We start from the raw sequence: 72,089 nt of genomic DNA, 5'->3' as shown, positions 1-72,089 counted from the left end.
CAATCACTAGAATTAATCAGTTTTAGGGGTAGTAATTAACAACTTTTTTTTTAGGGGTAGTAATTCACAAAGACCCCTTTTTTGAGGTAGTAATTAACAAATTTTCCTATAGGAAATCATATAATCCGGAGCTATTTTGGTGAGGCTAAGCCTCACGTAAGTGAAAGCTCAATCTCAGCTTTTCCAATTACCTACTTTTTTTTTTCGCCTAATCCTATCACTCCTCAATAAACTAGTGGGGAGCACTCAAAATGAGAGAGTATACCGTACTACATACTACTATAGTATGTACAGGAAGAAATGTAGGTTTTTTTTTTAAAGAGAGGAAACGTAAAGTTGAAGAGCTGGAACCAGTGATAATAGTTGATAGTACTCTTATACATACAAAAGATGAAAGTGTAACTAGGAAAAACGTAAAGTAATGAATAATTGATGGCTAGACCAAAAAGATTAGACAGTACCACATATTAAAGGAACTTCTGAAACAACAATGCCACCATTTTGAGTGCTTAATACACGATACTCGTATCATCGGAGTACAATAAGCCACTTTCTACTTGTAAAGTCATAACTTGTTTTAAGACAGTTAATTTACTAAACATGATATTAATTGCGAAACTCTCCCATTAGATTCAACTCAAACTCACTGTATTAGTTTCTTATGTGTTAAATGCTTACACATATCTATAAATATCAGTAGTGAAAGTTCAGAGATGGTATAACAATCATGCATGTCAACATCCAACAATGATAATATGGTGCGTGTCAACCTGAAAACCCATCCAGCAATGATGACTTCCGCTTCTAGCATCAATGCCATTGCAATCCATAGCATATCTGGTGGTGGCTTGGTGAGTGATCGAAAGTCACCAACTTATGATCCTATCTAAAGTACTCGTATCATCAAACAATAATTTTTCTCCCCTCTTCAAGTTTAAACTGTCTCCATAATCCTCTCCGAATATCAAACACTGCCTTTCCTAGTTGCTGACAACCGTTTGATACATTTCTTATGAACCAACTACTAAAATTGCAAATATGCAAGAGGTATGCACCAAAGGTTAAATTTCGACCCAAACTTATGTCAATACTCAATATACCGCATACTTAGTAGTTTTACAAGTCATAATGCCATGCTTTTGCAAGTTCCTATTAGATAGAAAAGTAGATTTTCTAAGATGGGACAATAGAGGAGAGGTTAAAAAATTGAAAATAAAGAAAATTGACAACACAAAACAGTATGTCCTGATTAGTTATTTGTATTAGGAGGTTAGTTAGGAGCTGAGTCAGCATAGTTATGATGAGTCAGCTAGAGTTTGTTAGAGATATTTTTTTAATATTTCTAAGTCTTTTACAGGGTATAAATGCCTGTAATTATTGTAATAAACTCATTTATTCAATTTGTGAAATAAAAATCCCAGAGTTTTCTCTCTCTTCTTCTTCTTCTGATAAATCCTCTGTATTCTTCTCAGTTCATCAATGGAGATTCTCCATTGAAATCACTAGTTCTTAGTGTTATTATCTTGAGATTCTAAATTCTTGTTATTACCTAATTCGATTGCGAAAACCCAGATCGATTAACTTCGATTTTTCGCTGAATTTCTTGTTTCTTGAAGTTCTTTGGAGTAATCCTGGCACCAATTTCTGTCAAAAGGATGGTGTCTGTCGAGCAGCAAGTGAAGGATCTTGAATTGTGAATGGGTGAGCAGCAGAAAGTTAGCTCGGTTTTTCAAGAACGAGTGCCGAAGATGATGCATGATTTGAGTGCAAAATTGGATGAAGTTGGGCAGAAATCTCCTCCAACTACTCCAGTTTCAACCACGAAATTTGCTGAATTAGGGTCCAATCCAACCAAGACTCTTGGGTATGTTCCTAAACTCGAATTCCCTAAATTTGATGGAAAGAATTGTAGATTGTGGATTAAGAAATGCAACAAGTATTTTAAGTTGTGCAAGATTAGTGAAGAACAGAAGGTTGATCTTGCTAGCTTAAATATGATTGATAAAGCTGAAGTGTGGGTAGCTAGTTATTTGGCAGGGAGAAGTACTGTTGATTGGACAGAATTTGTTGTTGATTTAGCTGCTAGATTTAAATACTCTAAATCTGATAATGCAGTAGGGAATTTTAATAAATTGCAGCAGGTGAGTACAACTGAGTCTTATGTTGATGATTTTGAGGAGTTAAAATCTTTGATGTTACAACAAAATCATGGGTTGCCTGATTCATACTTCCTTGCAAGTTTTATTAGGGGATTGAAACCTACTTTTAACCCCTTTGTCAAGGCTTTTAAGCCTCAATCTCTAGCAGAAGCCGTTGAGTTTGCTAGATTGCAGGAAGAGAATTTAGAGGCAGCTAAGAACATGGGTAAATCCTATACTTCTTTTGGTGCTAAAAATGTTATTTCTAATTCTAGTTCTAGTTCAAGGTCCAGCACTCACCCTCTAGCTCTAGTGCACTGGTACCTTACCAGTCTTCCAAACCTTTTCAGAAACCCCAAATTACCCTTATTGTTGCTGAGAGGAGAGAAAAACAGCTTGAAGGGTTGTGCTATTTCTGTGACCAACCTTATGAAAGAAATCATAAATGTCCACTTAAGCAAACTTCTGTTTATAGTGGAAATACCTAGGGAAGATGAGAGTGATGAGGAAGGGGTGGTAGAGTCTCAGCAGGACTTGGTTTCTGCAATGGAATATATGGACCCTCAAATTTCTGTAAGTGCTTTGAGTGGCAATCCCAGCTTTTAGACTATGAGAATAGCTGGTGTTTGTGACAAGAGTCCTTTACATGTTTTGATTGATTCTGAAAGCACCCACAATTTCTTGGATATTGGGGTTGCTAAGAGGTTAGGGTGCAAAATTGATAGTATTTCTCCTCAAGCAGTGACTGTTGCTGATGGCAATCACTTAGCTTGTCATAATGTTTGTAAAGGATTTAAATTGTCTATATAAGGCACTGAGTTTGTTTCTGATGTATTGCTTATTTCTTTGGGGAGTTGTGATATGGTTTTGGGGATTCAGTGGCTGAGTATTCTTGGTACAATAAGTTGGGATTTTAAGAAGTTAGTCATGGAATTTGATTTTCTAGGAAAGCATTATGTGCTACAAGGAGAAAGGCCTAAGAAAGCTGTAGCAACCTTTGGTCAGAAAGCTAATAAGGTCTTTAACTAGTCTCGTCAACCGTATTTTTTACAATTAATACTTGAAGAGTCAGATGCTGATATGTTCTGTCTTAAAACTGAAGTAACAGATGTGCCTAGTAGTATTAGCAATCTGTTGCAAGAGTTTGAGGTAATATTTGAAGAACCTAAGGTTTTACCCCCAAATAGAAGAGTTTTTTTTATCACAGAATACCTTTAGTGTTTGGGGAAAATCCAATCAGTATCAGGCCATATAGGTATCCTCTGTCACAAAGGGATACTATTGAGAAGTTGGTTAAGGAGATGTTGGAGCAGGGCATTATTAGGGACAACTGTAGTCCTTTTGCTTGTCTAGTAATGTTGTGGGAAAGAAGGATGGCTCTTGGAGGCTATGTGTTGATTACAGGGAACTTAATAAAAAGACCATTAAAGATAAGTTCCCAATACCAGTGGTGGATGAGTTAATAGATGAGCTAACTGGCTCTTGGATTTTTAGTAAAATTGATTTAAGAGCTGGGTATCATTAATTGAGAATGCATGATGAAGATGTGTTCAAGACTGCATTTAAGACTCACAATGGGCATTATGAGTTCTTGGTGATTCCTTTTGGACTTACAAATGCACCAGCCTCATTTCAAAGTTGGATGAACCACATTTTCAGGCCATTGCTAAGAAAGCGTGTGTTGGAATTTTTTGATGATATTCTGATTTAGAGCAGTACAGTGCAGGAGCATATGATGCATTTGAGATCTGTCTTTGAATTGATGAGATAGAATACCTTGTATGTCAAGATGAGCAAGTGTTTATTTGGGATAGACAAGGTAGAATACTTAGGGCACTTTATATCTGGAAAAGGTGTTGAAACTGATCCTAAGAAAGTTGAATCAGTTGTCAAGTGGTCTGTTCCTAAGAATGTGAAAGAGTTGAGAAGCTTTCTTGGCCTGGCAGGTTATTACAGGAAATTTGTTAAGGCTTATGGTTACATTTGTAAACCCTTGACTCAGTTGTTGAAGAAAGGTGAGTTCAATTGTAACAGTGATGCTTAGGTGGCTTGGCTTTTGATACTTTGAAGACTGATTTAAGCACAGCCCCAGTACTTGCTCTGCCTGACTTTTCAAAAACCTTTTGAAATTGAGATTGATGCTTCTAATGTGGGAATTGGTGTTGTTCTTATGCAAGCAGGTCATCCCTTGGCATTTTTAAGCGAAGCTTTGGTCCCTAGGTGGCAGAAGCTCTCTATATATAAGAAAGAACTTTTAGCTATTGTTACTGCAGTTTAAAAGTGGGAGCAGTACTTAACTGGTCAGTAGTTTATAATTAAGACTAATCAAAAAAGTCTTAAGTGGTTGTTACAGCAGAAAATCCCAACTCCATTCCAACAACTTTGGTTATCCAAGTTAATGGGATATAATTATGAGATTGTGTATAGAAGTGGCCTGGCAGTGAAAATGCAATTGCAGATGCTCTGTCCAGGGTATCTAGTTTTGAAATTCTATGCCTAGCTTTAAATGTCTTAGACTTAAACTTAGCTCAGAAGCTTAAGGACATTTATGACTTAAATGTAAATACTGCAAGGATTTTCAGAGATGTCCAACTTGGTCAATCTATTAATCACTATGCTGTGACTGATGGGCTACTTAGAAGGAAGGGTAAACTGGTTGTAGGGCTAGATGATGAATTGTAGGCAGCTATTCTGTGTTGGTTACATTCTTCTGGACAAAGTGGTTATTCTGGAAGGGATGTTACCTTAGTCAGAGTAAAAGGAATGTTTTATTGGAAAGGTATGACTGCTTATGTGTCAAATTTTGTGAGAAACTATTTGGTGTGTCAGGCAAACAAAACTGAGAATGTGGCTAGTCTTGGATTGCTTCAGCCACTACCTATTCCTCTTGAGGTGTTGACTGATATATCTATGGATTTTATTGGTGGATTACCAAATGCTGGTGGCAAGTTAGTCATTTTTGTGGTAGTGGAAGGTTTAGTAAGTATGCCCACTTTATGGCAATGGCTCACCCTTACACAGCTGTTGAAGTAGCTCAGATTTATCTGGAGCATGTGTTTAGATTGCATGGTTGGCCAAGATCCATTATCAGTGATAGGGATGTTGTTTTTTTTAGCAATTTCTGGAAGGCCTTGTTTGAGTCACAAGGTACTGAATTATTGCTTTCTTCAGCTTACCATCCTCAAACTGATGGTCAAACTGAGAGAGTTAATAGATGTTTGGAGATATATCTCAGATGTATGACTAGTGAATGTCCTAAGCATTGGTGCAGGTGGCTGCCCTTAGCTGAATGGTGGTATAATACCACATTTCATACTTCAGCTCAGGCTACTCCATATGAGGTGGTCTATTGTCAACCACCACCATTTCATCTTCCTTATTTTCCAGGTGAATCAAGAGTGGATGCTGTTGATAGGTCTATGCAAAAGAGAGAGGAGATGATACAGAGAGTAAAATTTCATCTAAGAAGGACTCAAGACAGAATGAAAGCTCAAGCTGACAAAAAGAGAAGTGGCAGGAAGTTTGCAGTTGGGAGTTGAGTGTGGTTGAAACTACAGGCATACAGACAGAGTTCTGTTAAAGGACATTCAAATGAAAAGTTATCTTCTAGATTTTATGGGCCTTTTTGGGTTCTGAAAACTGTAGGGAGTGTTGCTTATAAGTTGAAGTTGCCTCAAGATGCTCAGATTCATCCTGTCTTTCATGTTTCTCAACTGAAGAGATTTAATGGTGTTCTACCTGCAATCACTCATATTCCTTGTTGGCTACATGGGAAAGATGCTGAAGAGGAATGGGAAACAGAAGCTATCTTAGGAAGGAGGACAGTCAAGCATCACAATCATGCAGCAGTACAATACTTGGTTAATTGGAAGAATTTTCCTGCTACTGAGGCAACCTGGGAGTTTGCTGAAGATTTTGAGAAACGTTTTCCAGGATTTGATGTGTCAACTCGAGGACAAGTTGTCTTATAGGGGGAAGTATTGTAATAGGAGGTTAGTTAGGAGCTGAGTCGGCATTGTTATGATGAGTTAGCTAGAGTTTGTTAGAGATATTTTTTAATATTTCTAAGTCTTTTACAGGGTATAAATTCCTGTAATCAATGTAATGAACTCATTCATTCAATTTGCATTGTGAAATAAAAATCTCAGAGTTTTCTCTCTCTTCTTCTTCTGATAAATCCTCTGTATTCTTCTCAGTTCATCAATGGAGATTCTCCATTGAAATCGCTAGTTCTTAGTAATATTAGCTTGAGATTCCAGTTCACACCTTGTGTACTATTACATTATTACTAATACCTCGAATTTCTTCCAAAATTTCCATTTCCTCCCATTACCACCCTTTTAAGTGTTAATGGATGATAATAATAAATTATGAAGAAATAAGAATGCCAAGTGACAAATTAGCATTACTAAAGACAGTGAAAGGAGACTTTTCCTGCAAAATCACTCAAAACATTCATTCACATCACCATTTTATCTCCTACCAAAAGAGCATTAAAGTTTAAGAATTTTAGGGTTAATGTTAGAATTTTTCAAATTTTAAAACATAAAATTGTTCAAAAAAAACAATACACATATACCCAATTCAATTCATAGAAAGTATAATTAAACACATAGAGAGTATAATTCAATTCATTTTCATTTATTTTGTTGTCATTCATTGTGCTGTGTTCTATTTTCATCTCTTCCATTCATGTTAAAAATCAAAACTAACATAATAAAATCAAGCTACTCACAAATTTATGAAAACCCCAGAGAACATTAGAAACATAATTAGCTACATTTTGCATAAATAACCAAGAACAAAAAAAAAAAAAAAGAGAGAGAGAGAGAAGAAAGAAAGAAGACACTTACATAGAAAATGATGAGCATAAATGAGATCAGAAGAAATCATTGAAAGTTGAAGAGGAGTATCAGTTCCTCGCAATTTAGCACCATTGAATTCGAAACGAGTAGATCGGAAATTTGCACCAATTTTATCACAGTAACGAATCATCAACCATCTAAGTGGCGTATCATTCTCAATTTTGAAGTGAATTTCCTCAAATTTTCCATCTTTCTCCTTGTCTTCATCATCATCAATCCACTTCACTCTAAGGTTTATATTCTTGCTTTCTTCTGCCCAGAAAGATGCGTCTGATTCTGCTGATTTTACCCCCATTTTTTATCGGAAAATTTAACAAGAATAATCCAACCTTTCGTCAGTTCTTCTAAAATAATCCCACCTTTACTGCTTGTTCTCCCTTACCAATCCTATTTTACCTATAACCTATACAATCGATAATTTTTTTATTTTTCCTTTTTATTTTTGTTATTATTTTTATTTAATTAACAGAAAATTAAAAAAAAATTAATAAAAACGAAACCCCTTCTTTCTCCTTCCTCCCCTTCCTGTTTCATCCTCCTTCAAGAGTTCAACTCACCATTACCACTTCACCTCACCATGATCCACGACCACCACCACTAAGCTCCACCCTCACGACCTCAATCCACCGTCACCTAAACCCCTACACCACCCCACCACGAATTGAACTATTACCCACCCACTCACCACCCCACTATGAACCACCACCACTATAAACCCCAAGCCATCCATGGCCACCATTAACCCCGCCACCACCTTATCCTTTACTCTCTCTTGACAAACCCACCACCACGACTCCACCCTTACAATCCGATTTTTTGATTTAAGGTTAAGGGTTTTTTGGTTGATGTGGATAGATTTCAACGGTGGGTGAGGAGAGGCAACTGCCGCCGTAGCTGCTGCTAGAATGGTTGTGGGGTGGTGTTTTTTTCTGTCTAGGTGGAGGAAGTAGGGTGTGGTATGTTAAACTCAAGAATATTGCGGAGAAAACGGCTTAACCTTTTGCATTGATATTACTCACATATATATACACAATACAATCGGAAACATAACTTGCCTAAAAATCCTAACAAGATAAACTTAACATAAATACAATATTAACAAATATAACCAAACCGACCCTAATACTCCCCCTCAAGTTGGAGCATGCAAATCGCGAATGCCCAACTTGCGTAATAGAAAACCAAACTGCTGACGTCCAAGAGCCTTGGTTAAAATATCTGCCAACTGATGACCTAACGAAACATAGGAGGTAGAAATATTACTATTTATCAACTCATCACGAACAAAATGACAGTCTACCTCAAAATGCTTCGTATGTTAATGAAATACCGAATTCTTAGCTATATGCAAAGCCGAATAATTATCACAAAACAACTGCATAAGCTTTGAATGCTTAACACCAAGAACAAACAACAACTATTTCAACCATGAAAGTGGCAGTGGTGGCTGGGCTTAATGGTGGCCATGAAAGGGGAGGAGAGAGATTGCCCAGATTGGAGCAGGAAGGTATGAGGGAGTAGAAGAAAGGAATTTTTTTTATTTTTTATTTTAAATATTAAAATTAAAAGATTAATTTAAATAATAAAATTTTAACCAATAAGAGAGTGTCACGTCGCTTGGCAACCGATCATAAGGAGATGGTGATCTACAGGGGGTGGTATGGGAGAATAAGTGTAAAGATGGGAGAATAACTATAAAGGTAGGATTATTTAGGGTTAATTAAAAAGTTAGATTATTTTGGGAGAACCGAGAAAAGGTTGGATTATTCGTGTTAAATTTGCCTTTTTTAACTTCTAAAACTTGTAATGTTATTTGTATGTCTTTGTAATATGTTCACGGATTACTGGCCTATGTATACAAGAATGAGTCTTTGGCCCAACTTGTGTCGCTTTGAGCTCTTGGGCAAACCCATGGCTAATTTGACTAGATCCAGGCCCACCCATATGGGTTTAGTGAGCCCAAATCCTTGGGAAAAAAATAATAAAAAATTGGTAGGAAAAATTAGTGTTTGTTAGATAACATAATGAAACATATTTCCTTGGGAATTCCTAATTTATTATTAACCAGTCATTGTATATATTCCCTCCATTTTAGAATAATTGACATACTTTTTATTTTTTATCTTTATTGCAATTGTAGTAAATTGTGGTAGTTGTTTTTTTTTTTTTTTTTTTTGGGTGTTTAGAGAGTTAGAAGGGCGAGTGATAAGAATCAATTCCAAGATCTCTTGGAATCGGAAAGAAAGCTCTAATCACTTGAGTTATCCTTCACTCTCAGTTGTTATAGATATATAAGTGTGTAAAATGTTTAGCATTTAGAGATTTCTATAGCATAGTTGTTATTGAAACAAATCTTTTTATCGTAGTTGTTATATTTCCATATTGTAAAATGTTATAGCGGTCAAACAAGATCTCTATATCGTGGAAGTATAGAGATCTCCATATAAACTATAATATGTTATACGAGTAGTTGCTAAACATAGTCTCAAGCTCTCAACAATCTCATATGAAGTGTAAAATGTTATAGTTGCTAAATAAGAGTCTGTTTATTTTAGCTTAATTTCAGTTCACTTCAACTTAGCTCCAATTAGTTCAGTTCTTAATTTTTTTTTTCTCTCATAAAATATTCATTTCATTTCAATTTAGTTCAACTTCAATCAGCTCAATTTAGTTCAGCTCAATAAATGTGAATAGGTCCGGATCTCTATTGTAGTTGTTATATACTTATATGTAGTCTTCAATGGTATATTAGTATGTATATAAGAGTGGGGAAAGTCTCCAAAAATCAAAGGAAAATGATGGATTTGATGATGTGTTTATTAGGATTGTGTATCTAAAATGTTTTAGGCATAACATACAGGCTTTATCATGGATGTGTTAGTGGTTTGGTTCTATAGTCATTAGGCATGTGGCATGCACACGATAGATTAATTAAATAAAATTAACTTTGCCGATTAATTTATTATCAATGGAGATTCTTGGATTGTCATCCTGTGTTATTTTGTATTGTAATTTATTTAGCCCTTAATTTCGTCGCTCTATCAATATGCTACGACGTTAACATGGAAAACCATTATGTTTGATTAGATGGGAGCAGAATGTACAACAAGCAAGCACCATCTTCAGAAGCCCTTTTATTTTATGTTTTGGTGTTCCACCCGGTTTAACTTTAGGGCTAATCCGAATTTGGGGATTAGTTTTTGGTGATTAGCTTTCAGTCCTCTCCCGATTGTTATTGTGAGGGATCGAACACGAGTCCACCCTATCAAATGTAGTCCCAATCACCACTACACTAATATCCAATTGGTTTTAGAAGCCCTTTTATAAATGGATACTATGACATCTCCAATTTAAAGTTAAATTATATTAAACCTGCACCTTTTAAACAATACCTAGGAATTGAAACGATTGATCAAATAAATGGAAGTAATTACTTACCAACACAATAGTTATAAGGAGTACATAATTTATTTATTTTTTTGACGAGGAAGGAGTACTTAATAATGTTATGCTATCGGATCAAGCATAGTGAAATTATTCAAGCATTAAAGCTATTAATTGTATTATCCATTGTATTATTAGCCGCCATGAATGAAGTCACAACAACATAACACTTCACTCATGCAACCACCATCATCATAATTACCATAGTTAGACATACAAGTATCCCTACATTTTGCATCAGTACAGCCTTTCACTGTAAATGGATATACGCCACACCGTAAATTAATATACTGCACATCTATATTATCGGATGAAAAAACTGCACCAGGAAAAACTATAATTAATACTCCGTAATATAAAAAGGATGCATAAGTGTTGAAGAATAAACCTCTCAAGTGTCACCACATGTAAGTGTCCCACATTGGTTGAAGAAGAGAGAATCAAACACTTTATAAGGCTAAGGGGCTACTCCTCCTATTGCCATATGGTTTTGGGATGGAACCTCCTTGGACTTGTTGAAGTGAACTCTCTCTCTTAGTTTGCGGGTGCGGCCCAGGCCCGCGTTTAACATGGTATCAGAGCCAGGTTCACGGTATGGGACCTCTAATGGTTTGAGTATATTGCCAGGCCCAAAGTTTGGGACCTTTAATGGCATTAAGTATTCTGGGCCAAATTGAATTGGATCAAGTGATCCTTGAGTTAAATGGACCTTACATGTGAGGGGGAGTGTTGAAGAATAAACCTCTCAAGTGTCACCACATGTAAGTGTCCCACATTGGTTGAAGAAGAGAGAATCAAACACTTTACAAGGCTAAGGGGCTACTCCTCCTATTGCCATATGGTTTTGGGATGGAACCTCCTTGGACTTGTTGAAGTGAACTCTCTCTCTTAGTTTACGGGTGCGGCCCAGGCCCGCGTTTAACAATAAGAAAAGGTTTCATGTATTAATTTAGCTCAAAGTAATTAAAAAAAGTACTTCGTATGATAATTATAATTTATTACACGTGTATGATTATGAATGATTTTGTCTATCTATATTATAAATAATTTCTTAGATGCCACAACAAAATTATAAGTAATTACCATTAGGGAGCAAAAACAATGACAGGACGACGAAAAATATAGGAAGAAACCCTTTAGCAGCCATGGATGATAATGGAGATATAAACAAACACTTTCTTTTTACTTTCTTAATGGAAAAAAAATAAGTTAAATTTGCAGACTAATAACCTAAATACTTTAGTTTATTGACAAATTATAATGAATAATTCTCTGTAATTCTCATTAATCACAATGGCCACATACAATATTTATATATTAGGTATACTTGGAGGGCAAGACCAAATAACCTAAAATAACTCACAATATTCTCTAGGATATACTTTCACAATATTCACAATTATCTTATTTCCTAAAATATATCCTAATACCCCCCCTCAAGTTGGAGCATACGGGTCACAAATGCCCAATTTGCGAAGTAGAAACTCGAACTTAGCTTTTCCCAAAGACTTTGTAAAAATATCAGACAACTGTACCGTCGTAGGAACATACGAAGGTATAATCGTCCCATCTGTAATCGCATCCCGAACAAAATGACAATCTGACTCAATATGTTTTGTTCGTTCATGAAACACTGGATTCTGTGCAATGTATAACGCGGACTGACTATCACAATAAAGGTGCATCCCATTCTCATGTCGAACACCTAAGTCACCAAGTAGTCGCTTCAACCACTTTAATTCACAAGTCGTTGCATTCATACAACGATATTCTGCTTCCGATGAAGAAAGAGCTACAGTAGGCTGCTTCTTAGTTTTCCTTGACACTGGAGACAAACCAAGAAGCACAAACCAACCACTCAAGGATCGTCTAGAGAGAGGACAACCTGCCCAATCTGAATCACACCAACCTTCCAACTGTAAAGCACTATCAGATCTCAATAAAATTCCCTGTCCCGGACTCTTCTTCAAATATCTAACAACTCGCAGAGCTGCTTCCCAATGATCAATCCTGGGATTTTGCATAAACTGTGATAAAATATGTACAGAATATGCTAAATCGGGTCTCGTAACAGACAAATAAATCAGTCGACCTATGAGGCGACGATATTTCGCAATATCATGAAAATACTCTCCCTGAGATAGTGCTAACTTGTGATTTTGTTCCATAGGGAACTCTGCAGGCTTAGCATCAAGTAAACCTGCTTCAGTAATAATATCCAGTGTATACTTCCTCTGGCAAATAAAAATTCCCTGTTTATTCCAGGCTACCTCTAGCCCCAAAAAATATTTCAACACTCCAAGATCTTTCATCTTGAAACAATCTCCCAGATATGATTTAAAACTGAGCATAGCATTTTTATCATTGCCTGCAACAATTAAATCATCGACGTATACTAACACATTAAGCTGCATTTTACCCTTTGTCAGAGTAAACAAAGAATAATCATAATATGACTGTTTAAAGCCATAAGTTTTCAAAGCTGTAGCAAGCTTTGCAAACCAGCATCGAGGAGCTTGTTTAAGCCCGTACAATGATTTCTGCATCCTGCAAACTTTGTCAGAATTATCTTTCTCAAAACCAGGGGGAATTTTCATATATACCTCTTCTTCCAAATCACCATGAAGAAATGCATTATGAACGTCCATTTGATGAACTTCCCAATTTTTCACTGCCGCTACTGCAAGAAAGGTTCGAACAGTCACCATTTTTGCTATCGGAGCAAATGTCTCATTGTAGTTTATTCCTTCAACCTGATGATTGCCAAAGATGACTAATCTCGCTTTTAATCTGATCAAATTCCCATGCTCATCATATTTTTCTTTGTAAACCCACTTGCTTCCAAGTGCCTTTTTACCCGGTGGTAGTTTCTCTAGCACCCAAGTACCTTGCTCTTCTAGAGCCTGGATCTCATCCGCCATTGCTTTCCTCCAACCCTCATGTTTCATAGCCTCCTTGAAACTTTTGGGTTCATTTCCTCCTGTAATGGCAGCAATATATGTTCTATGCTTCACAGAAAATCGGTGAGAATCAATAAAATGTGTTATAGGGTAAACAGTACCTGAGGAAAATGATGTCGCAGGTGAACTCTAAGATGATGTAGATGGACTTATATTTCGGATCGTGTGTGTCACATAGTCACGGTGCTTCACATTCGGAAATTTCTGTCTCATGCCTTTACCCAAGGATTCGGTGTCCCTTGTTGCATTGCAGTCCGTCTCACAATGCCCATTTTGAGCTTCTAAACGCTGCTGTTCTGCCCCCTTGTGCGTGCTTCCAGCACCCCTAGCAGCACCTAGCTGCGTGCTTCCAGCACCCCCAGCAGTCTCTTGCTGCATGGTGCCAGCAATCCCATCAGACTCCTCCGCGACCTCCCTGTGGTCTGGAGCTGCCTGCCGCAGGTGTGTTGCGGAGCTGTCAGCCTCCCTTTCCACCCCCGCATCACACTCATCTTCCCTCTCACGCTCCCCTTCCATCATCACGCACCACTCATCATCACTGTCCCCAACATCTCCAGCACTCACACTCACCATTTTGGGCTTCTCACTAGGCGCAATAAAAGGGAATTCGGTCTCAAAAAATGTTACATCTCTTGACACGAAAATTTCACAAGTTTCCAAGTCGTACACCTTCCATCCCTTTTTCCCGAAAGGGTATCCTAGAAACACACACTTCCTACTACGACTAGCAAATTTATCACCTTTACTCTTCAAATTATACGCATAACACAAACACCCGAATATACTCATATGAAGGTGTTTTGCCAAATAACATGTCACAAGGAGTTTTATAATCAAGCAATCGAGAAGGAGTTCTATTAATTAAATGACATGCCGCTTGCACACACTCCCCCCAAAATTTCAAAGGCAAATTTGCTTGAAACCTTAAAGCTCTAGCCACATTCAAGATATGTTGATGTTTTCTCTTAACACGCCCATTTTGTTGAGGCGTGCCCACACATGAGGTCTCAAAATATATCTCATTTGCAAAAATATATTCTTTTAAGGAATTAAATTCCGTCCCATTATCACTACGAACCACTTTAATTTCTTGAGAAAATTGACGTCGAACAATAGCAACAAAATTAAGAAACATATACTCAACTTCTGTTTTATTTCTTAATAAGTAAGTCCACACACCTCTAGAGTAATCATCAACTATAGTCAAAAAATAGTGAGCACCACAAGACGATGGAACCTTGTAAGGCCCCCATAAATCTATGTGAACAAGTTCAAAAATTCGAGTTGCTTTATTTTGACTCAAAGGGAAACTACTCCTATGTTGTTTTGCACGAGGACATATATCACAAGACTTTAGTTTACTACTACTACGACTCACAAAAGGAAGATGTTGTAGAACCTTTCCCGAAGGATGTCCCAACCGTTGATGCCACAACTCTGTGGATCGATCCCCATCTGTCTTCAAGGTCTTCACCATTGGAACGCCCCGGAAATAATAAAGTCCATCTACTCGTTCACCTGCTCCAATCACCTTTCTCGTTGTTAGGTCCTGTATAACACAAAGTTTATTAGTAAATTGCATGATACAATTTGATTCATCACATAATTGAGTCGTCGAAATTAAATTGCAATTCAATTGAGGGACATAAAGAACATTATTAATAGTCAAGCCTCCTTGCAATATAACCGATCCAATTTTGGAAGCATTGGCATAATTCCCATCCGGCAATCCCACCGGATAATGGCTCACATTCGTCACATTTCTCAAAAGAGAGAGATCACAAGTCACATGGTTTGAGGCACCGGTGTCTATAATCCAACCCAAATCGTGCTTATCGGGAAGCTTGGACTGAATAGAGTTTAAATGATCAAGAAGTTGTTGTATTTGAGTCGACGTGACCCCTACAAGAGCAGCCCCATCTGCGGTGGAGACAGCCGAATCCCTAGCCATCACGCAAAAATTCTCAAACAAATACGTGGAACTCAAATCCCACAATTGTAAATTTTATACCCACTAATTCAATCACAACTCCCAATAATTGTAAATTGTATACCCACTAATTCAATCACAACTCTCACAATTAAAAAAAATTTCACCCAAATATCAGATGCCACAAGCAAATGAATGCCGCAAATAATCGTCACAATAGTGCCGAAACACTGTTCCGAACTTCCTATCCGGAAAAAAAAAAAAATTATATGAACTCTCACACCCTCACAATTTCACGAAATTATGTAAATTACGTGTAATCAAGTCGTCGGAAAAATTTTGGATCAAACCTAAGCTCTTGATACCATGACAAATTATAATGAATAATTCTCTGTAATTCTCATTAATCACAATGGCCACATACAATATTTATATATTAGGTATACTTGGAGGGTAAGACCAAATAACCTAAAATAACTCACAATATTCTCTAGGATATACTTTCACAATATTCACAATTATCTTGTTTCCTAAAATATATCCTAATATTTATATAGGTAAGTGCACACGAACCTTGATTTGAAACTTTGCGTTATATTAATATGGAATAAAATCAAACTTTGTATGATTTTTTGCACTATTTGACCTCAAATCAGAAATCACATATGATTACCTTCCTTTATACGTGTGTATATATATATATATATATATATATATATATATATATATATATATATATATATATATATATATATATATATATATATATATATATATATATATATATATATATATATATATATATCGGTTTTTCTAACTTGCGCGTACCTATGGACATATGTTATCGTTAGAGTACATAATACTATACTTATAATAATTTATACCATTATTTTAGGAATGTGAATATTATACGGAGTACTCCGTATATATTAATACATATTATTACCTCGGAATGTGAATATTTTGTACTTCCTCTGTTTTTTTTAGCTGACATGTTTCTTTAGTCACGTTTGTCAATGCACAAATTCAATAATTAATATCTTTAATTTTCGATAAGCAAAAATTATAAAATTTGATATTTAGAAAATATATATTGTGATAGTTCTAACAAGATTTCATATCATTATATTATTCATTACATATAAAGCACAAAATACGGTCAAAGGGGAGTGTGTGAATAGTGCCAAAGTCAAAACGTGTCAACTAATAAAAAATGGAGGTAGTACTATATATCTTGTATAATCTCTTGTAAATTATCACATTATTAATATGGCATGAGCAGCCACCTTAAGCCTTAAAGGAAATTTGGAAAGTAAATTATGCTGCCTAATTTGATTGATTACTTAAACACTGATTAGGCAAGGGTTTTTTTTTTTTTTTTTTTTTTTTTTGACAAGGATTAGGCAAGTTAATAGCAAAAATTTTGAAACTTTGACAAGGAAAATATTGCGAGAGAAAATAAATGCAACCTACAATTAGAGTTTATTTACAGTAATTATATAGATTTACGATATTGTCATTTTATGTACAGTAATTATAATACGGAGTAAAAATTATAAGGATAAAAAAAAATAAATAAATAAAAAAAAAAAAAGAAAAAAAATGTCAGAAGTGGGATTTGAACCCACGCCCTCGTTAGACCACTCGGCCATCCTGACATTGACGTTACCTTTCGTCAAATCTGTAATATAACATATTAAAGTACAAAAAAAAAAAAATGATTTTATACCTATTACGTAGTAAAATAGTATTATTCAAACCCTGCCTACATCCATCCCCAATAGCCAATCCCCCACGAGGCTGCCACTGTCATTATTGTCAACCCTTCCTTGAAGATTCACAGACTATTAGGCGACACCCATCATACACGAATTAATTATTATATGCAATTACTAGTGATTGTATATAGTTTCAAACAATATTATATGACCGTTATGCATCTATTATTATTACTTGAGTTTTTAACACAAGATTCTAAAATTTTCAAAGAAACTAAAAAAAAAAAAAAAAAATCATGTATTTAGCCTTCAAATTATTTTAAATATACTACAGAGTAAGAGTATTACTTATATTTCTAAATCTTTTAAAAGAAGCTTGGTAGTTGCTATATTATTCTTTAATGCTTGTATTGATTCGTGGAAAAAATATACGTAGTAATGAAAATGAAGGGAGTAAAAAAAAAAAAAAATCAAGATAAAATACTACGCAAGTCCAGTTAAGATTTGCTGGAGCACGTCATCGAGCTATAAAGAGTTGTTTCATAGGGAGTATGATAATATCTAGTGCCTACTAGTGAAAACTTGTAAAATTACGAAAAGCAAAGCGTAATTCATTGAAAGAGTTGCGTATCGCATGCAGTTAGGCCAGAGATCTGCACTTTTGATATGCTCTCTCATATACTCTACTACACTACCAACACTAGACTTGAATGAATGATGCATGTAAAGTAGGTACCTTAGATTCAGCCATTCATGGAATCAAACACCATAAAAACTAGTACGATGTACTTTATTGACTTTACTTCCTAGGGCTGGCAAAAGCTGACCCGACCCGAAAACACGACCCGAACCCGACCTGAAAATAGCGGGTTAGGGTTGAGGTTTTCGACCCGAAAACTTAAATGGATTGACACGAACCCGACCTGAAATTTAAATGGGTTAGGTTAAGGTTGAAAATCCCAACCCGAAATTGACCCACATAACCCGAAAAAATCTGATAATCCAAAAAAAAAAAAAAAAAAAAAAAATAATGAAAGTAAATAACCGACCAAACCCACCTAATAGATCAGTAACACCCTAAAATCCTAAATTAGTCTCCCAGCCGTCCATACACCAGCCCAGCCCAAATTTTCCTAACCCTAAGTATAAATTATTGCTTATTCTAGATTTCTAGTCTTTGCCTCTTTCACTCTTACTTTCACTTTCTTTCTCTTCATCCCTTTCTCTCTCATTACTCTCATTCATGGCGGTGTTTCACCCTACTAATTAATTCTTGTTCGGCGTTTCTCCACCACCGTCGCATCATCGCTCTCTCTTTAATTTGCTTCACTAGCCTCACTTCTTCGTTGCTTCACTATCGCTTGACCGATCTCGCATCAGCAAGCAGGTTAGCAGGAGGTCATCAAGTGAACAATAACTAAAGGATATTTCTACAAATAATTGATCGATCTTGGAGACCCAATTTATTTGAGATCTTATGTATTGTAAATTTGTAATTTAATTTGGTTACTAATTTATTGTAGCTTATATATCTACACTTTTAATTTGTTGATGGTATCAATTTGATTATTTTATCAATGATTTTCTCTATAAATTAAGATGCTAATATTAAAAACTGAAATGTGAAATGTTAGATCTGAAGTTTTGAGGTAATTCAAACTCGAAAAATCAATGGCCAAAAAAATCAGGTCAGATTCGGGTTGACCCGAACCCGAAAAAATCAGGTTAGGGTTGAAATTTTTGACCCGAAAAGTTAAATGGATCAGGTTCAGGTTAGGGGTTCTTGACCCGAATTTTAACTGACCCGAACACGAACCCGACCCGACCTGATCCGTTTGCCAGCCCTATTACTTCCTCCTTTTTTTTAGTTGTTATATTTTTCTATTTTGGAAATTTTTAATTAGTTGTAACACTTTTTATTTTTGACATTTTTTTCTCTCTATCTCTCTCCTACTCACATGAGTTCATCTTATTTTTCTCTCTATCTCCCGCCTTTTAAAAAAATATTTAAAAGACTGTGAAAATAAAAGTGTAGCAACTAGAAAAACAAAGGAAGTATTTATTTTTTCAGGTTATAATATGCAATTGTTCGCTATTAGAGCACACTTTATAGCTACAAAATTAAATATTGTATACTTGTTTTAAAAAATTACAAGGTACTAATAGATACTCTAAATTCTTAGCTAAAAATTAACCGTTATGCCACGTAGTAACTTAGGACATTCCACAAACCAATAACTAAGGGACTGTTCTGATTTACTGAATTGAATTGAACTGAACTGATTGGAGCTGAATAGAACTAAATAGAGCTTAAATGAATTATTTATGAGAGAAAGAAATTAGAAACCGAACTGAAGTGAACTGATTGGAGCTGAACTGGACTGAACTGAACTGAAATTAAGCTGAAGAGAACAAGCCCTAATTTTCCCTTCACTTAAAAGAAGCGTTTGGTATAGATATTGCAAATGGAATGAAGCGTTTGGTATAGATATTGCAAATGGAATGAAAATGAAACAAATAAGAGGGGGGGAAGGAAATATTTAACACTTAATTACCTTTCCATTTGTTTGGTTTAACCATGAAAAGGAATCACTTAACCATAGCCTTTTTTTTTTTTTTTGAGGAAGATAAGGGTAATTGTTAGCTTAGGGGTTTAGAGAGGTAATAAATAGTGAAAACCATCTATTTACCTCTAAGTAATGGGCTGGCAATCAATGACCTAACCCGACACTATAACTGTAGGGAATATTTCAAGCATCCCACACTTGAGCCCCACTGTGATCATACACTTAAGCATGGTGGCGTCCAAAGGGAAGGAAGCTAGAGTAAAAGAGTCACCAACAAGTTTTAGGAACTTGTAAACTGTTCACAGGGTGAAGGTTACACCCCTTAACGATCCAGGAGATCGTTAACTCCAATAGGTCTGGAACCATGACTAGAAGTTCGGGGATGAAGGTACAAATCCAACCTAAAAGAGATTGAACTTTCCCTAAAAAGGCCTCTACTTTATTCTTCTCGTATTCATGTGCGCTTTCTGACTAACATGCAATCAATAGGTTAACCCTAAACCTGTTTAATCTATGTTGGTTTAATATTAATGCACAAACAAAACTATTATTGGCGGTCACTTGAATTATAATCATATTAGCCTAAACAAGATTATTAATTATCTTATTAAGCGTGATTACAAGTACAAATTCCCTTTAAACATGCATAAAAGGTGTGATCAAGCAATAACAATTACAATATATATAATAAGCAACATAAAATAATCATCATCATAATAATCTCAATAAAGCATAATAACAATAACAAACCCTAGCATGTCACTAAACATTAAAGATCAAAGCTTTATCCCTAACATTACACTAACATGATATTAAGAAAGAAATAGGAAGCATCATAATAATATCAGAAATATTAGTTAACCCTAAACATGATATTAGGAAGCAACAAAACATCCTAACATGATACTAGGAATCAACAAAATAATCTAAGCATGATTTCTATATCAAAGGAGCAATAAAGCAATTAAATTACTTACTTTGATGCCTCGTACCTCTTTCTAATAACAAAATACACACGTTAGTAACTTCAAGGAAAATAAATCAAACAATTAAATTAAATAATTGAAATAGAGATTTGGGACCAAACCCTCAGAAATTATCAATCTTTCACGTTTAGGGCGAAGGCAACTTCGAACTTGGCTAGGTGTGTCTAGAGCTAATGGGTGTGGAATTTTGAGAAAGGGAAGGTTTAGAAAAAGAAGAGAGAGAAGCTTATAGCTTTAGAGAGAGAAAAAGAGATGATTGGTGAATGATGAAAAACGGGGAGATACGACCCCTATTTATAGGAAAAATAGCACGGGATCAAAGCAATTCATATGTGGAATAAAATACCTCCTGTCGCCAACGACAGGAGTCAGCGCCAGATGACAAGCTCGTCGCCAGGCGACAGGTATTAGCGCCAGGCGACAGACCTGTCGTTTGGCGCTGGGACAGTTTTTTTGCGGATTTTGTTTTTATCATATTTTTTGATCCAGAAGTCAAAATAAGTCATATAATATGTCGTTGGAAAGCTCTTGAAGTCTAATTTCCAACCCAATTGGAATCAGATTAAAATCTTTTGTATATTAAAAGATATGGCCGAAATAGTGGAAGGGTGTCAGTTTTGGATAGAGTTTCGTATTCCATTCATATCTTTTTCGTTATAGCTCGCAATTAATATTATAATATATCAATTGGAAATATAATTTCAAGATCTATCCAACCATATAAGATTTGAATAAAGATTATGAGGCACGAAAATAATATCTGACTGTCTTTGAACATCTTTAAATTCGAATAGAATTAGGACTTAAAAAAGGAAAGTTTTATTCAATTTCAAATTCTTTGATTTTATCTTTTCAAAAAGAATAATTAAGATCTTTTAGAAACTCATAGAAGCTTCTAATTAATCCTAATTAGTTTAGAAATAAGATTAAACCTTTGGACCCTCCACATGATCACTGGGTCGTAGGTAAAATCCGATTTGGGCCCAGTTTAGTGTTTTGGCCATAACTTCCTTATTATTTATCAGAATTGGGCTTATAATATATCGTTGGAAAGATCTTTTCAAGCCCCATCCAACTACACTATTATTGGACCCATATCATGGACCAAACTAAACTATATTTCACGTTTTTTATAAATAGGGTAAGAAAAGAAATATTTTCAAAAACAGAAAAAAAAAAGATATTTTAATAAAAACATCCTCATCACTAGACTTTTCACACTTTCACTTCATTCGATAATCAAATGACATGAAAGGTATTCATTACTGGGTTTGGTTTTGGGGAGACACATTTGGGTGTCTACAATAACCCAACCTGAAGTTACTGAGAGTAACACAAAGCCAACCTGAACTGAACCTGAACGACCTAAATTCGACCCGATTTGACCCGTTTCATATTTCATAATTATATTAAATTTTACACTATTTTTGATAGTTTTTAAGCACAATTCAAAATTTTACACTATTACCACCCTTATACCTAAACCTTCTAACCTACTCCCTCCGTCCCTTTATTTTTGCCCCATTGCTATTTTTTGGGTCAAACTTTGAAAACTTTGACCATAAATTACTGTTAATTTATAAAAGATAGTATAATTATGAGTGGTCTTATTAGATTCGTCTCATTGTGTATTTTATTAACTAGTTTTGTGCCCCGTGCGATGCCCGGGTTGTTTATTAAATTTTGAGATAAATTTTTATCTATATGTCAAATTTCAAAATATATCACTAATACAAAATAAGTTAGGAATTGATGTACTTTTGTGACGATTTAAACATGTAATAGGCATGTAAATGACTAATAATAATATTGGTATTTTTTTTTATAGTTTTAATCTAATATTTTTTTGAATAAAATTATAATTCAATTTATATATACGAAATATTGGTATTTATCAAAAGTAAAACTCCCAACTAACAATTTTATCCAAAAATTCTATTCAAATTTTATTGAAAATAGAATTTTAAACTATTTTTTTTATCCTATAAAGTCTATCTAAATATATCCAACGTGACACGACACTTGACGAAAAGTTGAATGCCAAGTGTCGTTGTCTCGTGGTGTGGTTAAAAATTTAGCTTTATATATTAGTTATATGATATGATATCACGTTTTTATAATTTTTACGTGTATGAAATTAATATATAGACGTTTTAGTACACTTGTTGGAGACCGTATATAGTCAAATGGAAAAAAAAAAATAAGAGAGGGAATAATACTTAATAAAAATAATGTTTTAATTGAATCCATTCTCACATGCTCTAAGATCTACAACTCTACAAGTATATCCAAAAAAAAGTTTATCTTTCAAAAAAAAAAAAAAAAATGTCTCTCCTATAAATATCAGCAGTGTTCATAAATAGTATTGTAATGAACATGTAAAGGCAAAGTCCAAAACCGCCTTCTTTGTTTCTCTGCAAATCGCAGCAACCGCCTTCTTTCTCTTCTCTTTACTCACCGTTTTCTTCATATCTTCCAATCTTTCTCAATAATTATCCATTTTTCCTCAATAAAGATAAATCCCTTTTTCCCTTCATTCTCACTTCACTTCACTCCACTGAAAGAGTGACAAAAAAGAAAAACAAAATCACAAAAATTTGCAATATAAGAAACTAAAAGAGAGTGTGTTATTCGTTTCTCTAACTAGATTTGACTCGTAAACTCGTTAAATTAAATTATTTCTTCTCACTTCAAAATTTCTTTTTGATCCTGAACTTCTTTGGTCTTTACCAATTTCAATTTTGGTACTTTAAAAAAAATTCGAATTTGATTAATAAATGCTCTACTATCTCTGTAATTGATGTTCAACTTAGGATGAAACATAATTTCACAAATAAAATTTGATTGTTGGAAAATTTTCACTTTGTCGTAATTTCGTGTCTCTGTTTTTTTGTTAGTAGCTAAATACAAAGATTTGGTATTTAAAGTACACAAAAGTGTGTGAAAAAAATCATCAATTTAATTTAGAGTGTGATAATACGTATTTTTGAAGTAACAATTGAAAAGAAGTGAGAAATGGATCAGAAGCAAATTCTGATGTCAGCGGTAGGGGTAGGAATCGGAGTGGGTGTCGGACTCGGGCTGGCTTCCGGTCAGACTATGAGCAAATGGACGGGAAGTTCATTGGGTTCGAATACGATAACAGCTGAGAAAATGGAGCAAGAGTTGCTAAGAATGATCATTGATGGAAGAGATGCTAAGGTTACTTTTGATGAATTTCCTTACTATCTTAGGTATTTTCTCTTTTTTTTTTTTTTATTGTTACTTAATATTTTGTACTTGTTCCGTTAATGGTTATGTGGAACTTTTGGGTATTATCTGTGAGATATAAAAAATTCCAAAGTTGTAGATAACCGTTGACGGAGGTTGTATAATGTTTAGATTTATTGATGATATGATCTAATGGGAAGTGGTATTAGATGTTTTTTTGGTCCTAAAGATCTACAAGATGCGATCATTCATTTATCGTACCCAAGTCCTTAGTCTACATTATTGTTACATTTTGTCCATAGGATCAAGGTCATGTGTTATAAGTTTGTTTGTTGCATTCCGTACCTTATTACAAAGTTGATATTTATAAAGTTGATTAACTAATAGGGAGAAAGTGAGAATGTTACAACTATGTTGAGGGATTTTGAGTAAAATTGTGCAAATACTTAATTAAGTATGGGAATACTGTATGAAACTATTGTGATCGGGAAGCCAATTGAACCGCGGATTAGTCAACTAGATGAGGGAATGACTGAATGAGGGATTGTTGGATTCTCAATTCTGTATGTTAATTCAAATAACACGATAATTTCAATTTAGTAGTTTGTGCTCTAGTATTTTAATGATTTCCTCTTTGTTTATATTCATGAAGTACTTGGTATATTTTATTTATGTCTCTGCGGTTAAGTTGTAACTAGAAAGTAGTGACTAAGGATTTTGGATAAGGTGACTTCAATTTAATAATGTTAAGTGTTGTAAGAGATATGTTTGGACCTAAAACTCTGACTATTGAGCTTCAAGCACAGCTGTCTGTTTCTCTCAATTTTACCTGTTGAGTTCTGGCAGCTGTGTGCCTGTGGTATGATCCGTTGTCGAATTATCATTGGTTAGTGGTTCAATTATCTATTGATGGTCTAATTAGGATTACACAGGAGGAAACTGGAGGTTAATCCTTTTTAATGTGCTTATTCCTTCCTTTCAATATATAATATCAAATACATTCCTGCTGTTCCTTTCTTATGATCTTAATTAGAATCTTGCAACTACTTACAATTTCCGGAATCTTCTTATTGATTTCCAATATATTATTTTTGTAAAAAGAAACATTATCTTGTAGGGTCTTGTTTAAATTGTTTTAATGAGTGCGTTAAAAATGTCAAAAAAAAAAAGTTAGTTTTACTAATGCATTTTTTTTTTTTTTCTGGATACTAAACTTTACTAATACATAATTACGTAATGATTAATAGTTAATGGTATTGAAAACGTGCGCAGTTTAAAAAAAACGAATGGTGTATATTGAATAGTACGTACTAGTTTCAATATATTTTACTCCACAAATAATTTTCAAATTGCCTGATATAATATTATTTTGAAGGGTATCATAATATATCATGCAAAATCTTTAGCTAGAGGAGTTGGATCAATGTGGCTACGAGTATTGTCTTTGCACAGGAAATATGCATCACTTTTTTCGAGTTTATAATTAAATTATGCTTTTTATGCTTAGAAGGAAATTCAAAGAAAAGAATGAACAATAGATCAAGAATGTCAGGCACAGTAAATTTTGCTACTCATTTGGGAGTTCCATCATTATAAATGTGAATTCTTAACTTTGTTCTGTGATGAATCCTGTTCTCATTAGTAATCCTGTATGCCATTATGTGATTTGTCAGTGAGCAGACAAGGGTTCTGTTAACAAGTGCTGCTCATTTCTATTTGAGGAAAGGTGATTTCTCAAAGTATACTCGAAACTTGTCTCCTGCAAGCCGAGCTATTTTACTCTCAGGACCTGCTGGTTAGTCTTCTAGCAGTTATGCTTCCTTATATTGGCTTATCTACGTTTTATAATATATTTGACTAAAGAGGCTATGCTTTATGTAGAACTTTACCAGCAAATGCTTGCAAAGGCTCTAGCACATTTCTTTGAGGCAAAGTTGTTGCTGTTGGATGTCAATGACTTTGTACTGAAGGTTGGTAACTCCTATCCCCCTTCTTCCTATGGTATCAATACAGCTGCAGATGAAATGAAAGTGAATTTTCCTAAACAGAATATCAGCAGAGCTTTGCAAGAAAAATATGCATGTTTCTCTGATTAAATTTCACTTGCTTCTTTTGCAGATTCAGAGCAAATATGGTGTCAATAATGATTCCGTAAGTTATTTAAGCTTTTTCTTTATTCTGTTAAGATAATGAATTTGCTTGTTTCTCAAACTTTCTTTGTGTGCATGAAGAAAATTAATTGCTCCATCTTATTCATTCTTTCCATTTTCAGTCCTTCAAAAGGTCCACCTCTGAGACTACTTTGGAGCGTCTTTCAGGTTTATTTGGATCATTTTCTGTGCTGCCAGCAAAGGATGAACCCAAAGGTAATCTGTTCAAAATCTTTGGAATATCGGTAATTTTTGGAGACCAAATTTGTCATTCTAATCATTATAAAGAAGAGTCACAGGAGTACAACAAATTCACCTACAAGAGTACAGATATATTATTCAAATATATTAGAACTTATTAACCATATGGTTTGCTCTGTTCATTATGTTAAAATTTTCTTGCTCATTTCTCTGGTCTTCAGCTGGTACCTTGCGTCGACAGGGAAGCGGATTTGACAATTTAAGGTAATTACATTCTGGCCATGAGCTAGACCCAATCCAATATCTACAAAAGTTTATGCATCACTAACACCATCTGTTTCCGTGTACAGGAATATAGAAGGCTCTTCTAGTTTTCCTAAGCTTCGCAGGAATGCTTCTGCCTCTGCCAGTATACATGATTTTCTTTTGCAAGCCGCTCCTACAAATACAGGTCTTTGCTTTGTCTTAATCAATTATTCTTAACAGACTTACAGTCCTATCAGTGTGAGTGGTTCGGTAGTGATTTTCCAAGGGCATGAATAGTTATATTTAGTTTCCAATTTTAGTTTGTCATTGATGTTGTGACTTGTGAGGTATCAAGGTAGTGCTTCGCTGCATGTTTAGCATCTTTAGACTTTGTTAACCTACTATTTTCAGTTTGCTTTTTGGTTAGTCTGCTGTTTTGGAACTAGAGGGTTCACATCTTAACATCGGTCTTGGGATCTTTACAAAGTCAATATCTTATTAGAAGAGCGATTATTTACATCTGATGCAGTTCTCTGCTAATGATGAAAGTCTGTATAATATTAAGAGTTCCCTGACATACTTATAATTTACTCATTTATATTTCTACCAATTCTCTCAAGGACTGCAGTATGTTTATCTATGTTTGTCGGCTACTTTATCCTTTAGTTTTGGGGGAGGGTGTGGACCGTGTGGTTATATGGGAGAGGGAGCTTCCAGAATGATTTAGGAAGTAATTGAAAGTGGCTATGTGTAATAGACTAAGGTTGATTGTAATGTAATTGCAATTTACTGATTCAATTAATGGAAGAAGGGCAGATTTTTCATTAGATTTCTCAAGGATTACAAGGATAATCAGTAGCTTGAGGCTACAAGTCTCTAAGCCACTTTAGGTAGCCACTCTCTAGTGTTTGCCTTCCAATTTCTTCGATAATCTATTACAATGCTCTACTACCATACTTAAGCTAATGGTCAAGGCTGACCTTAGGAGAGTACATGTGACTACTTAGCTAATTAGGAAAAACCATAAATGAACATAATAAAAGATGGTTGCCCTTCTTTCCTTCAAACTCCTTAATTGTTTTTGGCTCATAGTAAAGAAATGCCTTCCCTATGCTCTGGTGGCTGCTGCCCCTTTCTTGCGCCTCGAATACACCATCAACGGTTGACTTGAGTCCATTACACTATGTTGATTTACAAATCTCACTGTTAAGCCCATTATACTTGGTTTATTCTTCTGTTGATTATACTAAGGGTCATGCAAAATTCCTGACAGTGCATATGATGCAGTGTGTCTTTCTTTTCCTGTGCTTATGGTTACTTATGTTCTTCAGCTCCCCTCAAGCGAACAAGCAGCTGGTCCATTGATGAAAAGCTACTCATTCAATCACTTTACAAGGTGATGTGCTTTTTTTATCCTTAAAGGCTAGGTTGCCAGCCGTTCATCTCTCTATGTCTGGATTTTTGTGATTTATGAAGTTTAGCATGGGTATAAACTTTTTTTGTTTTCCGTTTTCTGTGGACAGGTTATGGTCTCTGTATCTAGGACATATCCAATCATTTTGTATCTAAGAGATGTTGACATGCTCTTGTTCAGATCTCAGAAGCTATACAGACTGTTCCAAAAAATGTTACAGAAACTTTCAGGACCAGTTCTCATACTAGGTTCACGAATAACACATTCTGACAGCAATGAAGATGACATCGATGATATGATTATTGATGTGTTTCCTTATAATATCGAGATTAAGCCACCTGAAGATGAAACACGTCTAGTTAGCTGGAAGTCTCAATTGGAGGTGGACCTGAAGATGATTCAGGGTCAGGACAACAGAAACCACATTATTGAAGTGTTAGCTGCAAACGATGTTGAATGTGATGATCTTGGCTCCATTAATGTGGAAGATACCTTTGTTCTCAGCAGATACATTGAAGAAATAGTTGTATCAGCAATTTCTTATCATTTGATGAATAATAAGCATGAATATAGGAATGGGAAGCTCTTGATTTCTTTTGAGAGGTCTGCTGTTACATATTTTTAAACATATTTGTCCTACCTTCATATCCTCTTTCCTAATGAAATTTCTTTCCTTTGCTTGAGTTGGGATATATTTTGGTCATGTGAGCCTTTTGATAATGTGTTTTTGGGCTGTTGAACAGTTTATCCCATGGACTAAGCGTGTTTCAGGAACGTAAATCAGCTGCCAAGGATACATTGAAGCCAGAATCACGTGGCAGACCTTCAAAGGTAAGTTTGCTTTTAGAGTAGAGTAAAATGTAATAGTCGAGGAGCCATCTAGTCCATCACTCCATCATGCTGAAATTGTAGGGAGCAGTCGGAGCACGTGGAGATGTTAAGCCAGAAACTAAAGCTGAAGGTGCAGCTCTGAAAAATAAAGGCGGAGAAGAAGCATCTGTGCCAATGTCAAAGGATACAACAGATAATGAGGCTGCAAGTCCAAAGGTCCCTGTAAGTACAGCTGCTCAACTGTGGTGATCTTAGTAATGTTGTTCATGTGATTGATATTTAATTCAAAATTTCAAAGCATTTTCTATTGCTACAATGTGCTTCAAGTTTGTGCTGATATTATTTTTGTTCCCAACTAAGTTGCCAACTTCGATGTTCAATCATTAAATATTTCTCCTTCCAAATTAGAGGACGTTTTAACGTGGTGCATTTTATCGTGTCCAACAGGAAGTACCTCCCGACAATGAGTTTGAGAGGAGGATTAGGCCAGAGGTCATTCCTGCAAGCGAGATTTCTGTGTCATTTGCTGATATTGGCGCCCTGGATGAAACCAAGGAGTCACTGCAAGAACTAGTAATGCTTCCACTTCGTAGACCAGACTTGTTCAAGGGAGGACTTCTGAAACCTTGTCGAGGAATTTTGCTTTTTGGACCTCCTGGTACTGGCAAGACGATGCTGGCTAAGGCTATAGCCAAAGAGGCTGGAGCAAGTTTTATTAATGTATCTATGTCAACCATCACATCTAAATGGTTTGGTGAAGATGAAAAGAATGTTAGGGGACTGTTCAGCCTTGCATCTAAAGTCTCCCCAACAATTATATTTGTAGATGAAGTTGACAGTATGCTTGGACAAAGGACCAGGGTTGGTGAGCATGAAGCTATGAGAAAGATTAAAAATGAGTTTATGACACATTGGGACGGGCTTACAACCAAACAAGGTGAGAGAATCCTTGTTCTTGCTGCAACCAATAGGCCATTTGACCTTGATGAAGCAATTATACGACGGTTTGAACGGAGGTAATTAGCAGTATTATTTAGTTTTATTGTATTTCCATAACGTTTTGCAAAGGTAAGAGTAAACTCTGGATGGACTTGATTAGTTGTAGGTTGTAGCTCACTATTTTGTGCTTCGTTCATCCTCAATTATAGGATTATGGTGGGGCTTCCATCAGCGGAGAATAGAGAGAATATATTGAGAACTCTTTTATCGAAAGAGAAAGTTGAAGGAGGACTAGATTTGAAGGAGATTGGAATAATGACAGAAGGATATAGCGGTAGTGATCTTAAGGTAAGTTTGAAAGTAAGGTCTTTTTTAGTATTATCTGTATAATGGCCATGGACATGACAAACATTGCTATGTGGCAGAATCTCTGTATGACTGCTGCATATCGACCTGTTAGGGAGTTGATACAGCAAGAGAGGTTGAAGGATATGGTAAGTTCATAGTCCTCTGGAAGGTATTGTTTTCCTCTGTTGTGCTTTTTATCTACTTTAGGCTATTATAAGAATTCATTTTTTTCAGGAGAAAAAACAGGAATCAGAGGAAGGCCAAAATTCGGATGCACAAAAGAAGGAAGGCGTTAAGGAGAGAGTAATTTCTCTTAGGCCTTTAAATCTGGAGGATTTTAGGCAGGCTAAGAACCAGGTAGGTCTTTTGCTTGAACACCAAATGCATGATTTGACATGTTAAACATTTCGCATAGCATGTTGTCTTCTCTGATTGCTTGCTTCACCTTTGTTTATCTATCTTTCAAGATGCTTTATGTTGGTGATTATAGAAGCTCCTGTTTCATCTGTCAACCCTACTTGTTTGCAGGTTGCTGCTAGCTTTTCATCCGGGGGAGCAATAATGAATGAACTGAAGCAGTGGAATGAGCTTTACGGGGAAGGAGGCACGAGGAAAAAGGAGCAGCTTACATACTTTTTGTGAATGTGAACTTGGAAAATAAAGTCAGTTCATTTACCTAGGTTCCTTCTATGGCATCGATGATTACCTGAACAAGGAAATTGTTTTGCGACTTGTGTTCTTGAATGCAGCGCTGCTGAGGTACACTGAATGCTCTGTGGTAGGGTAAATGGTGAAAAGACCATGATGTATCTTAGGTCAGACATAGTTTAGCTTTGCTTACCCTCAACTCCTCTTGTTTGATGTCTAAGTATGGGTGCAATCTTCCTAGACCAGGCCACTCTTCATGTTGTGCTGTTTCATGTAAGGGGTGTTGTTTGAATTGTGACTGGCCAATTCTGTGTAATACTTGTAAGAAATTAACTGTTATTTTGTAATCTACTTTAATTTCTGATATTTCATGATATTTACTTTCAATAAACTTTATAAATATAGAATTGTATGCATAAACGGTTGAGGATATGCATTGGATAAAGTATAAAATGCAAATGAGAAAATTTCGTAATATAGAAGGAGTATGTACAAAGTTGCATGAATTCGTATTCCACGCCTTTAAACAATGTTAAAATGAAAATTAACTAAATTAATGAGATATTGGCTTAGTGGTTAAGACTAAGGGTTTGTGTACGATAAGTTACAGGTTTTTAAATTTTCCAATTTCCATTGGTAATTTGTATTATCCTTGTGACTCATTTGCAATAATTTTCATTTGTAATTTGTATTGTCCTTGTGACTCATTCGCGTAAAAAATAGAAAAAAGTAATAAAAAAAAAAAAAAAATTACACAAATTCTATTGTCTATGCTTGTATTACTTATAATCTTAACGTACAAGATCTCGATTTTTTTTTTTTTTTTTTTTTTTTTTGTCAACGGATAATAATATTACCAGTGAGGATAGATTTTTAGGGGAGTTGTCTTTGAGTTGGATTTTCCTAACTTCGATAGAAATTGTGTAATTTAACCGTGCACCACCTCTAGTCCTCCTCTACCTGTATACAATGTGATATATTTCTATTTAACAACTTTAGGGCTACCTATAAATATGTGAAAAAGATTTATTTTAATGAAACCACAACTTCGAGAAAAGAAAAAAAGAAAAACTTTGATTGTTAGGGCTATAGTCCTCTCCCTGTACAGGCTTAGTGAGATGGCGTTAAGCATGAAGCAGATGGCTATCCTAATTGCCTTCTTTGGCGTCGTGTCGTTAATTTGCGGTGTTATTGCTGAAAATAAGAAGGTATTTGATTACTTTCTCTATGCCTCTGCAAGTTTGTGCTCAATATATTTTTTTTGTTGTTCCGCCCAGTTCACCCTTTAGGCTAATCAAGATTCGGGGATCAGTTTTGGGCGATTAGGTTCCAGCCCCCTCTCAATTGTTGTTGTGCTAAATATATTACATTGTGTATTAATTTCGAGTCTCCTGTGTTAGAGATTTGAAAATTGTTTTGAACTTTTGATGCATTATTAAGGAACTTTCTTTGTGTAAAGCATTACTAATGTTAACTTATCCGGTTGAAATTGTACATGGTTTGTCTAATTCAAAAGTTCAAATTTAATTGTGTAGATTCTTAGATACACCATACTGTACAAAACTTTTAGTCGTTCTGCCTTGCTAGTCATGTGCTTTAGGCGAACACTTGTGTCACCTGATTCGCGCACGACTTCAGGTGTAATAGGTCACATAGCGCATCCACTTGAGTTCATGTAATTTACGTGCATTCGTGCCCTAATGCACGCTCACCGAAACGAGATGTAGTTGTTAGGGCCTATAATTAGTGTTGATATTGTATAGTTAACGGGCCTATTTCTTGAGCCCTAATCTCTTGTATAAATACTCTACTCTACACTCTAATGAAACTACGGAAAATATTTTCGTGACATGGTATCGGAGCCAAAATCATTCTAATCCCTAAAATCAATTTCTACTTTCTACATTCTAATCCCTAAATTAATTTCTATCATAATCTCTACAATCAAATTTCTGGATTTTTTTTTAATCAAGCAATTTCTACGAATCTTCTTGCTGTTCTAAATCAAATTTTGGGCCTTTTCTAATTCTACTGGTTTACTCCTTCGATTGTTGTGCGTTGCTTCCCATACTACTACTCTCCATCTGTGCGCTGCTTCTCATAATACTACTACTTCTTCTTCTTGCTCAAAAATGGTGAATGACAACCGCAATTCGATTCTCAATTGTACCCACTGCAATCGATCGGGCCACGACTATAATTCTTGCTTTCTTGTCCACGGCCTACCCGATTGGTGGCTGGACAGATATGGAAGTAAAGGCCGTTCTTCGTCTTCGGCAATTGCTTCCCCTGTGTCGCAAGATCAGCCAGGTCGCAGAGTTATCCCGCGGGACAGCCCTCCCAGCCGCAGCCAGGCCGCGGAGTGGACTGCCCAGCAGGCTGCGACAACCTACCAACCAGAGCACTCCGCGACCCAGCCGCGGGACAGCCCTCCCAGCCGCAGCCAGGCCGCGGAGTGGACTGCCCAGCAGGCTGGGAGTCCTGCTCTTCCTCGGTTTACTACTACTACTGCCTCTTCTATCTTGGGTGTGTTTGATACTCCTACGAATTCTATGGCTAGTGATTCTCTATCTTTCTCATGGATTATTGACACCGGTGCATCCCATCATGTTACCGGCAATGACAATTTTTTACAAGATGCTCATTCTATTATCTCTTGTCCCGTTGGTCTTCCCGATGGTGCTAAGGCCATGGCTACTAAAGAGGGTCGTGTTGCCTTGGCGGATGGCATTACTCTCGAACATGTTTTATTTGTTCCGCAATTGAATTGCAACTTGATTTCTGTGTCTAAGTTGATTGATGACTCTAATTGCTTTGTCCGATTCACTAATTCTCTTTGTGCTATACAGGATCAATCCTCGGGGAGCTTAATTGGTGGCGGTGAACGGATAGATGGACTATATTATTTCCGGCGTCTCCCAAAAGTATGTGCTCTCACAGGTCCGGCCATTTCTACATTCGAGTTGTGGCATCGTCGTTTGGGGCATCCGTCGGAGAAAATTGTCAAAATGATTCCTGCTATTCGAGGTAGTTCTGCTCCTAAGTGTTTACATAAAGCATGTGAAATTTGTCCTCTCGCAAAACAAACCCGAGCCAGTTTTCCTGATAGTGATAGTCGTGCTAGTCGTATTCTTGAAATGATACATTGTGATTTGTGGGGACCGTATAAGACGGCTTCTACTTGTGGTGCTCATTATTTTTTAACTATAGTAGATGATTTTTCAAGAGGTGTTTGGGTTTATTTGCTGACTGATAAAACTGAAGTTTATTCTTCTTTCTGTTCTTTCTTTGCTATGGTTAAAAATCAATTTGATGTTACTGTTAAGTGTGTACGGAGTGATAATGGAACTGAATTCAAACACATGCTTCCCTATTTTGATGAACATGGCATTCTCTTTCAAACCTCTTGTGTCGGTACTCCTCAACAAAATGGTCGGGTAGAGCGTAAACACCAACATATATTGAATGTTGGTAGAGCATTGATGTTTCAAGGCAATTTGCCAATTGATTTGTGGGGTGAGTGTATTCTTGGGGCGGTTTATGTTATTAATCGCACTCCTTCTCTTCTACTTGATAAGAAAACTCCATATGAAATGCTTTTTGGCAAACAACCTGATTTTGATACATTACGTGTTTTCGGGTGTCTTTGCTTCGCTCATAATCAAAAAGCTAAGGGTGACAAATTTGCTCCTAGGAGTAGGAAATGTGTGTTTGTGGGTTATCCTCATGGCAAGAAGGGTTGGAAGTTATATGATTTTGAAACTGGAGAAATTTTTATCTCACGTGATGTCAAGTTCTATGAGAATGAATTCCCCTTTGTGTCTACTAGTGACTCTCTTGATGCTAATGTGGGTACCGAGGGTGTGTCACATGACAATGTGGTAGTTGATCATGATTTTTTGGATGATTTGGAAAATGTGTTGGAGGTCGGTGAATCCTCTATTGACCCCGATTCACCACACGCACCGAGCACCCCTGCCACTACATGTGCTACCCCCCATGCTCCTCACACTACTGCACCTTTTGTGCCCTCTAGTACTGCTTTTGCCTCGGAGGCTGCTGATCCGAGTCTCTCCTCTGAATCATCTCTTGATCTTGATCGTGGTCAACGGCACAGACATCCCCCGGGTTGGCATCGGGATTATGTTGCACATACTATTTCTGTTCCGAGTCCATCTATCACTTCTGGTTCACCGTCTACTCCATGCTCCTCAGGTACTCCCTATCCTTTAGCACATTTTGTGAATTGTGATAAATTTTCTGTGCGACACCGTGTATTTATTGCAGCTGTTGATACGATGGTTGAGCCTCGTAATTTCAAGGAGGCAATGCAGGATGAGGGGTGGAAAGCGGCTATGCAAACAGAAATTGATGCATTAGAAAAAAATGGCACTTGGGTAATGGAAAAATTGCCTCCTGGTAAGAAAGCTCTTGGGTGTCGATGGGTTTACAAGGTCAAACTTAATTCTGATGGCACACTTGAGAGATTAAAGGCTCGTCTGGTTATCTTTGGTAATCATCAGGTTGAGGGTATTGATTACAATGAGACTTTTGCTCCCGTCGCTAAAATGGTCACTGTTCGTGCTTTTCTTGCTGTCGCTGCTGCAAAGAATTGGGAATTGCATCAGATGGATGTCCACAATGCATTTCTACATGGTGATCTTGATGAGGAAGTTTATATGAAGCTTCCCCCTGGATTTCATGGCTCTCAACCTGGTATGGTGTGTCGTCTTCTGAAGTCATTGTATGGTCTTCGACAAGCACCTCGTTGTTGGTATTCTAAATTGGCCGCCTCTCTGAAAAGGTACGGATTTGTGCAATCGTACTCTGACTATTCTCTCTTTACTCTGCAATCTGGGTCTATACAACTTAGTGTTCTGGTGTATGTTGATGATTTGATAATTTCTGGTAATGATTCTTCTGCGATTTCAACATTCAAGTCATACTTGAGTGACTGTTTTCATATGAAAGATTTGGGTGTTTTGAAGTATTTTCTTGGTGTTGAGGTTGCTCGTAGTCCGGAAGGCATATTTTTATGTCAACGGAAATATACACTTGACATTATTGCAGAGTCTGGTTTGCTAGGTGCTCGTCCGGCAGGTACTCCTATTGAGCAGAATCATACTCTAGCGAAATCAGAGTCCTCTTTCTTTTCTGATCCAGAGCAGTATCGACGGCTTGTGGGCCGTTTGATTTATTTGTCTTTTACTAGACCGGATTTAGCATACGCGGTGCATATTTTGTCTCAATTTATGCAACAACCGCGACAGGACCATTGGGAAGCAGCTCTTCGTACAGTGCGGTACTTGAAGGGATGTCCGGGTCAGGGAATCCTTTTGAGTTCAGATTGTGATTTACATATTACAGGTTGGTGTGATTCAGATTGGGCAGGTTGTCCCTTGTCGCGTCGTTCTATCTCTGGTTGGTTGGTGTTTCTTGGTGCTTCCCCTATATCTTGGAAGACTAAGAAACAGGACACTGTGGCCAAGTCTTCTTCAGAGGCCGAATTTCGCTCAATGTCTAAAACCACTGATGAGTTGAAATGGTTAAAGGCCCTTCTTCTGAGTTTGGGTGTCTCCCATCCTCGTGCTATGAGTTTGTTTTGTGATAATCAATCTGCTTTGTATATTGCGAAGAATCCGGTTTTCCATGAGCGTACCAAGCACATTGAGGTTGATTGTTATTATCTTCGTGATGCAATTCAGGATGGTATCATTAGTCCGTCGTATGTGAAGACAACGGACCAATTAGCGGATATTTTCACCAAGGCTTTGAGTAAAAGTCAATTCATGTATTTACTTGGCAAGTTGGGCATTTGTGATTTGCATGCTCCAACTTGAGGGGGGGTGTTAGGGCCTATAATTAGTGTTGATATTGTATAGTTAACGGGCCTATTTCTTGAGCCCTAATCTCTTGTATAAATACTCTACTCTACACTCTAATGAAACTACGGAAAATATTTTCGTGACAGTAGTGATCTTGAAAGTAGAAAGTCGTGGATCATAATATGAAGCAGATCAATAGCTTATCATTTTGCTGCTACTTAATCGATTCTCACCCTCAACCTTGTGGCCAAAAAAAAAAAAAAAAAAGTACGGATAATAGTCCCAAGCATATTCAACATGAATAAAAAAAAAAATTAAAAAAAAAAAAAAACTTATACTACAGCTTAAAATGAGCAACTGCTGTCATCTGATGGTATATCATGTCTTTCTTGGTTCATTCTAACGATATCTTCGCAGCATTGCCATACGCATCTAATAAGTCACACTTATGATATGCAGCCTTCAACCGGAACACCTATAGCAGGGAAGGGTGTTGTAATCTGCAAGTATCCCTCTGATCCAACCGTAGCTCTAGGATATACATCTTTGGCTACTCTGGTAATAACTACTGTTATCGGGTTCAAGTCAATTTTTCACCCCTATGACAACAAGGCAGTTCCCACTCATGCCATCTTTGGTACCAAAGTCATGACTGTTTTCTTCAGCATTACTTGGTAGGTTGTTGTTTCTCTCCTAATTTATTTATGATTTTTCAAGTTTTGTGTAATTTCAATGTTGTTCTACTTCTACTTAATCTGCTAGTATCTTCTGCATGGATTTTCCCATTAGTTACTGTGGCACATTTTATTCTAAGCAAATCCATGTATTTTTTTTCATTAGTTAGTGTAGCACATTTTATTAGTGATGTCGGTTTTGAGCAATACAAATGAGATTTATCATATTTTTGGAACATAAACAGGCTGATAGCGGGTTTAGCTGCTACACTGCTCTTATGGCCAACAATCAGTCAACAGCTTCATTTGAGTCACACAGTGCATCACACCCCAAACTACGCTTGCCCCACTGCAAAAACAGGGCTCATGGGAGGTGGCGCCTTTATGTCTCTCAACTCAGCCCTCTTCTGGTTGATGTGCCTAATGTTGGTTAAGAATGCGCGAGAAGATTACTTTGAGGGATCATCCCGAGTTTAGCTTCTTACAAGCGGTGATTGAATCAGCAGGTTTCAATTAACAGAGCTTGAATGAGTGACTGGAACTTCTCTGGTTGAACTCTCTCGTTCACAGTAGTTTATATTTTTTTTCAGTGATGGGCAATTTGTTGAATACCCTAATTTATACGTCGTATGTCTATACATCTGTCGTTTCTTTTTTCTTTGGTGATGAGTAAAGAAAGAGAGCACTTATTATGTGCTCCATTTACCACCCAGGAACCTTAGTTCATATTCGCTCTCCATTATTACCAAAGGAACTCTACTTTCTTTGGCATGTAAATACAAGAAGGAAAGTCTGAATTTAGAGTTAAAAAGGATCTATAACTTCAAAAATCATACTACTAAGATTTTATTTATACACGTACAAGTTTTATCATTTTGAAGATTTTGTTTTGACGTATTGTAAAAAAATCAAGGAATAAACAACAAAGAACACACAAATTTACATGGTTCAATAAATAAAGCGGAGAGTCCCAATTACCGAGAGGGAGATTTATTGATCTCGAGTAAAATTCAGAATTACGCTAGATTAATGACCTAGGGAGTTCACATACTTATTCACAAAACAGAAACAGATTGGGCATCGAAAATTGACCCAAACAGAAAATCATAAGCTGATTTAAGGGAAATTCTAACAATATGCATGTCACAAATCCCACATAATAAAGCTCTCTTTCTTCCGTTGTTGATGATTCAGCCAAGCCCATAAGCTATACGAACATACCGTGCACAACCAGACCATAATTTACGCATTACAAGTTACAACTACCATTAGACAAAAAAGACAAAAAAAAAAGAACACCATCAGTTTTCACACTAACTTATCAACATGGTTAAAAGTATCGTGTCCATCACATAATTTAACATTTCCCGCTATTATAAATGAACTCTTCCCCTCCATACTCCATACAGTCCGTAGTAGTGTTATTTTTTATGCAGAGTGAGCTCAGAACAGCTAATTAAGAAAATGATAGAACCTGCCGAGTGCATAACTGCATACTACACGTCAAGATGCCGAGTGCTGAGTGCATACTACAGCTCAAGACTCAAGACATGAGAAATTATCATATTACTGCCATCTATGGAGCAGAAGTAGTTCAGCAAGCATGATATTCCGTCAGTTTAATCATGTTTCAAGATTACAACATATTGAACACCACCGAAAAGAATCTTATTGGAGGAGTAACACAATATATGCATATAGAAAATTGTCAATTAGAACATCCATTTATAAACACAATTTGATCTACCATCTACAAAAATAGAGATTAAATATGCAAGAAAAACACAATGATCAATCAAACAACCATTCACGAAGAATGGCATCACTTTATAATCTCAGAAAGTACAGATATATTAATAAAAACTGCTGTCTTCCCCATGTTTAGTATGAAATATTCATAATGGTTATCACTGTATATCGAAAGTGCTTACAAATTCCAGCAAGCAATTCCTACCCGAGTAATATAATTCACTGGACAAATAAACCTACCATGAATACGGCCACCAAAACCTTGTACTTAACATTCTACCACATTAAGCTGTCTTCTTGTCTTTCAACGGACCCCTTGGTATTTTGCTCAATACTTTTGCATCGAAGACTGCATATTGCTTCTTTAACTCGATCATGGCCTTCTCACCAAAAGCATCTACTTGATCTTCATATTTCTCATAAAGCACAGGCACGGTGTGAAGGAGAACAAAGCCTATTTAACCCATGGGAAAACCAAGCAAATGAAAATAAGAAAATCATTCAGTATATCTAACCATATATGAAGTATTACTGAGCTTGAGAATAAATGGACATTACATATGTAGAACAGAGTCAAGAAGTTGCAGCAACTGCCCAAAATTGAGAAAAGCCACAATCCAGCAATCACCTAATAAAGAGGTATCAAAGTAAGTTCCACGCTAACAAAAGTTTTACAAAAGCAGTTGTAACGGTTACAGGGGAACATACAGCGAGAAACTTTTTCAGGTCCCTTCCTGAAGCAATCTCACGAAGAGATGCAAGACCTCGATTGATCTCATATCTCAAGGCAGAGGCAAATTCTAGGATAGGGCCTTCTGGGATTCGTGCTTCGGGGATTTCTGGGGGAGCCCTGTAAAGAGATCAGGTGCGTTAACAAAAAAACGTAGGAAGACCTTCAGTTACAGGACATAGCAATGACAATAACCACAGCTTACTTGCTCATGAAAGTTGAAGCATTTGACCACAGAAACAGCACGGTAATTGTAAGCATCAAGAGATGGCAAACAAGAGTGAGCAAATGATACTCAAATACTTCAAATAGAGCCCAAACAGCTGTGACAGTCCCAAGAACTATCGCCGAAGTTTTCTTGTCCCTCCAGAGAAACACATCCGCAGCTGCAGCCATGTGGAATCAGAATCACAAATGCAAGCAACAAAGTGGAAAGTGGAATATCCCACATACTATGAATACTACTATAATAAACAAGAGACTTGTAGATTACTCTTACACCAATTCTTAAACACCTCCCCAACTTTATAGCCAACTAAAAAGGGTAAAGGGGAATCTATATTATGATTTAAGAAGATTCATATACAAATAGAAATAACTTCTAAGCTTTTGCATAATTTAATTCCCTTAATTGAATTTTTTACACCATCGTTTCGCCTCGCATTAAAGTAATCAAGTACTTTAAACTTTCACACCATCACATAATCCCTTTTTGACTACAGTCATAAACATCAACATTGAAGACCCAGCTTAAAGAAGCTGTAACTTGACATGAAAAAGGCCATTAATAAATTTCAACAAACCCACCTCAACTTTACTCTTTCCACCTAAATAAAGCATCAGTATTCATTACTAACAAAACATCGAAAAGTAGTAACATTATCATGCCTAATTACACCAATTCCTCCTTAAACTTAAAATTCAACAATTATGAATTATGATCACAAAATTTACGATTTCACATGTACCAAAAATAAGATCAAAATTCAGAAACCATATCACAAACTAGATCTATGTCACAATCATCCTTCGAATTATAGTCACACCAACATTAATCAATCAAATATGATCAAATCCCAAGCTTCAGTCTAAACAATCACACAAACAAATCATTCAATAAAAACCACAATTACAATCAAAATCACTCCCGATCTCCATTAATCAACAATAATCAAGCTAAAAACAACCATCAATTCACACAAATTGTACGAAAAACAAGCAAATTCAGAAGATACAAACAACATTTCAATCATAAAAAGCGAAAATCAAAAATTGAAGAAACATACGTTTACCACCACCAAGGACCTTATGAACAGGCTTATCTCTACCAAAAAGACGATAAATCTTAGATTTCAAAGAAGAAGGAGCGGATTTATCGTCATCGGAATCGGAAGAAGAAGAATCATGGTGGTGAATTTTCTCGGCGATCTTCTCCATGAGAGATTCAGACTTAGGTTTTTCTTCGTGTTCCACCATAACTGATAAACCCTAGAAAACTTCGGTTTCTCTCTCTATTTCTCTGTAAATTTCACCTGACAATATTTTCTCTCTCTGAATTTTGTGATGATAGCTCGGTTTTTATTTTATTTCGTAAAAAATGGCCCCTTTCTCTGTCTTTAATGATGTCAGCCGTTTCTAGAGAAGTTAACCCAAACCCAAACATGTTACCAATGGGAATTAAATTAAGGGTAATTGGGTCGAGTTTGGTTGAGTCGTGTCGAGTCAGGTTTAATTTAAGTTTGAGGTATGATAATTTATTGTGTTCATACACGTTTGAATTTTAACTGAATTACTTTTCAATCGAATTTAGTCTAGTTTGATTTCAATGACCTCTATGAAATATAATCTGACAGGGTCAAATGGTGTATTTGGAAATATCATCTTTGTTTCTTTTTGTTTGTTTCGTTATCTTTAGGAGGTGTCTAGATTATGGGGATTGTTTCATTGCCTTCAAATAAGAAAATGGACTTGAAAAATTGTTTTTAGCTTAGTATGGTGTATTTAGAAATAATTAAGAATTTATTCGATTTCTTTAGTTTATAGGTATTGACGTATAATGACAGTGGTTGTTGTCTACTTGTCTTATTACTTTAAGTAAGGGTCTCTAAATTTAGTAAAAGCTATTTTCATCTTGTGGAAAATTCATGTCTAATGAAGGTTTTGGTTCATTAGAATCAACTATTTTTTGTCAATGTCAACCCCAAATAAAGCAATAAATAAGGGGACAATCAAATAAAATCTTATAAAGCAAGAAATCAAAATATGTTGAAGAACAGTTAATTGATTATGCACAGCAAAAATCAACCAAAGTTGTAGACTTGTAGAACATGAGTGGTTTATAACTTACATGTGACTCATTGATTGTGCACTGGTGTAGTATCATAAACTAAATCGAACACTTCTTTACGTCTAAACCCTACAAATTTTCCTTTGCTCTTATTATTACAATTTTTTCTTCCTCTGTTTAACAATACTTTACATATTAACTTATAGGTGGCTAACCGGTTATAATTCATTTAAAAGAATTTGACTAAAATCTATAATCTATAATTAGTCTTAATAATCGTACATAATTATGATATTTCACAATATACCGATATGCAGCAAGAATAATGAGAAAAAGCTTGTGATGATTATAGTTTCGGTAATTGAAGGAAACCCAATATAGGAATATGGTATAATATTTAGACCGACATATTATTAATTTAACTCCAGCAGTAAATGTGAACTAATTTAATTAGCTACAGTAATAAATAGATCCATATATAATTTGAGATTTTTATAAAACTCTATGGTGACATAGTCTTTACACCATAAATAAATAAATAAATAAAAATAAAAACAAAAACATATACGGGGTAGCTAGAGCTGCTTTGGACCGTTGTGACGAATTTACTGAAAACATCTGAACTAAACTGAACTCATTGAGGCTGAATTGAATAGTGCTAAAATAAATTGTTTATGAGAGAAGAAAATTAAAAAATAAACTGATTGAAACTAAACTGAAATTAAGCTGAATAAAATAAGCCCGGAGTATCATCAACGACCTCAAAGGGGTCAATAAGAAACAAACCAACCCATAAATTGCTGTTAAGAGGTACACTAATACAAAAATAAGTAGGTTCTAGAGGCTTTACGTGAAAGCCAATAGTAAAAGAACGTGAAAGCAAGCAAGTCGCCTTCCAATTCTGGTGGGACAAAGCTTAATTGGTATATTTTTCCCAATCTTGATACTTTCTTCGTCATTTTATAATCAATTGAATCTTTCAAAGTGAAATTACAGTTGAACTACACTTATCATTCATTAATTCTGAGTATCTTTATTAGTCATTAGATGTGTGACATGTGGAAATTTCTTAGCCATGATTTATGCTCCTACATTATGTAGTTTTCTTTGGTACAAATATACGTATTGATTAATGATATGTTTATAATACGGAGTATAAGGTTTGTCACGGAATTCTAATGACCTAAGATTTTGACAATCTTATTATTTCTTATTCGTTAAGTATATAGGTTATTCAATGGGACATACTGTCAACTTCATTGAAATAGGATGTTTTTTCATACTATCCTTATTGTTAGGGAAGTTACATTTTTGTTACAAATTTTTTAACTTAATATTATGCATGTAGACATGTACTCCGTAGTTACTTAATTTAATGACAATTTTTTAGGACTTTCATGATATATTTATTGGAGGATTTGAGTGGTATTGCTTAGATTCGTCTTGTGACATAATAAATGAGATGTGCTTGTTATAGGGAGCTAGCTATTGGCCTATTGCTAGTTTCTTTAGCTTTAGTTTGCTTTTGGTACTTTTATAGTGTGTGTTTTGTTTATCTGTTGTACTGTTGTTAAATTTGAATTTTTTTTTTGGGTGTGTTTGTTTATTTTGTTTGGCACTTTGCCCCTCTTCTTCAAACACCCCCTCTCCCCAAAAAAGAAAGAAAAACGATAAGACTGACCTACCATGTGTTATTGTAGCTATTAAAATAAATCCATAAAGGATTAAAAAAAAAAATACTAGAGTGATAATTTAACTTGTAAAAAAACATACTACGTATAAGTGGTAGTTAAAAAACACTAAAGTGCAATTAGGTATTTTAAGACATCAAACAACAGATATATCTCAACAAAAAAATAAATAAATAAATTTATAATTTTCCTGTATAAGTTTATCACACCCCTATTGAGGGCATAACTTTTTCTTCTTTTTTTTTATTGAAACAATTGAGGGCATAAATTAATGTATGTTAAAAATTACTTGTATTAGTTTTCCAAAAACACATATTGGCTAAACTGACAAATTAATTAAGATAAATTTAATATCAATTAGGTATCTATCTATCTATATACATCTATTAACTATTACTAAAAGAGAAGTTGTTGACATCACCATTGCCCACGTGTCACTTTCTCAATAAAAAATTTCCCGCCTAAATGCAATGATGATGTCATCTTTTTTTTTTCTTTTTTGGGAAAGCTATCATATTTAACATTTTTGAAATTTAAATGTTAGAAACTTCTACATTACAACTAAAATCTATCAATTTATCGTAGGAAATTGAAACAATTTTAAATAGCACACTAATAAATGACCTCCTACATTGAACTATGAATTAGACAACGTTGAACAGATACTATATCATAATTTTGATTAAAATAAAAAATTATAAAATTACAAAATATACGTAATTCTTATTTATATTCATGTATAATAGCGATTTATTTTTAAAATATACAAATTAAAAATAGGCTTTATATAAACCTTGCATCGCACGGGTTCTAACCTAGTATTATACTAAAGTAACCCCCAAGAATATTATTAGATTACACATGTCAACCCCACATAAAATCCCACCAAAAAGGTTTTTTTTTTTTTATTACTAAAAAATAAATAATTTCAAGTTAGTTATAAAGCTTGAAATTTAAAAGCAATCAATAACTAAGCGTTAATTTTATAAGGATAAAAGATAAGCTAGAAATTTTCAATTTTCACATACATATGTTCATGCAATTTGGCCAAATAAAAAAAATCACTAAGTAAATCAACGTACAAAATTTATTTACCATATTATGCATAAAAATAATGCAACTATGTATTTTGAAAAATCCGAGCATGGCTCGGGCATTAACTAGTGTTTACAATAAATGTTTTACAGTAGATTATTTTGTTCGTTTATTACCGTCTTTAACCCTTTCTTCATAGCATGCTAGATACAATATCCTCCTCATTTTTTTTAATACTTACAACACTTTCTTAAAATAGAAAATTTATAGTTCTTCTGGGTGTAGTTCCAAAGCTAGGCCGGTGCGTGGATCTAGTCCTCAACTATAAATTCCCGCACAATGAATGGAGGTTACTGTCCTCAGGGGTGGTTTCGAGGAACCCCGGTCCAATGCTTGAGTTAGTATGGTTTTAGGTGGAAATGTAGATAATGGAAGGTGAGGGATTGAATGTGATTGTCTAACCCCCTCTTCGTTGTGCTTGGCTTGCTTTTTATAGTTGTACGATTCATTGTGCTACAGGCTGGAGCCCGCTGAGGTTAGTTAGGCTGAGCCACTGGGAGATTACTCGTGACTTCGGGCTGGACTAACATGAGTGTACACTTCTCAAGTGGTGCTGGGAGCGTGGGTCAGCTCTATGGGAACTACCCTATACAATAGTAATACTTGCAACACACTATAATTGAAAAATATTTTTGTTGAAGGTTATTGGCCATTAGATTATACTCCTAACAATCTCTCATCCCCATTTTAAATATATTCAATCATGCAAGACCCACTTTTCTTAATGTACCGTGAAAAAAGTGTATGTTACAAGTATTAAAAAATGGAAGAAGTACGATGTACGAGTAACTATAACGGAGGAAGTAGGACTTATGTCAAAGTCGTACCCAAACCAAATGACCATTTTATATATATATATATATATATATATATATATATATATATATATATATATATATATATATATATATATATTAATATATATATATATATATATAAGCTAGATTAGCCTCTTTGATTGGGGATACCTAAAGTACCCTTTTGGATGATAAGGGAGAGGGAAGCCGCAAAAATATTAAAGGACCAAAGTAAATTTTCATGGTGGTGCCCCTTCTTTGCCAGTAGTCCACCGCCATATTCGTCTCCCTGTAACAATGGTGAATGGAGTGAGAATCAAGTGTGTTCAAAGCTACTTCCGTGTCACATGTAATGTTGTAGACATCCCATGGGATTTGCAACGTCCTCTTGATGGCGTTTATGACTGCTAGATTATCGCCTTCTATAATTAGATTAGGAATGCCCGACTAATTTGTCCAACCAATCTAACCTTCCTCCTCCCATTGGGCTCATGGTTGGAGAACCAACACAAACAGCCCAAACCAAAAACAATCTCTACCATTTTCCAAACACTCCAAAACCCTCAGAAAACCCCTCACTCAAACACACTTTCTCTCTCCTCAAAAAAATGCTTCTCCACCGCCCACTCCTCGGCAAAACCCACCTCCTCCTCAACCTCCACCACCATCTCCGCCACTTCAGCCACTCTTCCGCCGCCTTAGTCCTCCCTTACGACCCGGAAACCACCCTCTCTTACCTTCCCGGGTTCCCCAAACCCGACCCGTCTGAAACCATCATCGGCATCCCAAGGTCCGAATCCGGGAAGAAAATCTGTGCCCATGAAAGGAAATCGGGTCGGATTCCCAGTATTGTGTTTGAGCAGAAAGATGGCCAACATGGTGGTAATAAGAGGTTGATTTCTGTTCAAACTAAACAGATCAAAAAGCTTGTTACTCAAATGGGTCGATCTTTCTTTTTGTCTAGACTTTTTGATCTTCAAGTTAAGCCTGATTTTGATTCTGATGATGTTGTTGAGCATGTTCGTGTTCTTCCCAGAAAGGTACATTTCTTATTACTAGTACAATTTTTTGTAATTGGGGTTTTGATTTATATAAAACAATTATTTGCATCTTTGTCAAATGAAGGCATGTAAACCTAATAAAAATCGGTGCTTGGAGACATTATAGTGCGAAATCTTGTATGATACAGACTTACAATAAAATTATGTATGATGGTTGAGAACTTGAGTTAATTGTAACTTTGCTTCACCTGAGACTCGTTGGAGTGAATTTTGGCTGAAAATTGCTTATAGGATATTGTTGAGAAAAATGGGGGGTTAGTAGTTGGAGAAATAATGTAATGTAAGACATAAATAATGTGTAAAGTCTTGTATGAGGCGGAATTAAGCTAATTTATGGTAAGATCAGGGTGCGTTTCAAATGAGGGAAGCATGTGTACATAATAAAAATTGGTGCTTGGAAGTTGGAAATAAGACATTAAAGCGCTGAAATCTTTTATGAGATGATCTTACAATAACATTTTGTATGACAGTAGTCTCATACTGATTGTATAGATGATTGTAACATTGTAACTGCGCTTCACATGAGACTCGTTGGAGTTAATTTAGGTTGAAAATTGCTAGTAGAGTGTTAGTGAGAAAGATGGGGGACTATTGCCAGAAGAAATAATATAAGACATCAATGTGTAAAGTCTTGTATGAAGCAGACTTAAGCTAATTCATCATATGATTAGGGTGCGTTTCCATTCTAAGATAGTCCTATACTCATTTTAGAGGAAATTAAACTCGGTTCATCTAAGGTTTGTGGGATTATATTGTGGTTAAAAAACGTGTAAAGGGAAATGGGAGAATATTATACAATGAATGTGAGGATGATATGGACATTGAGGATTTGAAGGGCACCTTTAACGTGAACAAAAAATTGAAGATGATGTGTGAGCTACTTGGTTAAATGAAGTTTGTTTATTTAGAGTAGCTTAAGTCGTGGGATTGAGTAGTTGAGCCTATTTTGTTTTGAGTTATTGTGAAATGATTGATTATATAACTTTTACTTAGGCAAGAGTCCCAATGCAATGCAATCATCAGCATCAAAGGGGCTGAGTATATGAAAGTGATGTTTTCAAATGTCTTCTTGTTTAAATTGCTGGACATGGTGAGATGAATCTGAGAAGCATAGATGGTTATCGTCTCTGCACTTTGTGTTGGTATGGTAGATAAATTTGGTATGGAGTGAAGAGTTTGCAAAGTGTATGGACTGTGATTGCTGAACATATGTAATTGGTGTGTTGTGAAGAGTTTGGAAAGGTAGATGTTATGAATCCTATGATAGTTGTTCAGATTTCACTGGCTTGTCTCTCTCTTGTACTAGGATAAGGATGTGTACACGGTAAATTAGAAGAAGTTTTATCGATGTACACATTTTACTATGGTAGTGCTTTTATGTACTGTATGACTCAATTAGAAAGGATAGGAAAGTGGCTATTTGTACTCTTTGGAGTCTGTACCTACTTGTGAACTCAATTGGAGAACTGTATGACTCAATTAGAAAGGATGAGAAAGTGGCTGTTTGGAGTCTGTACTTACTTGTGAACTCCAGTGATGACTACAGAGCGATAGTTGGATTAGATGCTATATGTATGATCAAGTTTTCCGTAGAAGCTTATGAGACATTTGGATGCTAGAGGATTCCATGTAATCTTTTGAATGATGATGCCTTGAAGTGTGAGACATGTTCTAGAAAGCAGAAATCTGTCTTCTATTTTACCCTTATGAAATGCTCTATTCTTTGTGGATGGAAGAGAGAATTTGGATAATGTAAGTATTTTTGATAGAATGATGGGGGTTTGACCTGGGCAGCTGGATCTTCCCTGAGGACTTCAAACCTTTGTATTGAAACTTGTAAAGCTTTATTGTGTATGATGCATATAGTATTGATTTATTGCTGGGTTGTGGGTTAGGGTGGTTTTATAAGATTCGAAAGAGAACATACATGGATTGCCTATTAATTCCTAGCCATCAGTAGGTCACTTCTACTTTATTTCTGGTGTGTATTAGAGGTTGTTGACTAGAGTGAAGTTTGTACCATTGCAGGCTATATATTAGTGCTCCTAGTGCAAAGATATGTCTTAAATGTTCTTGGTAACTTTGTACATAATCAGATTGTAAATCTAAAGCAATGCCGATTTGGAATTTTTCTTTGTTTCTCCTCTTTGGGAGTGAAGATATATGGGTAACATATTGCAGATGAGTTTGAGGCATGAATCATTTTATCTAAATTTGTTGCTGAAATATACTCCGTATGCGTATTTTAAATAATCGCGAATAACTCACTTTGTTGGTTCATTCTAAAAGTTTTGTGTACTATCGTTGTTATAGTTAGTTGGAGGCCTTATGTTTCTGAAATGTTTTCCTCTGTGCTGAACAGCTCCACATGCATGCAGCCACTGAAGCTATTCTTAATGTCACTTTCATTAGAGCTCCTCCTGATGCTTTACTGAAGGTTGAGGTTCCCCTTGTATTTAGAGGAGAAGATGTGTCACCTGGATTAAGAAAAGGTATCCAGTCAAATACTACTTCCATTTTAAACTAATAGGCCATATGTGATTTCTTAAGTTAAAATATCGATTTATTTTAAGTTTGTGCTTGTCTAAGTTAAATTACATTTTTGGTAGCTCTGTCCTTACATCTATAAGATAATCATTGTACCAGTACAAGAATAATTTTCATGGTTGAAGTTTATTAAACAAATAAGATAAAATTCAGTCTATCATTTGGAATGCAAAGTTATTATCATGCAAGAATTTGTCTGTGGCTGTTTGTTTCAGTCTATTATTTTGCATTAGAAGGTTATTAAATTTCCTATCTGCTTCATACCTGAAATTTCATTATTCTAGAGAAGATATCTTGTGGATATTTTTTGCAAATTTATTGATCATATTTTTGGCGTACTTTACATTGTTTAAGGGCTTGTTCTCATACGATTATTTTTAGTTCAGTTTAGTTCAGCTCGGCTCTAATAAGTTCAGTTCAGTTTAGCTCTAATCAGTTCAGTTCAGCTCCTAATTTCCTTCTCTTATAAAATATTCATTTCAGTTCAGTTCAATTCAGCTCTAAAAAGTTCAGTTCAGCTTAGCTCAGCTCAGCTCTAATAAGTTCAGTTCAGTTCAGCTCATTTCAATCAATGAGAACAGGCCCTAAGTGTTTATGTTGTGAATTTTCTGTTTCTTGTGTCATATAAACACTATTGCTCATCAAATATGCAGGTTCATATCTGAATATCATTAAAAAGAGTGTTAAATATCTTTGTCCTGCCGACATAATTCCTCCGTATATTGATGTGGATTTAAGTGAGATGGATGCTGGTGAAAAGATGGTAATGGGAGACCTTAATGTTCATCCAGCACTAAAGCTGATTCAGTCAAAAGATGAGCCAATTGTTAAGATAATGGGTGCTAGAGTTTCTGAACTAAAGAAAGCCGCCAAGTAGAAGTTGATTTGAGTTATCGAATACAAGAAATGTGAAGCTTCAAGATGATCAGTATTGGGTTTATATGGTGTAACACTGGAATCCTATAACCCAATGATCTTGGTAGAGATTTTTTGGTCCCACATAATGCCTGTATGACCCTTAACAATGGCATATGGTGGTTTTTATTTCCTCAAATTGGGGCACATAGGATGATAGAAGGTTCGAGTTGTAATAGATTTTTCACTTTGGTCAGTTTTTAGGCTACAAATCATGGCAATTTCTCACATTTTGGCCGAGTTACGATTCCTGCTTGAAGATTGTCTTTTCATATGTACAATTATATCCGAATAATATTATGCATGGTTTCTGTAATCTCCGGATCTAATATGCATAACAAATCTCTGTAAAAAAAAAAAAGGGTTTTCTATATTATAACCCTCTAATTTTCCGTTTTCTACGATGTGCCCTCCCTTTTTGAGAAATCTACACTGTAACCTTAAAATACATTTAGTTTCTATACGGTAACCTTGCCGTTATTTTGCCGTTAACAAATTCCGTTAGTGGGGCATACTCACCATTTTATAATATTTTTTATCAATTTGCGTGTTGAAAATGGTTCTGTTAAAGGTTTTGGGGGGTATTTTGGCCTTAAAGGTCCAAATTGAGCTCAGATTTAGCAAAATAATAACACAAATGCCTCGTTTTGCATATTAAAAAATGTCTCGATTTGCGTGTTTACGTATTTACTATGCAAAATAAGACATTTGCGTCATTTTTTTGTGAAATCTGAGCTCAATTTGGACCCTTTAGGGCCAAAATACCCCCCAAAACCTTTAACGGAACCATTTCTAACACGCAAATCGATAAAAAAATATAACTAACGGAATTTGTTAACGGTAAGATAACGGCAAGGTTACCGTATAAAAGCTAAATGTATTTTAAGGTTACAGTGTAGATTTCTCAAAAAGAGGGGGCACAACGTAGAAAACGGAAAGTTGGAGGGTTATAATGTAGAAAAACCCAAAAAAAAAAAAAGCTTCGATTGATGATTTATCAACTAAACCATGAGGTTTTCAGACCTATATTGTTTTTTTTTTTTTTTTTTCATCTTTATTTGCTTTGTTTATACTTACTTAGCAGCAACATTGAGTTCCAGCTTCCAAGCTACAGTACAAAGTAATACACCCTTTATATATTTTGGATGGATAACTGAAATTACTCATTTGATTGTTATAACAAAATAATTGATAAGCAGCAGTGCTTGTACTTGAAGAATAAGTTACCCCACATTATATGAAATCATCCCAATTATGAAGTTAGTTGTTACTACATGATTTAGGGTCATATTTATATACTTTGTAATTTGAAGTCACTAAACCTATTTCATATCAATCAATCAATTAAAGCCTTAATCCCATAAGTTAAGTCGGCTATATGAATCAAAAGTGATTATTCCGTATAGTAATCCATAAAAATCTTCCTTCTTCATCACTTACGATCAAATACCTCATGATATTGTCTCATACTCGTGCAAATTCATATGTTTCATACTTCGTATAAGTTTTAATTTGCAGGACTGTGTGGGGGTATCAGTGTTTATGTCAACACTTTCTCTAGCTATAAATTCTTTAATAAACTGGACCATTTTGGTTGGGCCTGATTGGGTAAAATTTGCTATTTGAAAGCTGTTAGTGGGTTCGAATTGGGCCTACTGCTTTATTAAACCTAATTTATGGACTGCAAGAAGTTTTGTTAGTGATTCAGACAAGGTATTGTCATTTCATGGACCCCTTTTGAGATGCCGAGTCGAAGATGAAAATATTTAGGGCTTGTTCTAATTGACTGAACTAACCTGAACTGAATTGAACTTATTGGATCTGAATTGAACTGAATATTTTATAAGAGAAGGAAATTAAAAACTGAACTGAATTAAACTTATTGGAGCTGAACTGAACTAAACCGAAAATAAGCTGAAGAGAATAGGTCCTACGTACAAAGTAATAATTGACACACTTTGATTCATATGTTTGACCATCTCTTAAAAGGTTAATAAGTAAAATATTGTCGCATTATCTTAATATATATCGCTGAAATATCAAATTTATATTAATACATAATTAGATATACTAACCTTTCAATTATTATGAAATAAAAGGTGTATATTTTAAGAGGTGAACATTTAATTAAATAACCGTTTACATTATCTAGTGTTTGGTATAAGAGGTAAGGCAACCCACTTCATTTTTTTATATAAGGATTTCTTTTTGAACAACTAATAATGGTAATGCATAAGATTACTCTTCCCTCCTCTTATTTGTTTCTATTCCACTTTCTTTCCTTAGTTCATATAGTACCAAACAAGCACTTAGAAGAGTGACTAGTAGTCTAGAATCTGCTATATTCCAATTGTTGGTATGTGTCTCATACTCTCTCACACACCTGGGTGGCGTCCAACAATCCATGCAGCTATGCTCTTAGTTTCTAATTTTGGAATATATTTGTTGCACAAACTATCACAAAACTTAGCTTGGTAAATGGTAATGATAGATCCAAAATATCCATATATTTGACACTTGTAGTGAGTAGGAAATTGTGTCCTATTAGAAGATTATATAATACTTCGTCCGTTTTTTTTAGTTGACACGTTTCTTTAGTCACGTTTGCCAGTGCACGATTTCAACCGTTAATATCATTACTTATCGATAGGTAAAAATTATAAAAAGTTGATATTTTAAAAATATATACCGTGGTGAATCTAACAAGATCCCATATGATTATATTTTTCATTACGTATAAATCACAAAACATGGTCAAAGGGAAGTGTTAGTGCTAAAGTTAAAACGTGTCAACTAATAAAAAACAAAGGTAGTATGATAGATGATAATGTGAGTTATTTGATAATGTGAGTTATTGTAAAATAAAGTAATAAATATTTAGGCATAGAAATTCTCTTATCTTTTCCCTCTTACTTTCCAAGAATTGGTAAGTCGAATTATATTAACTTGGCAACTTGCGAATTTGTGATACATGGCTGGCAATTATATTAAATAACTTCCATATAGTAATAAGATTTGTAACTCGCTTAAATTTCAGTCTTGATTTTGAATGTAAATAATGGTTGATAATGGTTGATGATATAAATTGAAGTAACAAATGAGTTATCTAGAACAAGTGTGATTTAATTTAAGTGCAGCCAAAATTAATTTATATTTCGTACATGAAACTTACTACCAATATTAATTAATCAATGAATTATAATCATATTGACTTTTGTGTCAAGTCAAATTCAACCTGAGTTAAAATCAGCTTTCATAATTATTATAAATATAAGTTGGAGTTCAGTTCATATAATACAAATTCGAAGATGCTTGTCAGCACTATTGACAAGTTAAATATTTCAAGTCAAAACTTTGGCTTACTATAATTGATAAGAACCATTCAACTCCGATCTAAAATCATGAAAAACTGCACTTCCCTCATTAGTGATTATTGTACTCAATTAAATTACCTTTACCACCAAACTTTGCGTTCTTTAAGAGTTCATCAATAACTATAACTGCTAAGCAACGCAAGCAATTTATTTTTGATGGGTCCTTTCAATTGCATGCATGTAAGCCACGTGACTTAGCTTCGGGACTTTGGGTGCACCTTACGTACCCAAATTAAATAGTAGTAAGGACCAACCCTAAACAATAAAAATGTCATATACTAGAGTTGTTAACTCGAGCCTACGATTAATTACAAACTGAGTCTAATCAATTCCTGTAATATCTAATACGGAAATGGAGTAATGGTCCCATTCGTTTGTTTTAAAGCCATTGTATCTATAATTTCTTCGGATTATTTGATTATTGTATTTTTTATATCGATTGCAATATAATTGAGTTATTTTTTGACAACTCTAGTCATTATCAAAGTTATTTTTTAATATAGCATGATCTGAGTAAAAATTAGCCAAACATTACTAATCATCTTTCCTTTCTAAAGTGAACCTAGTATTACTAAAATATGCAAAAGAAAACATAGATAAAAAAGTGGATTAAGCAAAGTTACCTTAGGTTATCGAAGAGGTCCATCGCCTACCTACAATCCCCTTTACTTGTTCTTTTTACTGTGTTAGTCTTGATTTCTTTTCTTCCTTTTCTTTTTATTTTTACTTTTGTTTGCTTTTGTCTAATCACCTACCATTTTGGAAAATCTCATCTAGTGCCTTATTACCAACTTCCCCATGCCTTTGTCCTTCATCATAAATTGAGTGTTTATCAATTATAATGGACCAACTTGGCGTTAACAATGATTTGGGTAGAACTTTATTTCAACTTATATTTAGTCGAATTTGAATAAATGATACGGGATACCTAGGTTATTAGGGTTAACTCAAAATATAAAAGAATCAATACGCCGGTAGTGTGACAATTGGTTAGTGATGTTTACAAATTGTTTTGGACTAGACGACTAGTCCGAAAAATTGAATTAATTGGACCAATTTGCATCAACACATACTTTACTATTCTTGGACATGCTTGCAATGAGTTAATGACGTGCCCTAGAAAATTTTCATGCTTTTCTTCAACTCCACTTTGACAAGTTCTTCGTAAATTCTTGACTATATACGCAGTAAATAAACAAGTAAAACCAACAATATAGTATGGAATAAGAATAAACAGAGGGTGTTCTTAAATGAAGGACCTTTTCTCTAAATATGCAAGGTCGTAACTCGAAAATGCAATACAAAGATTTGTTCTTGAACCTGTTTGAATGATGCACTATCCTTTATTTTATCTTTAAGTGTAAATTGTGCAATAGTAGGATATATTACATATATAGAAACATACTTTATCAAGTTAAACTCTTATCTTTGTTACATCACATGCATTATGCAGTATGATACAGGACCATTAAATATTGATACACTAATTAAATGGCTAAGATTAGTAAAATATGTTAGTTTATGGAGATAGTGAAATTAAACACAAATGCCTAGCACCTAATGGACCAACTTATAATCTAATGCAATAATGTAATAGTGTATATGAAAAATGAAATTATGTGCTAAGAGAGGCAAGATAGTGATGGGCTGGTGGAATTATTAGATTGTATCTGTGATTGATTTCTAATCATCTTTAATAATATTGTAATTAGAGTAACAGACTTATAGAGTTATAAGAAGATTGTTTGTTTGAATGGTTCATGTGCTACAAATGAGCAAAATGATGTCATGTTCCAAGTTATATAGGACTAAAATAACAATATAAATATTATTAATTTGGGACAAAGAAAGTAAGAGTTACCGAATATATATATATATATATATATATATATGATAATCAAGATTAATTAATGAATTAGGAGAGAAAGGGTGGGGTGATAATGGAGGTTTGACATGCATCACATAAAAGGGAAGTGGATGTCAATTCTTCAAGGGTCATTATCATTTTGAATATGGGATGTGATGAGAGTTGGTCACTAAATGATACAATACTCCATTAAAACTATTTCGATTGAACTTTTACTTTTTTATTTTTACTGTTTAATGAATTTAACTGTAAATATCTTTAAATATACATACTACATTACTAGTTCAAATGATTTAAAGTTAATATGGTGATTATATATACTAAGTATTACAAAAAATCCAACATCTATAATCTATATACCACCCTTTGTTGGAAGAGAAAAAAAAACATATGGTTTAATATTAGTAAATGAATTAACCAAAAGTCACATTGCAACAATTAAATTGATCAAAAAATGGATTGTTAACAAAATATTTTTGTCTTGTATATAAGAAATTATATTATCACTAAACATATAATTTCTTAATTACTCTTCATCTGTAATGGGTCAATAGTTTCTTTGGTTTAAGCTAATTGACAAATAGTACCTGAAAAATATGAAAGCATGCATGTGTCCTACGTCTTAAATATAGGCATGCATTATTAAATACGAGTTGAAGAAAAAGAACAAAAAGGGATGATTGATAAGTTTGGAGTACTGATGATTTTGGGTCCATCCTAAACAGGGGAAAATGGTTGCCTCATCAATAAGGAGACTAGGCCAGAGTTAGAGACAAAAAACTTGAATGAAGCCACATTCAAAACATGCCAAACAATTTAGGGGTTCATGACTTTTATTCATTGCATCCCGTTTTATCAAATGAAATACAGGATATACACTGCAATTCAATGCAATTCAGTACAATGTGTACGATATGCATGGCATGGTGAGACTTTGGAGAATTGAGTGTAAGGTGTCATAGTATGGTGTTAGTAATGGTCCTAATGGATACATATGGGCAACCATATGCAAGAATACGAGCAACGAAGAAGATTAATGTTTTATTAATTGTTTTTTTAATTTATTGAACGTGTTTTAAGCCGTCTTAGATGTCGTATTACATATAAGTATTATTGTAAATTAGTAAGTGTATTATTATCATATTTTAACACATCTGTTTTAGTCGAATTGATCTCAAATATTGAATATCACACATAAAATTGAATAAAATAAAAGTTATGAAGTATCATACATTACTATAAGAAATGATGTGGCCATATTTTCCAATGACAAAAGTGACATTGGTGGTATAGCTTAGATATAACTATATAAGTAATGGTGTTTACTGTGTAGCAGAGTAGTTAACATTCTCAAGTATTTGGGATAGAGTATTGAAAGATTAGAAGATGATATAATAAACAAAAATTATTTGTAGATGATGGTCAAAGCCTTATTACTTTATTAGGACTTCGTTACAAATGGGATTAAAACTCTTATTTTCATCCCTAATTTAGGTTACGCAAAGCTTGAAAAATTGATGAATTTAAAATTACAAGTCATATTTTATGCGTGGTTCACAAGAAAATTTATTATTATAATTATAAAGTACGACTTGCTTAGGAAGCTTAGAATTGAAAAGACAAAAAGAAGTTTGAAAGGAGAAAAACAAAAACAGAAAAAGGAAGAAGGATTAGGTTGATAAGCATAATCAAGCTTTAATTCATGCTCTCTAGTCTCCACTAAATTATCTTACAAAAAGTATTAAAAAAGGAGTTAATGTAGGGTAATTAACAGAAACCAATTCCTATAAACTCAATTAATTATTAGGTGTCAGTTTTCTTTTACTTTGCCCAACCTTCCTGGGATATATAATTCAATATTACGAAAATAAGACGGTCGTAGTTCTTGCTTGTGGTCTTGTGGACTTGAATTTATTATTCAAACATTCATCCTCAATCTTTGAAATAACATTTTATAATTATTATATCATTCTTAATTTCTCATCCTTCTTCCCTATTCTCCGTAACGTAATCCTAACTCCTCAAATGAACACGTTTAGTTGCACCGATCGACATAAGTAATTTTGATAATAATTCTCCATAACTAACTCATATATGTAGTGAAACTATTAAGTAAAGTTTGACCTAATGAGAAGATTAATACTCCGTATCACAAAACCATAAATTAGGAGTCTCTATGGGGTAAATTTAGATTCCTTACACATCCCCTAACTCCTACTTGTAATAAACTACGTCGGCTAACCTGAGATGAGTTATCTTGTTTGTCACCCTATGTGAAGTTTTAGTAAGAAGTTCTCTACCTTTATAAGCACTTGAATGATAAAAACCGAAATTTCTTGTTATTCTTCTTCTAAACATATTTTGATACACTAAGAGCTCGTGTAGTAAACATTGGAAAATAAATTTCTATGTTAATTTGTATTTCATGGGAATTGTTTTCTTCAAATAATTCCTTTTATTTTCATAAAGTAATTTGTTATTCATGATAATTTTGTGTGATCAAGGGAGAAGTAATTAAGTTCACATGTTTTGTGGTAAAAAACAAATTCCCATAAATTTTCAATTTCTCTATTTTCACTTTTTACTGTCAATCAAACAATTGCCCTATTTGTAAATTCCCATGAATTTTCACTTCTGACATTTAATCAAACAAATACTAAGTACTCTAACTTTAGCCTATAGCATTAATAACATTGATTGACGCACGTAATTTAGGCCATGTTCTTTTGAGTTTCAAAACAAGCATAGCAAATTAGCATGTGTTAGCAAATTATTACTCCATAATACTTAACACACCATAACAACTCAAAAGAATAAGGCAACTACATAGTCGTTACTAAGGGCCCTGTTCCGATTTATTAATAATAGTTGAACTGAATTGAACAGAGATGAAATAAATTATTTATGAGAGAAGAAAATTAGAAAGTAAATTAAACTGATTAGAACTGAACAGATTAAAAAAAAAATTAAACTGAATTAAAATTAATCTGAAATGAACGTAACCTAAAAATCCCTTATCAGGAGAGTTAAAAATCAGGCAAAGACACACTAGTAAATCAAGAGTCATTTTCCATTGTTGCCATTAAAAACCCTGGTCTGACAGAAAAACAGAAACAGAGACACTCTGAAACTTGACTGCCTTTCTCACATGACTTTCCTGCCATCTCTCGTGTAACCCAATTTTACCCCTTCCTCTCCTTCTTCTTTCCAATTCCAACCCCTCTCTCTTTCCATTTTATCCCACCTTTCTTCTCATTTTTATTCAAAAATTAAATAATTCCAAAGCTGTAAAGCTTGTTACCTGTGATTAGTCTGGCTCTCCCAACCATGGAAGCTTTTAGCTTACTCAAGTACTGGAAATCCGCTGCTGGTAGTGGTGGCCCACCTCTTATATCTCTACCTTCATCTCACAACTCTTCTTCCTCCTCCTCCGCTACCACCACCATTATCTCCGCCGTAACTGAAAACTCCGACGCCGAGGACGATGATGACGGTCCTTTCTTTGACCTCGAATTCGCCGTACCTGCCGAAGACGACGACGACAACAACAACAACAACGACGACGACGACGATGATGTAGAATGTAATGAAGAGGATGAAACAGAGGAGAGAGAAAATGAGATTGATGATGAAAATGAGGAAGAAGATGAAGAAGAAGTGGAAGTAGTAGAGGAGAGAGAGTTGGAACCGAACCTTAATTTCTCACCGTCGGATGACTTGTTTTTTAAAGGAAGGATACTTCGAATGGACGGTTCTGAAGAGGAGGAGATGATGAACTCCGGTAACAAGTCCGGTCAGTTTCCGATTCCGGTGTCGCTTGCGAAATCGGCGACCAAGTTTCGCGTGTTTTTGCTAGGATTAAAACGGTCAAAGTCCGAGTCAAAGCAATGTCACTCTCAAAATCAGCCGAACAACAATAACAATAACAATAACCACTACCAAAACAAGAAGTTTTTCACGGTGAAATTCAAAGTGGAAGAAGTTCCGATTTTCTCTCTCCTCACTCGCGCTTCTTCCAACTCCAAAGTTAACTCCACAACCACACCCGCCGCCGCCGCAACAACAGCGACCCCCGCCGTCGCATCTGCCGCCGTGAAAGGCGGCGAGAATGTCGAGGAGGAGGAGAAAGTGGAGCATCAGAAATCCGACGGTTCGGCGTCGCAAACGGAAGGTTCTGGAGATGAGAAGAGGAACAAGAAGGAAGTGGTGCAGAAATACTTAAAAATGGTGAAGATCAAAGTGTCGAAAAAAGCAGCGGAAAGAGAAACGACGACGGTTGAGAAGAGGAGAGAGAAAGTGTCGCAAAAACAAGGGTTGAATTTGAAGGTGATAGCGAAGAAGCATTTAGGTAAGAGTAAGTCGGCGGTTGTGCATTCTATGGTGCAGAATACGACGTCGTCTAAGAAAAGAGATGATTCTCTTTTGCAGCAACAAGATGGTATTCAAAGCGCCATTTTACACTGTAAACGCTCCTTCAATTCCTCCACTGGTAATTTCCAATTTTATTTGTATTCTTTCTTTAATTTTTAAAATCTGCATGATTTTCGTGTACAAAGTCGTTTTGATTTCATTACTTTGAATTTAGATTTCTTCGATGGTGTGGAGGCGAGTTCGGTGTTGCTAAATACTACGGATGTTGCGGCAGCGGCGGTGGAGGAAGGAAACGGCGGCGTACCGGTGTAGTAGGGAGAGAGAGTAGGGAATAGGGGTAGTATTGTAAATTATTAGGGTGCACAAAAAGGAATTAAAAAAAAAAAAAAAAAAATTGGAGGTAAAAGGGGAGTATTACTGGTCAGTAAAAAAGTACTGTAGGACTGTAAAAGATGGTAAAAAAAAGTGGTGTGGGAGCATCTTTTTCGTGCAAAAGAATGGGAAATATATAAAAATCCGTATCTTTTGTCATAAGTTAATGTGTGTTTAGAAATGTGATAATATACTACCTCCGTTACATATTAGTTGCAACTTTGAGCAATATTTGTGAGAGATAAAATATTCCAAAGTTGCAACTAATATGTAACGGAGGTAGTAGTATAGTCTCTATCTAAAAGTTAACATAAAAAAAAAAAAAAAAAAAAAAGGGAAGGTACCTCTCAAATATGGTAATGGGTGCATTTTTTTCTTACTGAAAAGGGTTAATGACTAGTCTATGATTTGTATCTATGCTTGGCTTTATTCAAATACGGAGTATGAAACTATGAATTACTTCGTATGTGCTATTTTTCAACATCATTGTTATTTTAACAAGTATGTAAAGTAGGTAAAATTTGATTCATTGTTAGTTTGTTACAATAAGTTGAGTTAGAGGAGTTGGAAGTTGGATTTAATTAATTAGGTGCGGTATTTTTGGTAGTTAGCGTAATTAGAGGTTATGAACTTGTGATAATGGTCGATGTTTATTTGTTGGGTTATTATTGGATGGTAATGAAACAAGCATAGCTTGGTATCAGTGTATATGATGGATGGACGAATGAACGATATACTTCGTATATTATTCAAAAAAGTTAGTATTCATAATCAACGTTTGTGATAACCACGAATGAGTTGGAAGCTCATTACGATGTGATAATAGAATGATAGTTGAGCTTACTAACTTTAATTGAACATAAGAACATAAAAACTGTATTTTACCTTTAAGTTACAGCATTAGACTTTATTTTTATTATTTTATTCCTTTAAATAAAAGGAAAATGATAAATATAGCTTAAGGGCTATATATTAGAAGCTTAAAATGAAAAGGTTGAGGAAAGATTAAAATTAATTACATCGATTTACGCATGATTTTGTCATAAATTTCCAACTTAATTCCATTTTAAAAAGTATATTTAATGTTTATATACAGGCTTGAGGGATATATATATCATTATCCTAAATTAAATTAGTAATACTTGGGAAGGGACAACAAAACTACCGTGGTTTACCCACAAATTGTAGGTGGGTAAGCCTATTAAGTGCCGCACTTAAGAGATGTCAGTAACAGCATAATGACTTAATGAGTCTTTGATATATGTGGAAAAAAAAAAAAAGAAAGGTTTCCTAAAATAGGTATGGTGCAATCAACATCTAATTTCCAAATTAGATATTTGTCGATAAATTACTTTCAAATACGCAAATGGTGCCGCATGATAGTTTTTAAGGAATAGTCCCATTTTTGTTTTTTAAATAGGCAAAATCTACGAACGCCCCCGGAAATGTTGGATAAGCTAGCTAAAAGTAGAAAGATTAAACTAAAATAAATATTAATTTCACCGATTGACACGTGATTTTATCATGCTTTCCCAAATTAATATCACTTTAGGTAATATTTTAAATGCTTATCCAACGTCCCGGGGGGCGTTCGTTAGTAAGATCCTTGTAAATAAAGTGATGATTATGAGATAAAGATAAGGTTAATTAGCAGACGTTATTGTGTCTTATGTTACACTAGCATGTCCTTTGGTTAGTTAGGACAACTAACCTTCGTCCCAACTCTCTAGCTATACGTCTATCTATTAAGTTGACTGAGGGATACACAAACAAACAGCCAAGCATACATAACACCACATCTAGGCCAAAATAACCAAGGTCTTTCACATGAACTACCATACATTGTTCTCTCCACGAGTTTATGTACGTCTTCTCCAAATTTACTCCATGCCGTTATGTTAACCTCGAGTATTGTGGGTGTTCAATGTTAATTGGGAGGTATAGATGACTAGTTGTTTTGTTTATGAAAATGATACAGAAAACAACCGGACTTAAGTAATCAGTTGAGATAATTTTAAAGGGAACGAGGAAATATTAATTTTAAAGGCAAAGAGTTATAACATATGAAGTTGAGAGTAATTTATATATGAGCATGACAAGTGTAATTTTTATAGAAATGACTTTCTATACAAATTAAAATGAGATAATTTGGAAGTAGGGAAGGATCATTAATTAAGGTGGAGAAATAAAAATACACCGTACTAAGGGTCTGTTTTGATTTACTGAACTGATTGGAGTTTAACTGAATTGAAATAAACTGATTGAAGCTGAAATGAACTGAAATAAATTGTTTATAAGATAAGAAAATTAAAAAATAAACTAAATTAAATTAAACTGAACTGAAATTAAGGTGAAGGGAACCATCCCTAAATACAATCGTTTTGTTGGTGACCCTGAGAGAAAATTTAAGGGCCCAAAATCTACAAAAATAAGTGGTTTTTTCTAGCCTCCTTGAAATTCTTAGAAAAATTAATTAAATGTTGGTTGATTGATTTTGTCTCCTTGTAGCAGGATATTGGGCCTACCGAAGCGCTTTCTAACCAAAGCAAATGCTACTTTGACTATTCCACCGCTGCCGAAAGCCTTTTAAAGTTTTGCTCTCTTTCATATCTGTCTTCTCTCAACTTCAATTCATCATATCATTCGTATCGACTTCATGGACTTGTAAGTTGTAACAATTTTCATACTCAAATTGAAAAGAAAACAAAACAAAAAAAAAAAACCCTATGATTATTTTTGCATTTGACTTGTATGATATAGTAATTTAAAATTAATTTAATATGTCATATGTATTTCATATTATTTTAGATTTTACAGTTTCTAAATTAATTTAAAAGTAGTGATATAAGTACAAAGTAATTGCAAAGTTTGTGTTTTAAGATGATTTTGATGGATAAAAAGAATATAAGAAGAATGATACATTAAGTATGATTCTAGGTTAAGTGTCGATATTTTTAATTATTTTGTTGTTTATAATGAGAATGATTTGTTTGATCTCTTGATATAGGAGGAGAACAATATTTTGACGGATGAGAAAAAACTTAATAAACAAACTTGGAAGATTTTTTTTTATAAATCATCTCAAAATCACCCGCAAAGACATGTGTTGGAAGTATTTCGTAGAAAAAGCGGGTAAACTTTTGAAATCAAAAGCCTCAAATCTAACACAAAACTCAAAATTTTCAAATTAGTATGCATTCAATTGTGAATGAATGCTGAAAACCATGATTTATTCGATGAAACTTAGATTTATAAATCATGAAATTGTTGAAATAAAGGGGCATGTCATGTGGCCCCAATTTCCCAATCCCTCCATTAACCTTCCAAGATTTAGCGGTTAATATAAATGCTTACACATTGCATTGTAGAGTTTTCTTAGCTTGCTAAAAATATTTAAGTGTAATTATGGTTTCTGATCTCATGAAAGTGCAACGTCTCAGAAAAGGAAAAAAAAAATAAAAAAATCTCATTGTTATATACTTATATAACTTATACTCCGTATTATATAGTACGTGATGATACTACGTGTTATACATAGTTGCATGTTTCAGCAACTATATTACTCTTAGTGCTTGGGCCATGCTTTTTTTTTTAAGGTCAGACAATTCTACAAATAAATAAATAGATGAAATTTACTTAGACATTGAATAAAATTTACGTTGTTAAATACTACTCCCTTTATTTTTATATACTTGCTCTACTTTTTATTTTCAGCTATTTTTAATTACTTGTTTAATTTCCTTATTTGAAAAATTTTTATAATATTTAATTCAATCCTCTCAACTAGTGAACCTAACATAAATTATATTTTATGAGTAATTTAACTTAATCCTCTCCTCAAATTTTCTCAACACTTTTGCATTTTATAATTTTTTATTCTTCCACTTATCCCACTACCTCTGTATTTTACTTCGTATTACTTTCTTCAATTTATTCTAAAACTCCACGTGTGAAGAAATGGAGCAGGTATTTAAAAACGGAGGGAGTATCCCCAATACCTTCTTATCTAAAAATGTACATAATTTAGTTATGTTCAAAAGTATTCAAACCTCTAATCCAATTTTTGAGTATGTGTCATATGACATGTTGAATAGTTGAATGCTATATGCATGTAGCCATATATACATTGTTTAATTAGACGTTTTGTATTCGCATCAGGGAAATAGTTTACAAAAACTCATACAAAGTAATAGTTTACAAATTTTCGTGGTTCATATGTATTACTCCGTAATTTTGTTTATTTATTGTGTTTAGATAAAATTTAGGAAAACGAAAAGTATATAAATACAGTATGGACTATGGAGTAATATATTTGTTGCGTAGCTCATCACATTTGATCATATTTATGGATGTTGTACATTATGAATTGTTATCATTAATAAAGTAGTTAATAATGTAGATGATCAACTACTTTAATTGGTAAACTCACCTACAAAAGGTGGGTCGCAATTTCAAAAACTGAAAGATTATCGTATTATATTGGAACTAGTTTATTTAATTAAAGTCTTAATAAGTAGTGATAATTAAGACTTAAAGACTTAAGACTAAGGATCAAATTTTACAAATCTTATCTAAGTCATTTGATCAAGGAAATGAGAGTGCACACATTTATGGATAAGTAGGCCCATATTTACACAGAATTAACTGTGTAGGTCCATATGTAGTATATATTCGGAAAAGTAAAGAACCATAGTTCGAGTTAGACCCAAATATTTAGAGAAGTCTAGGGCTTTTAGCTTTATATACTCGAGAGTCCAGCCCACCTATATTCTCATTCTAGTTATTGTACATATAGGTTAAGGCAATGATTAGGTTTAGGCTATAATATTTTCACCTTTTATGAAGGTGTTACTCTGGTTCTTTTTAGTAACACAATTTTGCACTTTCACAAATCAGCTTTATCTTAATTTTTTTTAACTTACTACGTCTATACTTCATATAATAACGTTAATATATATATATATATATATATATATATATATATATATATATATATATATATATATATATATATATGGGTTGAGATTCAATGAGAAGGATTTTATAATGGAAAGAATGAGAAAAAATCTTGACCATTTAATATAATCCAACGATCAAATTTCATTTTTGTAGAATTATGCACATTTTACAAAAAAATTGCACAATTAGTTTGAAAATTATGCACGTTTATTTTCCAGCTTTATATTCACTTTTTCTCCTCGACATTTCTCTTTAACAGATTCATTTTCATTCTTTTAACTCTCTTTCTCTTCCCTAAAAATTATGCACATTTAACTAAAAAACTATGTAAGTTTGACTCAAAAAATATGCACATTATTTTTTTTACTTTCATTTTTCCATTGTTTTTCTTCTTTGTTGTGATGCACTGTTTCTTTCTCTTCGCCATTGAAGCTTATAAGAGTTCTAACCTTTATTTTATTAGAGATGAGAGAGTAATTATGGACATGAACAACTTGTAAACCTAATAATAAGGATTAATTAGTTGTAGAATTTTCAGCAATATTCACTTTATTTAAAAAATTTGCACCTTTAGTACAGAAAATTTGCACATTCAACTCAATAACTATGCACATACCAGTTAAGAAATGTGAACACGTTTTACAATAATAATGCAGATTTAGTAAAATTAAGCATATATAATTTTAACTTTTATTTGGTTTCCCTCAATAGTCACCATTAGAGCATTTTTTAAACTCGGAGAGAAAAAAAAAATGGGAAGAGAGATGAAAATGGAAGAAATAGGAAGAGGAATGGGGAAAATAGAAAGGAAAGTAAAAAAAAGAGATACTTACATTTATGCCATTAATGAAGCCTGCAATGAGAGTCATTAGATCTTTTTATTTGAACGGATCAGATTACTTCTCATTTTAACACCATTCTCATTTGACCACATATATATATATATATATATATATATATATATATATATATATATATATATATATATATATATATATATATATATATATATGGGAGGGATCCAGTGAGACCACCCCCTTTATGTGATGTGAGACCACCTTAAAATTTTGTTCATTTGTTCATATGACAAATGAGTAAAAAAAAAATTTGCTAATTTGTCGACTGAGGACAAATGAGCAAAAAATATTTGTTCATTTGACAGATGAGCAAAAAATATTCGCTCATTCGAAAAATGAGCAAAAAAATGTTTGCTCATTCGACAAATGAACAAAATTGTACAGTGGTCTCACATATGGGGTGTGGTCTCACATGATCCCATTATATATATATATATATACACACACACACTACTACTACTACTACAAAGAAAAGCTTAGCATTTATTAATTCATCAAAAGTTCGAGAGCATTACGACAAATTATCCATGAATTTTCAGGGATACTCTTCTAACCAAACTCGAAATTCCCAGAAAGAGCTACTTAATTTAGCTAAGCTATGAGCAATACCATTACCCATTCTTTACACAAAAGAGAAAGAGCAAGAAAGACATTGCTTAGACAGCCGAAGGATATCTTTAATAACATTTCCAAAGGCATTCAGAAGTGTGATGCCCTTCTTCATATGGTGGAAAAGCTTGATATTATCGGTTTCAAACACAAATCTCCTAAAACCCGCCTCTAAAGCAATCAAGTGATCGACTTTGCAGCATTGTAATAGCTTCTCCAACCTTCACCTCAAAACTACCCTTCAAGTTCGAGCAGTTGTATAATATTATTGTTGGATTAGTCTCAATAATGTATATTATCATAATATCAATTTTATGAACTTTTTAATTAATCCGTAAAAAGGGCTAGTGTATAACTTAAAAGTAAAATAAAATAAAATAAAATAAAATAGAATCTAGCATGATTTAAATATTTTAAGTTTTGATTATGTTTGGTATGTATGAAACTTTCTACATACTTTGCTCTAGTTTGAATATTATGGTTTATCCTGATATAATTTGTTTGTTTTGTTCTAATTGTATTGTTATCTTCATTATTTGTTATGATTTGGTTTAATATGATTTTTTCAACATGTTAAACTGTTATCTCTATAATATGCTCTTGTGATCTAGTCTAAGTGTAGCCATATTGTTTGATTTTATTTTTGATATGATCTTATCAAAATAAATAATGTGGATTAAATACTACTCCGTAAGAATTCGGCAAAGAGAACAAAACCTAGAAATATGAAGTATAAATGTTCAGTTCATGCATGCTTAATTTTTCCTATTAATTAGGTTAGAGAGCAACATGTGATATATACATGTGATTACTTAATTAGTTAATTCAATGTATAACAATATAAAAGGTTATTTCTTATCGTGAACGTATCTATTACTACATGACACGTACACGAGGTGATCTTAACGAGACTAGGGGTGAGTAGATAGGGCCGGGGATACTCAATTTGCCTTTGAAATCTAGCTTATAGCTTGTTGCAAAAGTTAGTTATGAATTCAACTAATTATATCTAGGGTTGTTCATTTTTTTTCTTAATGGGAAAACTTAGATTGATCGGAAACTTGAAAAAATAATTTGGAATCCAAAACACTAAATCGTCCAAAACTAATAGTCATGGACCAAGCTGATTTAGATCATCTCAACAACATATAATGCTCATATATGGTTTTAGTCTAACCTTTAAAATGTATCAAAACATGATAGAGCAAAAAGTATCTATTGTACGTAAAACTTTAATTAGTTATTGTATGACTGTATGAGTCTATATGGCAAGAAGCAATTATGTTGTTTAATCGATGCCCTAAATAAGCATCAATACATGCCCTTAATTATTAATAACCAATAAATAATTAGTTGGTACTAATTATTAGCACTTCTTATTAATAGTGGCCGATACCAATAATGGTTGATTAAGCAGACGAAAGCAATATAACTTGGACAAAAGACACCTCCTCACACGAGCACCCGCCGTTCAAATTGCGTAGCAGACTTAGCTTGTTATTTCCCTTTTGCTTTTAATTGCTTTAGTTTTCTTCATATTATATAGGATGTGAAATGGAATCTCCAATTCTTTAATTGAATGGCAAAAGAATTGTTACGGAGTGTGGATGAATTATAAATTCAGAAATGTTTGGAAATTTCCGATACATTTCTTTTTGTGGGAATGATCACAAACAAAACCCGGTTATGCCGGCTTTTAGCGTTCAAAATATTCATTTAGTGAAGTGAGTGTGCACATGCAAGATTATTACCCAATATCTTTTGAGAAGAGTGCTTGCTTGACAATGGTCTTAATATCTACAGTACTCTCTCTCTCTCTTGTTCTTTCCATAATAATTCGAAGTCTTATACTATGGCCCTATTCTCATCAGATTATTTTCAGTTCAATTTAGTTCAGTTCAGCTCTAATAAGTTCAGTTCAGTTCAGTTCAATTCAGTTCACTTCAACTTCTAATTTCCTTTTCTCATAAAATATTCAGTTCAGTTCAATTCAGTTCAGCTCATTTCAGTCAATGAGAACAAACCCTATGTGATAGAATATGATATAATCTTAAATATTTTGTAGAGATATATTTTGTGTAAACATGTTAATATGATAATTCTCATAGATTAGGGTTGTACACCAATAATGCTGAGACACTACAGTTAAATTACTATATACATTTAGTTGTATGTTTATTTTAATATGCAAACAATAAAAAGCTGTAATTACATAAGTGTACAATCCTTAAGAACCTGATGATCAAATTGGGAATGGGTTAGCAAAGCACAAATCAAATTGCTAGTCTTTGTCCTACCTAGAATTTTTTTTTTTTTTTTTTTTTTTTTTTTTTTTTTTTTTTTTTTTTCAGTAATTTCTTATGTTTAGTAGTTAAAAAAAAAAAAAAAGGTTAATCAAATTGTAGATTTTTGTTGTCCATAAGCCAGATTTACCTTATTACTTAGGGTTTGAATAAGTACATAAAATCACCCAAAAGTTTTTGTACATAATATAGTTCGTTAGTTGGGCACTCATATGGAGCATGTGGATTTGAGATTCTCCTTAGACTACAATACAACACAATCACAACAAAATAGACGAAATTATACGAATTGGAAATATTCATATCATAGTGCATTACTGCATTTACTTTCATAGGAAGTGCACTTTGTTTATCATGCTTCTTACCAATATCTTAGTTTGAATATCTTAGAATTTTTCGAATGTACTTTAACACTTTATGCCATTTTACGTCGGTTGCAATCTTGTTGTTTGTTAGTTAGTTGTTACTTTTGATAAAGTAATTTGGTTAAGTTGCTGAAAATAAAGGGTTATAACTGCTCCAGAAAAACACTATTGTATTGTAGACTCGAATTAGAACTTTCGACGAATGTTTTGCATGCACATGCAAAGAATTTATCAATTTCGGAGTACTCCATTATATTACACTATATGTTCGTGTATAGTATGACCCAAATATATTTGGTGAACTTATTAAGACGATAATGAAACTTCATTCCCAAGCAATCTATTGATATATCATCATATATGTAAACGGTAAACCACACATACTTCGTATATAGTTTTGTTTCAAATGAGGGGGAGTCATCTGGTATATATTGCTCCTAGCCTCCTATTCATGTGATCTATACTAGTCTAAACAGGTTTCACCACAAAATTAAATCACATGAGAATAGGAGTAGCGTAGCTCCTTAACCTTATAAGTGACAATCAATCCTCTCTTCAGTTAAGATATGGGATATTCACATGGGGTCAATAACATGGATCGAGTATAATACATGAATTCGAAGTAGCGTCAATACTCAATAGTATTGTGAACGAGCAGTACACCTGAATCTTATACAATGGAAGAGGCCAGGCGGCTTTCAACATCATATAATCTTTGAACAACATAGTTTAAATTCCAGAAATCAGATTATTGTATATAGATGCCAAAGATTTGTTCACGTGTAGTATAAGAATCCACCAATCTTAGGGAAAGATAGTTTTTAGAGAAGATCCACGTCTTTCCAGCACAACATCTTTCTTTTTCACGTATAATCGATTATTCTATACTTTAGTACGTACTTTTATAGTATAGTATTAGTAGTATCTTAAATTATGATCTTAGCGTTATGCTAATTAGAAGGTTGGTTAATTATTGATACCTAGATTATTGTCTTCTAGCACACAACTTATCACACTATATGGAGAATAAATATATAAGTCCTCTAATTTCTTATTAGTTAATTAAAATTACGAATCTCTATATAGTAATCACATATAGGAGCATAACAATTCGTTCATGCATGCTAATATTTCTCATTTTAAGTGACATTAAACTTCAAGTCTTCAAATATACCTACAACATGGTTGTAATATTTGTAAAAGAGCTAAAACAAACTGATATTGAACATAGGCTTTCCTGGCCAACTGAGAGTTTAGGTCACTTACCTACTTTCAATGGTGGGAACCGGGTGAATTTTGAAGTCGTAGATGACACGGGCCGAAGTTGGCCTTTTCGCTGCTCAATAAGGAGGACTGGTCCTTATGCAAAGCCTGTGATCACTTCTGGATGGCTCGATTTTGTTAGAGCCAATAGCCTTGAAAGCGGTGATACGATCATTTTCTACAAGGATCAAGTACCTGATCGTCAACCAACCTATAGGGTTCGGGTGTTCCCAAAAGGAGCACCCGTTCCCACACTTTTTTTGTTTGGTTACCTTGTTGCATGAATTGAACATGTAACGTAACATGTTATGTGTGTAATGGTACGTATATACATTTCATATATCATACTTCCTCGCTCCTACCTTTTTTTGTTTTTGAGGTTTAAACATTTTCTTAATTGTAAGGTGTTAAGTTGCAGGATAATTTTAGCAATATAGTATGTAAAACATTTGTAGTAGTTTAATTAGCTAGGCATATTTGGTAACTTTTGATGGTAAATGCATGGAGTGATTTTAACCGTATATTTTGTTTTATTTGTGAATTACAGTTATGTTGTTACATATTTCATGGATTCAAGAAGATGAATGTCAAATTCGCAAGCAGATTAAGTTCGTCTTATGGAATGAGATGAGAGATATATTTGTTGTATGTAACGTAATCTGATGAAATGAGGAGGCAAGAAGCCATCACAAGTTTGCAAGCAGATTAAAGGGGCAAATAAAACCATGCATTTATGCCAAAAACTTTGTATTTATGCATTTCTAAATACTCCAGCAGATGATTACGTTGTCGTTGTAAAGTCCCTCCCTTAAGGGAAGGTGTAACAGTAGTGCACTCTAATGTAAATGTATGTATTGGCCGAGAATTAGTAAATATGAAGCTCTCATCTCTAATACTCCATTCATTATCTATCCGTTCCTTTTTGTTTGTATTATGTATATTTTTATGTATTTCATAGTATCGTAGTGACCGGCCATATTTGTATGATTAATTAAAATACTAGAAAATATCCATTCATGCACTTAGAAAAAAAAATTGCAAAGTTGCATAGAAAGTCCTTTTTTTTTTACAACAGTAAAAAAGGAGGCTAGCTCCCAACAAACTCGAAACTACTTGTAGAAGATGGAGAGAGTTTAGTTCTCTTAACCATACTAACACAAGAACTATACTAGGGGATTGGGTACAACTTTCAGTCATTATTACCAATAATATACTACAGAGAATCAATGTCTTCCTCCGTTATTTTAGATGAACACAACCATTCTTACGCTTATAAAATATTATTGTATAACTTCAAACAATAAGTGAAAATAATGAAATGTTGATACTTTGTAAATATAAATTCGCATGAATAAGATTGGTGATTATGGTTTTATGGCTTTCACTTGATTATATACTATTTTGTTAAATACGTAGTATCAATCCCCAATATTAGAGTATGTGAAAGCCATAAAACAATAATGTGCATGTTTCATTTAAATAATCGAAAGAGATACATTATTACGTACTTGTATATATAGTTGTATTGCTTACTAAGAAAGTATTCCACATTTATTTTATTGGCAACTACGAGTAACATGCTAGCTACCAAGACTTATGGGTTGTTGCCCTTTATTTTTAGTTAGCACATTCTTAGTGGTACGTACTAACATTTAACTATCAATTTTATTATGTCAAAAGAATTGCAAAATTCTAGAGAAAACAACAAGCTAAGAAACAATTTAGGTTATAAACTTATAATAATGTTTCAAAAAGGATGGTAACTTTAAGTAAAGCTAGCAAT

The 72,089-nt window shown here is 34.3% G+C and overlaps 5 protein-coding genes across 5 annotated transcripts; 4 read left to right on the top strand and 1 right to left on the bottom strand.

The window, feature by feature from the left end:
* The first annotated feature begins 23,623 nt into the window (after positions 1–23,623).
* Positions 23,624–30,896, top strand: LOC145566843 (uncharacterized). The gene is made up of 16 exons (XM_081626130.1): positions 23,624–23,841; positions 25,492–25,613; positions 25,700–25,788; positions 25,937–25,969; positions 26,091–26,184; positions 26,391–26,433; positions 26,520–26,620; positions 27,747–27,811; positions 27,939–28,432; positions 28,573–28,660; positions 28,742–28,882; positions 29,108–29,676; positions 29,809–29,947; positions 30,025–30,093; positions 30,182–30,304; positions 30,476–30,896. Exons 1-16 carry the CDS (start codon positions 23,624–23,626, stop codon positions 30,587–30,589), a joined length of 2,502 nt encoding a protein of 833 aa, XP_081482256.1. The 3' UTR covers positions 30,590–30,896.
* Positions 30,897–31,713: 817 nt separating this feature from the next.
* LOC145566842 (uncharacterized) lies at positions 31,714–37,571 on the top strand. Its single transcript, XM_081626129.1, has 3 exons — positions 31,714–31,803; positions 36,880–37,094; positions 37,340–37,571. The coding sequence occupies exons 1-3, from the start codon at positions 31,714–31,716 to the stop codon at positions 37,569–37,571; spliced, it is 537 nt and encodes a 178-aa protein (XP_081482255.1).
* Positions 37,572–38,882: 1,311 nt separating this feature from the next.
* On the bottom strand, positions 38,883–41,191 carry LOC145567749 (reticulon-like protein B2). Its single transcript, XM_081627119.1, has 5 exons — positions 40,860–41,191; positions 39,779–39,959; positions 39,552–39,693; positions 39,402–39,471; positions 38,883–39,297 (listed from the first exon to the last, which is right to left on the bottom strand). Exons 1-5 carry the CDS (start codon positions 41,047–41,049, stop codon positions 39,128–39,130), a joined length of 753 nt encoding a protein of 250 aa, XP_081483245.1. The 5' UTR covers positions 41,050–41,191; the 3' UTR covers positions 38,883–39,127.
* Positions 41,192–45,982: 4,791 nt separating this feature from the next.
* Positions 45,983–50,282, top strand: LOC145569178 (uncharacterized). The gene is made up of 3 exons (XM_081628535.1): positions 45,983–46,483; positions 48,867–48,996; positions 49,705–50,282. Exons 1-3 carry the CDS (start codon positions 46,052–46,054, stop codon positions 49,926–49,928), a joined length of 786 nt encoding a protein of 261 aa, XP_081484661.1. The 5' UTR covers positions 45,983–46,051; the 3' UTR covers positions 49,929–50,282.
* Positions 50,283–58,269: 7,987 nt separating this feature from the next.
* On the top strand, positions 58,270–60,112 carry LOC145569177 (putative membrane-associated kinase regulator 2). The gene is made up of 2 exons (XM_081628534.1): positions 58,270–59,696; positions 59,793–60,112. Exons 1-2 carry the CDS (start codon positions 58,535–58,537, stop codon positions 59,888–59,890), a joined length of 1,260 nt encoding a protein of 419 aa, XP_081484660.1. The 5' UTR covers positions 58,270–58,534; the 3' UTR covers positions 59,891–60,112.
* Positions 60,113–72,089: the final 11,977 nt, after the last annotated feature.

The sequence above is a fragment of the Chenopodium album genome, chromosome 11 (assembly GCF_948465745.1).
Source record: "Chenopodium album chromosome 11, dcCheAlbu1.1, whole genome shotgun sequence".
Taxonomy (NCBI): Eukaryota; Viridiplantae; Streptophyta; class Magnoliopsida; order Caryophyllales; family Amaranthaceae; genus Chenopodium; species Chenopodium album.
This window is presented reverse-complemented; position numbering and strand designations above follow the sequence as displayed.

What these genes read in the sequence shown, in the direction of transcription:
- LOC145566843 (XM_081626130.1), top strand. Translation starts at nt 23,624, where the DNA reads ATGGATCAGAAGCAAATTCTGATGTCAGCGGTAGGGGTAGGAATCGGA. An exon ending in TCAATGACTTTGTACTGAAG is followed by an intron (nt 25,789 to 25,936) that starts GTTGGTAACTCC and finishes CTTCTTTTGCAG; the next exon opens with ATTCAGAGCAAATATGGTGT. An exon ending in TCATTCAATCACTTTACAAG is followed by an intron (nt 27,812 to 27,938) that starts GTGATGTGCTTT and finishes TTCTGTGGACAG; the next exon opens with GTTATGGTCTCTGTATCTAG.
- LOC145566842 (XM_081626129.1), top strand. Translation starts at nt 31,714, where the DNA reads ATGGCGTTAAGCATGAAGCAGATGGCTATCCTAATTGCCTTCTTTGGC. An exon ending in TTATTGCTGAAAATAAGAAG is followed by an intron (nt 31,804 to 36,879) that starts GTATTTGATTAC and finishes TATGATATGCAG; the next exon opens with CCTTCAACCGGAACACCTAT. An exon ending in GTTTTCTTCAGCATTACTTG is followed by an intron (nt 37,095 to 37,339) that starts GTAGGTTGTTGT and finishes GAACATAAACAG; the next exon opens with GCTGATAGCGGGTTTAGCTG.
- LOC145567749 (XM_081627119.1), bottom strand. Translation starts at nt 41,049, where the DNA reads ATGGTGGAACACGAAGAAAAACCTAAGTCTGAATCTCTCATGGAGAAG. An exon ending in ACCTGAAAAAGTTTCTCGCT is followed by an intron (nt 39,472 to 39,551) that starts GTATGTTCCCCT and finishes CCTCTTTATTAG; the next exon opens with GTGATTGCTGGATTGTGGCT. An exon ending in CTTGACTCTGTTCTACATAT is followed by an intron (nt 39,298 to 39,401) that starts GTAATGTCCATT and finishes TGGGTTAAATAG; the next exon opens with GCTTTGTTCTCCTTCACACC.
- LOC145569178 (XM_081628535.1), top strand. Translation starts at nt 46,052, where the DNA reads ATGCTTCTCCACCGCCCACTCCTCGGCAAAACCCACCTCCTCCTCAAC. An exon ending in TTCGTGTTCTTCCCAGAAAG is followed by an intron (nt 46,484 to 48,866) that starts GTACATTTCTTA and finishes TGTGCTGAACAG; the next exon opens with CTCCACATGCATGCAGCCAC. An exon ending in GTCACCTGGATTAAGAAAAG is followed by an intron (nt 48,997 to 49,704) that starts GTATCCAGTCAA and finishes TCAAATATGCAG; the next exon opens with GTTCATATCTGAATATCATT.
- LOC145569177 (XM_081628534.1), top strand. Translation starts at nt 58,535, where the DNA reads ATGGAAGCTTTTAGCTTACTCAAGTACTGGAAATCCGCTGCTGGTAGT. An exon ending in CTCCTTCAATTCCTCCACTG is followed by an intron (nt 59,697 to 59,792) that starts GTAATTTCCAAT and finishes CTTTGAATTTAG; the next exon opens with ATTTCTTCGATGGTGTGGAG.